This window comes from Coptis chinensis, chromosome 2, assembly GCF_015680905.1.
Source record: "Coptis chinensis isolate HL-2020 chromosome 2, ASM1568090v1, whole genome shotgun sequence".
Lineage (NCBI taxonomy): Eukaryota > Viridiplantae > Streptophyta > Magnoliopsida > Ranunculales > Ranunculaceae > Coptis > Coptis chinensis.
Genome location: NC_141457.1, coordinates 93,386,566 through 93,458,654, shown reverse-complemented (window position 1 = coordinate 93,458,654; position 72,089 = coordinate 93,386,566). Strand labels below are relative to the sequence as shown.

The following is a 72,089-nucleotide window of genomic DNA, read 5'->3' as shown; positions in this document are numbered from 1 at the left end:
TACTTTTGAATACATATAGGATATGTACATATGTTATATACAAGTTCTAACTTTCTTTTGCAGGAGGGTAGGACTTAATAATATTTTGTGCAGGGACGCGGTCCTACCCTTATACAGCGGCGGATATCGGTAAGTGTAATTCAATTATTTAGATATTAAAACGAGTGATTTGAATGAGTTAAGATAATATAAATTTTGCTTGGGAAGAACTATGCCGGTTGAGATGACGAACTACACCGCCTTCCAAGCCGAGAATGATTAGGTTATGATAGAGGGAAAGTGTTGTTTGGATAATTAAAGTATGATAATGTTTATATGTAGTTAGTCTACTCATACCAGCAAATTCAATTTGCTGACCCATGTTTGCTTTGTTTTGGCAACGTGGGTGTGTTCTTGGGAACATAGGTGGAAGGCAAGCGGAATCGCGCGATTGGGATTAGTGCCCGAGCAACCGTTAGTTTTCTTTTAGGTCCGATTCTTTATTGGAATGATGTAATAACGTAGGTTACATTTTTATATGACATGAGAATAATGATGTTGGAAATTTTATTCTTAAAGTTTGTTTATGTTTGTATTGGGATGGAAGAAAGTTCTGAATAAAGTGATAGTTGAGGAATTTGGAGATTTTTGTTGTTAAGTGGATCCTGTTGTGATGTGGGTTTTAGGTTTTGACATGTGTTGTATCACCCCGTCATAGCCTGAGTTTTTAGACAATTGAACATAATGATGTTTGAGATATTTATATTTCAAATATTCATTATTTTTAATTGTTTAGAAAATCGGGCTGTGACAGAGGGTGTTGAGCAAACCAAGTACATCAGAGGAGAAAGGTGTTTGGCTCACCACTAAGAAAGATCCGGGTTGGATGACACCCATAAAGAATTTCCTTATGAGAATAGAGATAGAAGACAAACAGGAGAGACGAAAAATGGAATAGGTGAGTCAAAGGTACACCTTACTAGATGGGGATCTGTATAGGAGAAATTTCAACAGACCAATGTTAAAGTGCATAGGGCCGCAACAGGTTCAAAAAGTTTTGGCCAAGGTACACGAAGGTGATTACGGAAGTCACTCGGCTGGGAGAAAAACAACCCACAAATTGATATCACAGGGGGTATTTTTGGCCCCATATGAAGAGAGATGCCATAGAGGATGCCAAGAAATGTGAGAAATGCCAGAGATTTGCACCGCTCATCCATTCACCAGTTGAGCCGTTGTATAATGTGTTCAGCCATTGGCCATTCGCCATGTGGGCACTGGATATAATTGTACCTCTACCCATGGCAAGCAGCAAAAGGAGGTTTATGTTGGCCGCTACCGACTATTTTACCGAGTGGGTAGAAGGAGTGGCATTACAACAAGTTAAGGAAGAACATGTGAAGAAGTTCATGTGGGAGAATACTATATATAGGTTCGGTTTGCTACATACAATCATCGCGGATAATGGAACTCAGTTTACTGGGGGAAAGGTGTGAGAGTTCCTACAGGCGTTCAAGGTGAAGCAAGGGTTCTCAGCCCCCTACAATCCTGAAGGAAATGGGCAAGCAGAGTCGTAAAACAAAATCATAATGGATAATTTAAAGAGAAAACTGGAAGAGCGGAAAGGAGTATGGGCTGATGAACTAAATCACGTACTATGGGCTTACTGCACCACGCCGCGAACTTTCACCAATGAATCACCATTCGCTATGGCGTATGGTGTAGAGGCAGTCATACCAGTGGAAATGATAGTATCAACGAGACTTCAGCAGAGGAGAAGATCGAGAAACCATGGAATATCAAAATGTTGAAAAAATTCTATAGTGGAAGCATTGTTTAGTTTTTCAATTGAGTGAGGGAAGACTTGCTTCTATATAGAAGTGAGATGAGGAATGATATCCTGTGTTTTATTTATTACATCCATGAAATAAAGAATGCATTTTTTCCATAAGTGGCATGAGTATTGAATGAGGAAAATCAACATGGGGGCAAGGTGAGTTACTCCCACCAGGCTTCACAGCTGACCAAAGACAGTGGAGGGGATGAGCCATTCGCGGACTATATGTCCGAATCAACATGGGGGCAAAGTGAGATGCCCCCAACAAGCTTCACAGCTGATCAAAGACAGCGGGGAGGGCGGGGTGAGCCCTTCGCGGACTGAACGTCCAAATCAACATGGGGGCAAAGTGAGTTGCTCCCACAGGATCCACAGCTGACCATAGACAGCAGGGGGGATGAGCCCTTCGCAGACTGAACGACCAAATCAACATGGGGGCAAAGTGAGCTTCCCCCAACAGGCTTTACAGCTAACCAAAGATAGCCGGGGGGGGGGGGGATGAGCCCTTCGCAGACTGAACGTCCAAATCAACATGGGGGCAGCGAATGCCCCCAACAGACTTCATAGCCGACCAAAGACAGCAGGGGAGCCTTTCGCGGACCGAACATCCAAATCAACAGGGAGGGAACAGCGGGGAGGGATGAACCCTTCGCGGACTGAACATCCAAATCAACATGGGGGCAAAGTGAGTGTCCCCCAACAAGCTTCATAGCTGACCAAAGACAGCCGGGGGGATGAGCCCATTGCGGACTGAATGTCCAAATCAACATGGGGGTAAAGTGAGCTGCCTCCAACAGGCTTTACAGCTGACCAAAGACAGCGAGGGGGGAGGGGGGGGGAATCAACATGGGGGCAAAGTGAGTTGCCCCCAATAGGCTTCACAGCTGATCAAAGACAGAGGGGGGAGATGTGCCCTTCGCAGACCATATGCCCAAATCAACATGGGGGCAAAGTGAGTTGCTCCCACCAGGCTTCACAACTGATCAACACAAAAGGGAGATGAAACAATCACGGACTAGAGGTCAGAATTAACCTTAGGATAAAATTTAACTGCCCCATCAGGCGTCATAGCTGGGGTATGGAGCTATTACCTTGTTAATTCTAAAACATGTTATGTACATAAACTTAATCTTGCCACTTGCACTACAAATGAAGTTGTGATCTCACACTATGAAACTGTGGGAGGTGGAGTAAGATTGGAAAGGCAAAATGAGATTGATTAATGACCTGCTGGGCATACCCAGAAATCCAGGCTAAAAGATGTTTATATGAACACGAAGAGAGAAAGTGTAGAGTATGTGAGTTTCAAAAGAACAAAAGTACAAATTTTTACTGCTTCACTGCTGTCTTTCGGCCGCGTCCTTCTCAGAAGAAACCTCAGCCACATCCACAGCTGTGGTAAGATCATCATCCACCTCAATCGGGGAGGTGACCGTGCTGGGAGTGGCTAGGGGAAGCACTGACGTAGCAGCCTCGGGAACAACCGGTGGTGGTCTGAAGTTTCAGTGTCAGGGATTGGAGGCAGAACGGAAGTAGACGACCGGCCGCAGTAAGCTCTTCGAGTTGTTGCTTAAGTTAACGGGCAATTTTCTTTTCAACTAGGCTTCGAAAGCGCTCCGCGGCCTCCTTCACAGCCTTGTCCACCGCAACCTGAGTGGCGAGCTTGTCCATCTCCTTTTGGCTTTCCATTTTGGAGGAGACCCCCGCTACATAATCGTGGTGCTTGTTGGAGCGCTTTTTGGGCCTTCACCGCCACAATTCGAAGATCGTCCCTGTCCTTCTCCAACTTAGCATACTTGGCTTTCCAGCCATCTGGGCCATGAATCTCCTTCTTCACAACGTCCAGAGATTCCAGGGTGTTGGTTAATCCGCGCACGACATAGCCAATGTCCAAACTCAGCTGAAGAGAAATACTTGTTAGCAAGAGTTAGCTGGGAAATATAAGGGGAAGAGGGAAGAAGAGCACACCTTTTCTCAACCTGTGTAAATAGATGCTCTGTGGGAGGCAAACGTGCCAGAATCGCCATATGCCTGGTCCCTGGGAAGATGAGAGCTGAAAAACAAGGACGCCACGACAGCTAGGTTGTCCAAGGCCGAGTCGCAAGTAGTTACATCGCGGTCTCTAGCCTTGAGTTGAGGGTGCCAGATTTCAACTGCACCAGAGGAAAGGGGGCCCAACGAGTGGGGGTCCTTCCAAGGGCCGCGCCTAATCAACATGTGTTTCTAAAGGGGTAAGAGGCGCGGTCCTGGCCTTTTTTGCTGGGGGGCTCTTGGCCGCAACTTCAATGGGCTCATCGCCATCTGAGTCACTTTCCTACAGTTTAAGTTTGTTGGTGGCCATGGTAGTGGAAGGAGTGGGAGAGGAAGGGTTGGCAAAATTGTCTTCCCAATCTGCCAAAGTGGAATATGAAGAGGGTGCGGTGTCAGGAGTGACAGTGTGGGATTGTGAGGTTGCGGTTCATTGGGAGACAGCTTGAGTGTGATAAATCTTGGTGGTGTATTTGAAGGACTTGTGGGCCTTGCTCTTCCTTTTATGGTGGGGGAAGGATTTGGGTTTTCTTTCTTTGGGTGGCGGTAGGCGATAGAGGGGACCTTGGTATTTACCGATGTTCTTTATGGAAGGATCAAGTAAGAGTGGGTTGCCTTTTCCGAGATCAATGCCAAGAACTTCACACTGGGCGCTACCCAAATCGCGGAGTCCTTGGAAAATTTCTGATGAAATGCCAGTGTAAATTTAGGATCGCGAATCAGGTTTCCAGCCTAAGTCACAAAAGAAAGACAAGTTAAAAACAAAGTTAGACAGATGTGCTGTGAACAAAAAAAGTTTTACGTACCACTTTTAAGGAAACTGAGATGCCTCAGAGAAACTTCCGAAGGAAGGTCTGCGAAAATAAAACTCCCAGACATATACAACAGATAATAATGTCACACCTTGTCAGAAGTTGTGATGTGGAGGACAAAAGACTTCTTCCGCGGACGAGTACAGAAGGACTGATAACCTACACTACCGAATTTAGTGCTCTTCTTTATATAATAATGAGCAATTATATCGCAGAGTTGGATTTTAGGAAAATGGGTTTTATTGTAATGATTCGCGGCATACATGACACGCCAGAAGTTACATATCCCTTGGCACGGCAGAATGTTGAAGTGATTGCATACCTCGACATCAAGAAGAGTTAAAGGAAACCGCAGTAGCGATTAGACAACCGGGCCGCGACTTTACCAAGTGAGAAAAATGGGTGACGCCAGGCACGTGCTCTAGGACCATGTCACTGGGGATGCTATAAGCAGCTTTAATGGCATTTAACTTAGGTCTACAGTGATATAACGGTGGGGGAGGAAGAGTAGCCTTCCTTCCATAAGTAGATGGTACAGCGGCAGGACTGGCAGAGCCAGAAGCTGGGGATTCAGATCTATCAGCGGTATGGCTGCTAGATCTGGTCGCAGAGGACTCTGACCCCTCGGATCTGGTGGCTGAGGTATCCACCGATTCCAATTCAGACATGATAACTCAAATACAAGAAGGAAAACTGAAATAACGAAGAGCGAACAAGCTACGAAGAGAAAAGATTGGGGAACAGTAACGAAATGATAACAGCAAGAATACAAAACGATGGGATAGAAAGGGAGGAGACAAACCTGAGTTGCAAGGCAGCAAAGGGCAACGGAGTAAGATAAAAGGGCACTCGAACGGAGCTAGAAGATCCCACGAAAATGAAGAACAGTAGAGGAGAATGGGAAAAGGCTAGATGATGAAATGACAAATGAAATGCTAGAATGGAGGGTTTTGGGGAAAGAGAAATGTTTGAGCGGGATTCTAAGAGACATGGGCAAAAAGGTAATCAATGAAAAAGGGACCAGGGGGAAGGTGATGCGTGGGGGCCTCGAAATTCGAAAAGACAGGTTCGATGCGTGTGCGTCTCTCCCACGTGGAAATAAAAACAGAACACATGCCAAGAATAGAAAGAGACAAGACAGAATAAAGAAGAGTGGTATACCGCGAAAGGAAATGGAAATGGAAAAATGGGTTGTCGGTCCCGTTGTATATCCGCGGATCATTGTTTGGACTGCTGACTTTTCATGGGACCGAGAGAGGGCATCTGTATAGGTCATACTCGTGACATGGGAGGTTATTGGTGGCAAGTGGGCCGGATGCGGTATAAGAGGGAGAAGACATGCTGCAGTGGATCATATTCTGCGGAACCCTAACCGCAAGGAAACCAACGCGGCACGTGGAGAGAGATGGACCGCTAGATGAAAGAGATATCAACGAATCACAAGAAGAAATTAGAAAGGAGAGAGATAGAAAGAAGAAGACGCCAGAAAGAAAGAGAGGAGAAAAAAGTGAGAGACGAGAGAGAGAAAAGAAAAACTAATAGATAGAATTTTAGAGTTGGTACTGTTATATAGGATCTTATTACATAGAATCTTAGTGGTTGTAATATCTGGTAATACAAATAGCGCCCAATATAATTAACTCATTTATAATCCACACTTTAAAATTACGAACTATAATCAATTAACTATAGCGACAATCCAATCTGTTGTCTAAACTTGGACTTAGAACTTATTATATTTATCCTCACAGGCTCAGACCAAAATGTTAATTATACAAACAACTATATAGGTTTTCATCAACTTACCTGTTTCATTGTCTTTTTAATTCTTTTTTGTTTCTTGGTCCATACTGACTTCAATTTTACCAGAAAAAGAAAATCTACAAGTGCTGTTTATTTTAGGCGAAAATTGTCTATAAAAAGTTTTTTAAATCTGTTCATATGGATTGTAAGATTGGTCATGTAATTTATAAGCTCAAACGTGAAGATCAAATGAGATGAAAAAAACTAACTCGCGTCTGATCGATATCCTTAATTCAAGTATGATCCCTCATATACAGCACGTTGAAAGCACAAAATAACACCTCTCAGTGTTTCGCACATAGTGCAATTCAAAGCTGATGTAGCTAAGCATGCGTCTAGACCACAAACTTTCGAGAGTATGGACCCTGTGCATCAAAAGACCATGCCGCCTGGTGTCTACTTCAGATTGAGCCCCCAGCAAAGCCCACAATAAAAAAGCTGGACCCTGTGCAGTAAAAGACCATATATTATCATTAATCTAACCCAAGTAACAGTCCCCAGGGCTCAATTGACCCAACCCCAAATTACAATTTCATGGCAACAAGGCCATCGAGGTGTATTCAAATGATGATTTTTTTTTTTTTTTTGTAATGAACCATCATAATAAAACTTAAATTTAGAGGAGTTCACAAACTTCACATTCATAATTTAGAGATACAATACATTTTGGAGAGGTCTCATGTCTTGATACCTGATCAATAGCCCACCTAACAAGCTCATGGGCCTTCACATTATTCAATTGAAGACTGAAAGAGTAGTAAAAAGTCAAAGCACTCCAATCTAGTTACTACTAATCTACAAGTTTATTTACCTAGTGTAATTTTCATAGCAAACCACTCAATCCACACATCTCCTGTACGAAGGGGTCGAAAAATGTCCGACACGGATGATAGCATGCATTTGGCATTCTCCCGGAGAAAAGAATGTGGAAGTGGCTCTTTCAACTTTCAACTGGTCATCTAGAATTCTAGAAATTGATGGTTCCAACTTCCAAGATCAGCTGTTCGATATTTTTTCGTTTTCCAAATTTTCTTTAACACAAAAAAAAAATTATTGCACAGCATGTTACCCATTTATCTAAGGAAACAGATAAGTTCGTTAGTAGTCGCATTAATAAAAGAGACTCCATTTACAGCAGTAGGAGAGTTAGTTCCCAACGACTTCCATTTACATGCAAAACGCCAAACTTCGAAAAGTTAAATTCCATTCCTATCCCCAGAAACTGCAAACATGATCAGTTCATACTTCTTTCCTTCCCTCCATCATCTTCACGCAAATCACACTTTCATTTTCCATTTGTAGGGCTGGTGTTTCATACTTCCATTGCAACAAATAGTCATGGCGAACGATGCAGTTCTTAGAACTTGTTTGGTGTGTTTGGGTGCGTTAGTGTTGTTGATTGGACTCTATACTTGTTCTTTCAAGAAAATGTTGGTTACTTATGCTTTTGGTCTTCTTGGCATTGGTGGTGTTTTGTTGCCTGATTGGGAATTCTTTGATCGTGATTTCTCGCAATGGGTTTACCCCATGTCCACTGATGATGCTCAGAAACCCAGATCCAATAGGTAATCTCTTTTTGCCTTTTGTTTAAAAAGTATGAAAGAGTACAAATTTGCATTTCTGCTTGGTATGTAGGATTTTGTGGTTGTTTACTTGTTTACGAAATTTGGATAGGGTTTAGCAAATATAGTCTTAATTTTCAAGAGTCAAGTTAGCATTCAATATATTCGAAGAACAGATTTTACTATGTCGAACAAAATAACCAACTAACAAATAGAGAGAGAGAGAGAGTAACATCTTTTACCTCCTCACCCATGATCACTGATTTAGAAATTAGAATGTGCTTGTAGACTGCAACCATGTCTGCTAAGGCTGTCAAATCTCCGATTATTCTACAAGAGATCTTCTGAGGAGACGGATTTCTGTGTATACCAAGAGTTGGCCTAGTAGCCATAAGGGTTTTGCAAGACTCTAATATATCTACTTCAATCTATCTAAGAAAGAATGCGATTACTGATTATTCTTTCTGAACATTTCTACGTGCAGGTTCAGGATCTACCCTATGAGACTGTTTTTGTACACCACAGTCTACAGCTTTGGTGTATACAAATGGTGGATGTTTGTGTTTAACTCATAAGCTCACACGCATTTAGAGGATGCAATATGAGATGATTTCAGGGTTAGACTAAGATACTTGATACTTACCTCAGAGCCAAATAGCCAATACATTTAATGGAAAAAATATAAATTTGTCAGCGGCCTTATTATCCATTTTAGAGAATGCTTTTTCAATGAATGATTGTTTGGTGTTCCAACATGTTTCTTTTCACTTCTCAAGATTAAACAGTGAAATGGTCTTATGATTATTGGTCGGCTCAAGTCATTATAGTTTCTGGTTTCATTTTCACTTATCTAAAAATGAGACCACTCTCACAACAGTATGGTTCTCACTTCTCAGAACCTAAAAGCTGGCCTGGAACAAATCCTTGACATTCCCATTAACATAACAGTTAACAGACCATGGGAATGCATGGTCCAGGATCAGAGGGTTGCAAGTTGGATTGTCTAAAAACTTTTATAGGACAGCATGTGGAAAAAGAACGTCAGAAATACAGACAAATAATGAATAAGAATAATCGATCAAAAGGCATTGTTTAGTTGCATCTGTCTCCTAAAACCTTTTCCTCTGCTCAAGTCTCAGTAATCTGATGTGCATCCTCGAGCTCACACTTTCCATTGCTGCCCTACACACATAAGAATGGCAGACTGTCTAAAGGATGGATGCTTGGTGTCAGGAGTATGGATATAGGAAATACACATTCGATGTCTTGAACATTTCCAATGGAGAATATCACATGCAAATATAATATATGAATCAAGGGCACTTGATTGATGTCTTTGACCTCTAACAACCAGGATTAGCAAATGCCAGATACATGGGGGCACTATCCACCCATACATTAGAATTTAAATATATGCGCTCATATATACAATCTAGCTTATAACATCTTGGAAACTAATCGACAAAGTTGACCAGAATATAGAAGAATATAGGATTGAGTTCCTACATCTGGCTTTCCTTCAGCCTGGGTTTACAAGGTAGAAATGCAGTAGAACAGTACAACTAGTGATACCATTCTTAACTGTATACATTAGGATTAATTTAATACTTTAATCGCACAGAAATTGGAAACTATCGGTATTTAGCGTCTACATTCTTGCCTCGGTTTGGCCTTTTCACTCTTTTCTGACAAAGCTTAATGCTGTTTGGTGCATCTAAGTATCTCTACGTATATTTTACTCTGGAGTATTATGCTTTCTTTTCTGTTGCCTATCAATTTTCACTTCTTACACTAAAAACTTATCTTTATTGAATGCATTCTTTTACTCCAGAGTCTTATGCTTTCTGTTATGTTGCTTATTAATTTTTACTTCTTACATTTCAAGAGTTGCATACAAACCTGAGTTAAGGTATTTGACATTAGACATGAAAAGTACTACATACATCCCCTTTTAATAGAATAATTCAGATCTCGAGATAACATGACTACTGATACCGTAACCCGACAACTTGAAGAGCTCTATTATAGTAATGATAAGTACCTAAAAGCAATCTATTCTTACAGAGTGAGGTTGGTCTGGATCAAGCAGTCTTCTCAGCTTCCGCTGCTGCTGCTGCTTTCTCCTCCTCTTGCATTTTCCTGAGAGATGGAGGTGGCCTGACAACAATGCTCTTCTTCCATTGGCGATCAAGCTTCCTTGACAACCTCTTTTTTATACCCTCCTCAAGCTCTCTTTCCCTTCTTACAGTCAACATTCGAGCAACCTATTTTAAAAATTAAAAGGATTATAAATGTTTTAATTTAAGCATAACCAAATGTTTGTGCAACAATGGAGCTATCATCTATTATTAGAAACTATCAGGTTTTAAAAACAACAAAAGATGCATACTGACAGAGTGACGGAGGACCCTTAAATGAGAGGATAAAATCGAAAGAAGAATTTTAAGCAAATTATTATAATACATCTGAACTACAAGGAATAAGTAAATAGATAGCATACGTGAACTGCGGGGAATTAGTCGCATTATCTCGGGACACCAAAACAAAAAGAATTCAAGTTTAGATACACCCTATGTCACTGACGCAACTACTGACATGCTCATTGTACTACAGATACATTCTTATCATAACAACGAAATACCAGCGTTTTTAGTAATGCTGTGTTGCTATAGTGAGGCTCTCTCTCACTCCCTTTGTACTGTCTCTACGTTTATTATATTTCAATAAAATTCACTTGTCAAAAAAAAAACGAAATACCAACATTAAGAGCAGCGGCCTTAGTATGGGGCGGCTTGTTACAACCAACTAATCGAATTCAGTAAAGGTTTTACTTCATCTAGGTTTTTCCCAGGAACCAATCTTGCTGAAGTCCTAGGTTGTGGAACTGATTTCTATGTTATCTTGACGTGACAGGTTTACCAGCAGAGTTACTCATGACACGATTTGGGTAAATAATACCTTCTATTTCTCTCTTAGTCAGTTACTCTAATCGATTTCTATCTTTTTCCTACATAATATTAACTTGTACTACAAATTGAAAAAGCACAAAAAAAAAAAAGTTACCCGTTTACGCATACGACCAAACTCACTATTCTTAAACTCCTCACGAGCTGATTTCTGCAAACGAAGCATCAAAAGTTCACCTTTAAGATCAATAATCTCCTCATTTATTTCTTCACTTGTTTTAGCTCGAATTCCCTTCAACTCTTCTTCTCTCTTTGCCATCATAACTACTGAAGATGATGAAGACGACTGGGTGCGAAGGTTGGGAATGCAAATGCGAATGCCACTGAAGGAAGAAGACTTAGGGGTAATTATGGAAAGGGATTTTGAAGCAAATGTAGTAGCTGTTGGCACGGTGAGACTCAACATCTTTTTTTTCAAAAAACTGAAGAGTGTTGTTGTTCAGTAGTGTTTTTGAGGATAATGCTCGTTCAAACTGTTTTGACTGAAATGCCCTCTCAATTTCTAGACAGGACAAATAAGAGAGCCCCATTTTTGTAAATTCATTTTTGCGTGTGGGGCGGGACAAGCCCGAAGCCCAAAGTCCGATTGAATCCGAACCAATAAGATAAGACTTAGAAAGATCTTTTAGATGAGATACTTTCCTGCAAGATCTTCGGAGACTCACATGTTGATGAAACCATCAAAAAAACACCAAACCAAATACCAAATCGGCCAAAATTTGGTTCCAAATTTTCGCCTTCAGTCTTTCAGCCAAATCTCAACCGCGGTTTTAAAAACCGTGCGGTTCAAAAGCGCGTGGGCTTGCTGCTACATGGGCGGTTTCTCAAAACTGCATGCTCTCAATGACAACAACCGACAAAAAACGGCTATATTTTTCTTTCACTATAAATTGGTTTTACACTCACTTCTTTTCTCCACTCTCGCGCGGTTTTGAGAAAACCTGTCACAGCCCGAATTTCTAAACAATTACAAAGTGGATATTTGAAATATAAATATCTCAAACATCACTCGGTTCAATTGTCTAAAACCCAGTGCTATGGCCGAGGTGGATACAACACATGTCAAAACCTAAAACCCACATCATAAAAGAAACCACTTGAAAATAAATAAACCCCAGAAGTTTCCACCATCACTTTATTAAGCTATCTCCCGTCCAAACAAAACATCAAACAAACTCTCTGAATAATAGTCCTCACTACCATGTTCTCATGTCACGATGAAAAATATAAACTACGTTATTACATCCTTTCAATAAGAATCAGGCCTAATAAAAGAACTAACGGACTGCTACGGGCAAGAATCCAAATCACACGCCGCGGTTCCACTACCTTCCACCTATGTTTCCAAGAACACACTCACGTTGCCAAAACAAAGCAAACATAGGTCAGCAAAATGGAATTTGCTGGTATGAGTAGATTAACCACATATAAACACTTCCAATCTTTACTTATCCAACTAACACTTTAAATATATCATAATATAATCATTCTCATCTTGGAAGACAGATAGTTCCGTCATTTCAACCGTCATAGTTTCTTCCCAAGCAAGACTCCCATCTTATTAACTCGTTATAATAACTTGTTTTAATAACTAAGTAATTGAATTAAAACTTACAGATATCTACTGCTATATAAGGGTAGGATCGTGTCCCTGTACAAAATATTATTAAGTCCTACCGTCCTGCAAAAGAAAGTTAGAAATTTTATATAACATATGTAGATATCTTATAGGTATTCAAATATAAGCCCAAACACACTCGCATAAACAAATCAATTTCTCTTATCAATTAACCAATTACTTTTCTTATACACCCACCCTTTAGTACCTACTCCACACATTTACCAAATCACACATTTCTGTGTGCCTCTCTCCCACCGAATACCATAATATCATAACCATCTCTGGGCTTTCATACACATATTTCACAGCCTCTTCAGGCACAAAAACTAAGGTCATTCATGGCACATTCAATGAATACCTTAGGTCATTCCTATCACATTCAAGGAATACATATCGTATCACTAACGGGCCATTCATAAGCACATTCAATGAATGCCCTCAGGTCATTCCATACATTCAAGGAATACCCAACCCTACATTCTCGTACACTCAAGGAATACAAATAACCCGCAAGAAAAACCTTAGTTCCTCTGTTTAGGGCGGTCCAAACAATCGGTCATTCATTGCATTCAATGAATACCCATTTATAACGCTTAATCGGCCATTTATGGCACATTCAATAAATGCCCACCTAACATATGACATCATCGATCATAAAACTCATTTCCAAAACTTGAGCCGGGGAGTTCTAAAAGGGTCGCAAGAAATTTGTTTATGCATTATTGAACTTTATTGCATATATTATTTCGTGGAACGAAAGGAGTATCTTGTTTCATGTATTTTTTTTGTTTACGTGTTATTAATTATATGGATGTCTAAGTGTCATAACGTTGTATATCATAAAAGACTGAAATATCACATAGTAGTTAATACATGTACACACACACACACACACACACACACACAAATATATATATATATATATATATATATATATATATATATATATATATATATATATATATATATATATATATATATATATATATATAAGTCTTAGCCTAAATCCAAGCATGCTAATAGCCAAGCATGCTAATAGCCCTAGACCTATCCTAATAGACCTAATCATAATCCGAGTTAAAAAAGTCAAATTGGGTCAATTGGTCAAAGTCAACCCTAGTCAATAATCCAAAGTCAACCGGCCCGAGTCAGCCAATAGCAACCGGCCAGCCCGTCGATAGCGATCCAACCAGGACCTAAACTCCTCTAACCCAAAAGCCCAGAGACTAAGGCCCAAAGTCTAACACTTAAGTCCAAAAATGAAATTTCAAAATTTAAAACACTCAAGCCCACCCACGAAATTCGGCCCAAGCCTACCTAAACAAAACTCACGAGCGGTCGTGGTCTTCTTCTTCTTCCTCACTTCACCCGGTATCACCACCACCCACCACCACAACCCCCACTCGCCACCACTACTAAACCACCCGGTTTTAATCCCTACCAAAAACCCCATCTGCCGATACCATCAACTCTCGAATTCCTCCCTTATCAAAACTCGTGATATTATCGCCATTAATGGCTGCTCAAAGCTTCACCGCACTCATACCTCGATTCCACCACTACCAATCATTCCCCGACAACAACAACTCATCTATTCTTCACCAGACAACAACCAACAACCAAGGAAAATACCACCCTTCAATTCAATCGACAGTAAAAGAAAACAAAGATATCACTTCATCAGGCAAAACAGTTTACACTCGCGGCAATCAATAAGTTTTGAGTCCATATAAGAACAATTAACTATATCATTAAATGGAAACTCGATTTCATTCCTAGTTAAACAAAAAAAATCAATCTTGCGAGGTTACAGTATATATGTTCCTCTGCGTTAACAATCTTATGTATTTCTTTGTTTTATACCATTTAGTTCTAACAATCACACGCGTATACAACCACATTTTCGACCTTTACAGTCGACAAAAAAAACGATGATTCCGCAGTAAATCAGTGTTTTAGAATTTTATCAAAGTATAACATTTTATATCGTTGAAAGTATCTACTCACAGTTTATAAACCGAACAGCTTTCCGAAAGCGGAAAAACCCCGAAAGACTGAAGTCGATTGTCGCGCGAAAAAGACAATCTTCCTCGTTCAAAACCTTTTCTTCTTTCAGTAAAACTCCCTTTTTTTTAAAAAAAAAAACTCTCACTGGGTTTTTCCCTCAAAAACTCTACGTGAGAATCCGCTTTTTGTTTTTTAAAATTCACCGAAAAACAAGGATAAAACTTATCTATTTACTTACGGGACTTTTATCCGTAATTGATAGTTATCACATATATTTTGCTTTATCTATTATTATTATTATTATTATTATTATTATTATACTAGGAAAATAAAATAAAAAAAGACGAGGTGTTATAATATACACACCTTAAAAGGATCTCGCCTCGAGATTCAAGGTAGAGGTCGAGAAGAGCTCGGATGCATCGTCTTTATCTTACCTTCAAGTTCCCAAGTCACATCATTTTCCCTTTCACTCCACTACACTTTTACCAAGTTTACAATCCTCCTCCTAAGGTGTTTCCGTCGCCTTATCTACTATCGTGATAGGCCTCCTCAATAAAGTTACATCATCGTTCAACTCTAGCTCTGTGGGTCAACAACCTCGTAGGATCTTTCACACATTTTTGTAGCATAGACATGTGGAAGACATCATGAATCATTGCTAAGTTAGGGCGGTAGCAAGACGGTCGCCAAACTACCAACGGAGGCTACTATCTCATATGGTCCAATATATCGTGGACTCAACTTTCCTTTCATGCCAAACCTCATAACTCCTCTCATAGGGGAAACCTTCAAAAACACAAAATCGCCTACAGAAAACTCAACCCGTTTCCTCTTCAAATATGCATAACTTTTCTACCTACTTTGTGCTGTCTTAATCCTTTCTCTAATGACTTTAATCTATTCAGATGTCTCTCTCACTATCTCAGGCCCAAGCAATACTCGATCTCCCACGTCTACCCAACAAGCAGGTGATCGACATGGACGCTCATACAAAGCCTCAAAGGGTGTCATACTGATGTTCAACTGGAAACTATTATTATATGCAAACTCCACCAAAGGTAAATGCTCCTCCCATCCTCCACCAAAATCCATTACACAAGAGCGTAACATATCTTCTAATATCTGGTTCACCCTTCCATCTCATTCCATCCGTCGGGATGATAAGCGTTTTCAAATCGCCAAACTAGTACCCATAGCACGCTGAAAACTCTTCCAGGACTCAGAAGTGAACAAAGGATCTCAATCTGAAACAATACTTACTGGGATCCCATGTAACCTGACCACTTCTCGAATGTACAAGGAGACTAACTTATCTGTATTTCTACGCACGTCAATAGGAATGAAATGAAGCGGACTTAGTTAAGCGATCAATAATAACCCAAATAGATTCATTACCTCTCCGAGACTTAGGCAAGCCATTAATGAAATCCATAGAAATGTGCTCCCATTTCCACATCGGTATCTCTAATGGCTGCAATAATCCGTAAGGCCTCGATGTTACGCCTTTAACCTGGCGACAAGTTAAACACCGAAATATATTCTCCGACATCTCTTTTCATTCCTTCCCACCAAAGGTCCTCTCTTCAAGTCTTGGTACATCTTCGTTCCTCCAGGGATGAATTATGTAAACCGAAACGATGAGCTTCATATAATATCTCCTTTTTTTAACTTTCTCGCATCATCTGGTACACACAATCTCTCATGAAATATCAATCCTCCCTCCGAATCAACTGCCCAATCAGACGAACAATCTTCTAAAATATCAATGACAAAATCATCTAACCGACTCAAAAGAAATAGGTCTCTGTGCTGCATGGCAATTACTCTACTGAAAATCACCGACCTAACCTCCAAACTACATATATACCCCCATATCTCAGATCTGGTGTAGTCCGAACATCATAAGTCGCTATAGTCTCTAAACTCTTCCACTCTTGCACCATAAGAGTGGTCAAACACCTGTGCAATCAACTAAGTGCATCCAGCGAACTACATTGCCACTTGCCTCGGGTGATACTTGAATCTCAAGTCATAACTACTTATGAACTCCATCCATCTCTGTTGTCTCGTGTTCAACTCTTTCTATGAATAAAGATACTTCAAACTCTTGTGATCTGTGTAAAGCTCAAATTTCTCACCATATAAATAATGCCTCCACACCTTCAAAGCAAAAACCACTGCCGCTAACTCAAGGTCATGAGTAGGATAACGTCTCGTGTATCTTCAACCTGTCGTGAAGCATTACTGAAACCACCTTCGATCTTGCATTAACACAACCCCCAAACTAGTTCCACTAGCATTTGTAAAACCACTAGTTTTCCGCCTCTAGTCGGGATTACTAGAATTGAGTTAATGAGTCAACCTCTGTTTCAATTCTAAGAAAGCCTTCTCACAATCATTAGTCCACAAAACTTCACATCCTTCCTAGTTAACTTTTGTGGCGCAGCAATAAGCGAGAACTTCTCGATAAATCTCGGATAATATCCGACTAATTAACCCCAAGAAACTCCTAATCTGCGTAATGGTGGTTGGTTGTTTCCATTCTTTCAACTAGAAAGAACCTTTTTTGGTCTACAACAATCCCTTCACTAGATACCACATGTCCCAAGAAACGAATTTCTTCTTCCCAAAATGGCACTTCATAAACTTAGCATACAACCCACGTTTCGGGAACGTCCCGCATCACTATCTTCAAATGCATCTTATGTTCTTCCGTGTGTTTTGTGAATACACTAAAATGTCATCAATGAAAACAATCACAAATTTATCCAAATAGGGCCTGAAAATCACGATTCATCAGTCCATAAAGAATGCAGTGCATTAAAAACCCAAAAGGCATCATAGAAAACTCATACAACCCATACCGAAGTTCTAAATGCAATCAAAGGAATACTCTTCTCTTGAACTCCCATCCGATAATAACCGGTCCTTAAATCAAACTTTGAAAATATCTTAGCCCCTTTCAACTAGTCCAACAAATCATCAATCCTAGGGAAGCGGATACTTATTTTTATAGTCACCGTTCAAATCCCTAAAGTCAATACACATCCTCAAAGTACCATTCTTCTTGAAACAAAAATAGCGCACCCCATGGTGAGTTGCTTCGATTAAATTATGAACCCGGCCATACACACCTTAAAAGATTCAAACCCATATACTCAAAAGATATGGTTAAGCCAAAACAAAAACACTAAAACTTAAACTCTTACCCCTTCTTGAGTAATTCCTCGACTTGCACTTTCATTTCCGTCCAATAGCTTAGGTGCCAAACCTGTAAGCCGACTTTGAAACCCCGTGTGCGGTCCCGCAGTAACAAGTCTATCTGAAACTCCACCTCCCTCTTGGGTGGCAACCCGGAATCTCCCGAAAAACATCTTCAAGTCTCTGCTTACTTCACATTGCTGATATCTCGTGGGGTATCTCTATAGAGCGAGGAAGCTAGACATCACCGAGTCCTCCTTACTAACACGTGTGAATCAACCTCGGCATGCCGGTGTATTCACTATAACCTCCCTCCTCACACAATCCAAGGTAACATGATAACGCGTCAACGGTCCATACCAAGTATGAAATGGAAACCCTCAAACCCCAAAATGATCAAGTCTACCATAAAGACCGCGGGCCTAAGAAACACAACTTAAAACCTTTGCACTCGTCATATAAGGTAACAACCTCCTAACGGTGTCTCAACACACAAGGGGCTTAGATAAAAGGGTAGTTTTAAAACTTTCTTTCTCAACATCTTGGCGAGATATAAAGGAATGTGAAGCACCGAATCAAACAAAACTCTTAATATAAACCGAGATGAACTAAAGGTACCTTCAACATTCCCATGTCCCTGGCGCATAGGCGATAGGCTCTAGCACGAGGTTGGTGTTGGTGCTCTGTTATGCTGATTACCCTACTTGGTAGGGCAATAACGAGATAAATGACCCACCTGCTTACACTCCCAGCAAGCTTTTTCAACAGGAACTATGGCTCTAAGCGCTGGTGCTTGTGCAGGTAAAAGTAATGCTACTGGTCGATACAGAAGAGTGGGAGCTCGACCCTGAAGCTGGGGACCCTGCCTCTGCCACTGATTCCCCTTAGGTCTATAACCTCCAGGCTGCCCCGGTGGCCTATAACCACCCTGCTGTGAAATCCTCCATGGGGTCGGAATACACCCTGCTGATGAAATCCTCCCTGAAACCCCTGGGATGGTGGTCTCTGAAACGGACCCCTCTGAGCAATATCATAAGGCATAAACCTATTCGGCTGCCTGTTCTCAAAAGTCCTAGGACCAACAACCGGTATCTCACCAAACTTCCTCTTCCCCTCGACTCTCTTAAAGTCGCATTCTCTTCATCATATCTCAATGCCAAGTCCAACACCGCGATCAAAAGTGTCCCCCGTCAAAAGGAATCAACTTCTTTGGACAAGTGACTCTCTAACCCACGTGATGAACTTTTTGTTTTTCTTCTTGTCGATTATCCACAAGATAGGGGAGCAAACCTCGATAACTCATTAAACTTGGTCACATACCCGGTCCACAAACTTCCGTCTTGAGTCAACTCGGAGAACTATCGAGCCCACCGCTCTTTTCTGCCTCCTAAATGAACTTACTCTCAAATCAACCTTGAAGTCCTCCCAAGTCAAAGTTCTAGTGTCCGGACTAGGGTGAGAGCTCGCCAAAAACCTAGCAGTCATCAAGTTGGTGAGTTGCCAACTCCCCGCTCAACCTCGATGAAGTCGTGCACACGCCAAATACATTTTCACAACTTTGAATCCAAGACTCTGCTTTCGATCACATTCCCAACACCATGAAAAAATGGGGCCACCAAGAGTACCAAACTCCTTATTAAGGCTTAGCAAAAGGATCTCCCTACAGATGGTTATTCCTCGCGATAGCCGCAACAACGATTCAACTGCCCTCCCGACATCCGGTCTTTGGAGTGTTCACTATAGGTCCAAAGGTATTACCATTATTCGTGTCTCAACCATGATCTACCGGTTCAAACAAAACTCCCATTAATATTCACATATATCCAAACTTTCAACACTATAACCCATATTCCACATCCTGGATCACTTAGACTTTCTAAATCTAAGCTAACCTAGGCTCGATATCAAAGTATCACAGCCAAATTTCTAAACAATTATAAAGTGAATATTTGAAATATAAATATCTCAAACATCACTCGATTCAATTGTCTAAAACCCGTGCTATGACTGTAGGACGGGGATACAACACATGTCAAAACCTACAACCCACATCATAAAAGAAACCACTTGAAAATAAATAAACCCCAGAAGTTTCCACCATCACTTTATTAAGCTATCTCCCATCCAAACAAAACATCAAACAAACTTATTGATGAAGTGATATCTTTGTTTTCTTTTATTGTCGATTGAATTGAAGGGTGGTATTTTCCTTGGTTGTTGGTTGTTGTCCGGTGAAGAGATGAAGTTGTTGTTGTCGGGGAATGATCGTAGCGGTGGAATCAAGGTATGAGCGCCGTGAAGTTCTCGAGCACCCATTAATGGCGTAATATCACGAAGTTTTTGATAAGGGAGGAATTCGGGAGTTGATGGTATCGGCGGATGGGGTTTTGGTAGGGATTAAACCGGGTGGTTTAGTAGTGGTGGCGAGTGGGGGTTGTGGTGGCTATGGTGGTGGAGGCTAGTGAAGAAGAAGAAGAAGACCACCACACCGCTCATGAGTTTTGTTTAGGTGGGATTGGGCGAATTCATGGGTGGGCTTGAGTGTTTTAAATTTTGAAATTTTATTTTTGGACTTAAATGTTAGACTTTGGGCCTTAGTTTGGATTTTTTGGGTTAGAGGAGTTTAGGTCCGGTTGATCAAGCTATCGACCCGGTGGTCGACCGATATTGACATGGTGGGTTGACTTTTGACTATTGACCGTGGTCGACTTTCGACGGTTGGACCCAATTTGACTTTTTAACTCGGATTTATGATTCGGGCCTATTAGGATATATATAGGTCTAGGGCTATTAGCATGCTTGATTTAGGCTAAGACTTATATGTGTGTGTGTGTGTGTGTGTGTGTGTGTGTGTGTGTGTGGTACATGTATTAACTACTATGATATTTCCGCCTTTATGATATACAACGCTATGACACTTAGACATCCATATAATTAATAACGCCAGAAAAAAAATACATGAAACAAAATATCCTTTCGCTTCCTCCCCGAAATAATATATGCAATAAAGTTCAATAACGCCAGAACAAATTTATCGCGACCTTTAGAACTCTCCACGCCTCAAGTTTTTGAAATGAGTTTTGGTAATCGATGATGTTATATGTTAAAGCGGGCATTTATTGAATGTACCATAAATGGCCCATGCTATTATAAATGGGTATTCATTGAATGTGCCATGAATGCCCGATTGTCGACTTTGACCGCCTAGAGAGGAACTAAGGTTTCGGGCCAGTTGTATTCCTCGAGTGTAATGGAATGTGGTTGGGTATTCCTTGAATGTGGCGGTGAATGACCTGGCATTCATCAATGTGTCATGAATGACCGTTAGTGATATGATAGGTATTCCTAATATGGCAGAATGACATAAGGTATTCATTGAATGCGCCATGAATGACCTCGAGTTTTGTTCAAGATCATCGCGGAAATATGTGTATGAAAAGCCCAGAGATGGCTATGATATTGTGGCATTCGGTGGAGAGAGGCACAATTTAAATGTGCGATTTGGCAAATGTATATTTAATAATGCAAAAATTATTGTAGTTATTCTGCAAGACCCAGAGTAGATGGAGGAGGGGTTTTGTTATTTCGGAAGTGTAATGCCCGTATTTAAAATATGTATTTATTTATTAATTAATTAATTTAATTATTTATTTAAAATTCGCTGGATTGGATTTGGGATATGTGGGCCTGATTTCTGGCCCCGAGTCTGTGTTGGGCTTAGATTTCGAACCCAAGTATATATTCATATTTTTCTAGAGAATAGGGTTTTTTTTATAAAAAAATAAAATAAAAATGGAGGCGGCTCGTTTGCTAGAGGGTTGGAGCGCGACGATTCGGACGATGAGGGATCTACGAAGTTTTAATACTGGATGAGTAGATTAGTTTTATATTTCACGGCCTAATTTACCGCCTAAGGTTTTTCGCTCATGATTTCGCGGCATTCTTTTTGTCGTCATTATTATTGTTAATGTCGTTGTTAAAACTTGTTAATGGTAACATTATTGAAACTCGGGGAAAGGGGATGTTGAAGCTCGAAAGAGCGTCAATGGCGGTGCGAGCCCCAAACTAACATTCATACTGTATATCGTTGAAAACTGTTGTACTGGTTTTGTGTTGGGATTATATTTATTGAACTGTTTGAACTGGTATCATGTTTGTATGTGGTGTGTTGGTTGGACGTCGGGATTAAAATTTGGGTGGACTGTTGAAGCTCTGAACAGGCATTAATGGAAGCGCGAGCTCGAATTGGTACTGCTCTTTATTATGTTGTTTGTTCTGATGGGTTATGTTGTTGGTTAGTTGGATTATGATGGAGTGCTGGAGAGTGGGCGCAGTGAAGCTTTGAGGGAGGCGTTAATGGCGTCCCCTGTCATACTGTGGTTTGAACTTTTGTAGGTTTGATTGTTTGGAATTGTCGGTTTGATGGGTTGTAGGTTGATGTCGGAGGAGTTAGGGATGGATACTTGGTTGTTGTTTGGAGAGTGGGGGCTGTTGGGAGCCTTGAACAGGCGTCAATGGCGGTTGGGGTTGAGTTTTTGAAGTGTGAGGGTATTGAGTTTTTATTGTATTGAAATATTGGGTTTTTCATCCGAGTCAAAACCGCTGGATCGAGAGAGGAGGACGAGTGGTGGTCGGCGTGCGAGCTGGTGCGGTGGAGGGAGCTGGTGAGCTGAGGGAGAGGAGGAAAATGACCTGTCTTGGGTCAATTGGGCTTGGGCCTTAGCTAGTTTAAGTTGTTGGGCCGAGCTCTATTTTGTTTCTTTGGGCCCGATTCTATTTGGGTTGGTTGGGCCAATTCTATTTTGTTTCTTTGGGCCCGGTTTTAGTTGTTTGGTTGGGCCAATTCTATTTTGTTCTTGGGTCCGACCACTTTAGTTTTCTTTGGGCCGAACCAATTAAAGTTTTGGGCCAGTTTCAAGTTTGTTTTGGGGCCGGGTTCTAAGGTTTAGGTTTGGGCTCGGCTAGTTAGGTCCGAACCGTTTCCTTAGTCATGAGCTCATGAGCCATTCACCTTTGCCCTTAGCCATGAACCAGGGCTATGACCCTGAACTTGTTGAACATGGAAACGACAATTTGACTTTGTCAATGATAGGTTGACTTTGACATTGACTATTGACTGTGGAATGTTGACTTTTTCCAGGTTTTTCACATATTTAAGAATATGGACAAATATAGTAATAAAATATTGTCGAAAATTGTATAACTTTGTTTGTCATTATCTAATTCAGATTTGATGTGAGTAGTGTGTAAAGAATATAAATACTGGCACGTAACAAGAAGGGAATTCTTATAAAACTTAGATATATACGTTTTTATGAGAATTAAACTACACATGGACTCAGATTCATAGACTTTAGTATTGGGCTTTGATGGTGACTTGAGTTCACCTAAATATATTGAACGAATACATTTCATGATTGATTATTATTATGAGTTACTACTTAAATGAATTACAGTATGTATGAAGGCTTGAGATATTCCATATGGTGTAGTGCAATATATGATTGGCACATGAAATAATAAGTTTCGAGATTTGATATAGAGATAGTTGGATATCGTGTAATGAATAGTATTGGCACGTGATAATGTGGATTGTATTATAACGAGACACGTTGAGCTTCAGTACAATTAAGTATACTGGCATGGGATAGAATAGGAATTATTCCGAGATATAAAGGTATGACACTTGAATAAATTACGTAACGAAAATCCTAGAACCTAGCTACCACAACTCATGTGATTTGGCCCTTGTGATGGGCGTATGTGATATGATTGGCCCTTCGGACGTTTCAGTGAATCTGAATGGCCCTTCTGGCATAAGTAATGTGATTGGCCTTTCTAGCATTTCGCTGAATTCGAATGGCCCTTTCGGGCGAATCGAATGGTGGCTTGATTATTCCGTTCGCAAAATTAGAACGAGACGCGCGATATTTTATGCCGAATAGTGGCAGTACTTACATAATGGCTTTCATGTGAGGGTTACTGGTGTCGCGGCATCCGGCCAGTAGTTATAATACGGAGTGGTTCATTATGTGAGGGAGGCATGTGGATGTACATGTTCGTGTTGGGAAGTGATTGTGGTAGCCGTGGAAACTAGATAAGACATAGATAATGACGTGATTTTAGGGACACAAAAGAAAGCCTTAAATAATATAATTATGGTAATGTGTTGGTTAATAATATATCTTTAAAGATATGATTGTATATAGTTTTGCGTAAGGATAGGTCAAACTTATTACTTATGCAAAGATCTAATCCACTCAGAATTGAGCATGAAATACTACGGTAAGTATAGAATATGCTTGGCTGGGTTAGTAGTTTAGTTAGAACCTAAGGCTTCGGTGGAGGAACTAAATGCCTTTGTATTATTGTTGGGAAGCTAAGGTTTTAGTGGAGGAACTACTCGCTTTAATTATTGTACTTAAGGATGTTGTATTATTCGTTGGATGTTAAGGCGCCTCGGTGGAGGAACTAACTGCCTTATTTAGTGTGTAAATATATGTATAAGTATATATTGTATTTTAGAGCTACTCACACCAGCATTTTTATAATGCTGACCCGGTTTGCATGTTTGCTTATCGGGTGTGTTCATTAAATGAACATAGTTGATAAGTCTTGACAGGTTTAGTGTTGAAGAAGGTTGGTTGCTGCTTGTGGTTTGCGTTAGCATCGCATTTTAAGATAGGTTTTGTTTTCCCTTGAGGTGAAATAGATTTTCAGTTGAGACAATGTTATTTGTATTTTCATTTGTAATTTTAAATAAAGAGTTATTGAAAAGAGATTCGTAACCTAATCATATTTGTGAATTGTTGTAATGAATAGGACTTTTGTTTAATTGAAATTTTTTTATTGGTTTTTAATTATCCGCATATTTAAACTGTTTATGGGTTTTTGGGAGTTGAGAGTGCGTCACACCTCGAAGATTGAAGAGTTGGGAACAAATATTATTTTTCCAAATTCTGTCAAAATTCGGGGTGTGACAGGAAGTCTTAGACATGCCGAACACATTATGAGCTAGCCATTGGATCACAGATAATTGGTTTTTTTGTAAGGATCGCTGATAAATAATACGGTTTTTCCGGTTGTATTCGCCGTAAAGGATAGTTGCAAACATCAGATGCCTGATATTGTCGAAAGGTGAATCCTGAAGGTGTACTCCTTGGTTTGTAATGGGAATTTGAAGTACTTCGGAGATGATTTCCATAGTCAATTCACGTTCGCATCCGTTTGCACAGACAAAGAATTGCCCGTTTTGGAAATGACAGCTTTTATAGAATAACATGACCAATTCTCTGGAAAAAAAAATGCATGCTTATGATGTAAAAGAGGGTACCATCCTCGACGTAAAATTTTTGTGTAAAAAAATGGATGAAAAAGACCGTTTTGGAAATTTTCCATAAAATTTTGCTTGGGCACGAAAATTCGAGTGAGGGCCATTAAAGATAGAGTGGTGAAGAAAATTCAGCGGAAAAAGGGAAGTTGGTGTTTAGAGGTGTCTATCCTTGTTATAAATAGGCACCAATCCGAAGATGTAGAAAATACGGATCGAGGTGTCACAGGGTTGTTAAACCATGTGTATCTTCTAAAATATGGTGGGAACGTTGATATAGCGTGGATGAGAAGAATGGGGCATGTGACAAGGAGTGCCCTTTTTTTTGACGTAAATAAATAGCGTAAGTAGAAGGCAAAGGAAGATGTAAATATAATATTACAATAAGATGTAAGAACGTACAGAGGTGTGGAAACACATCATAATGATACGGGAAATAAAATACAAACCTAAATATTATATAGAACTATATGCCACATTAACAATATTACTATAATAAAACAACCGAGCATGAAGACTTGAGTAGCATATTCAATCTGCTGCTGCTCAAACTTTAATTTTCTAGTGCATCCATGAATCTTGAAACTTGGAGTGATCTAAAAACGATTTTTAGAATAAGAAGTGGAGAGGGGAGAAGATGAAAGGAGTGAAATATGAAGAATGTGTTGAACGTATTTATAGAAGAAAATTGAGCCGTTTTCTGACCATTTTTAGATGCGATTTCATGACCGTTTTCTGACCGTTTTTGGTGCGTTTTCATGACCGTTTTCTGACCGTTTTGTAAAACGTTAGTTTACGGTAAAATTTGCCAGTAAGTGTGACGTTAAAATATATATGTATATATTTTTATTTATATCTATATAAATTATTATTACTAATATTATTATATATGTTTCTACCTATGTAATATAATATTGGAGATAACTAATATACTATTAACAAGGCAGAAATTTTAGAGAATGTAGGAATTAACAGACATCCCTGGTTCGAAAATAAAAATGCAAACACCTAAATAAAATATCCGACATAAATAATATACAAGAACGGTGAAAAAAACTATCTACTGCGAATCTTCGGGGGCTGCAGAAGAAGAACTAGGAGTCCTGCGACGGCGTGCAGGACGAGCTCCTGTGGAGGCTAACTGCTCTTGGATATCACCCAGAGTATCCATCACCTGAGCCTAAAATTGATGCTGGTTCGCCATGAGCATTCGCTGGAACTTGTTCTGGCGAGTAGTCATTTGGTCCCGAAATACATTCATGGAAGCTCTCGATTTTCGCTGAAATTCGCCCATACTAGCTGTCAGCGACTCGTGGCGAGTGGTCATATCTGTCCTTAACTCGCCCAAGGTATGTTTCACCGATACCTGGCGAGTGTACATGTCTCTCAAACTACTGTTCACAGCACGTAAGGCATCCATGTGATGGCTCATCTTACTCATAGCAGTCTCATCAAAGTAGGGTGGGTGAGATGGGCCTACGTTAGCGTGCTCAACAGCCATTGGTGTTGTGGGTTCCCAAGGGGCTAGTATGCATTTCTTGAAGACAAGCATATTCTCATATAGTGGTATAGGGAGTAGCGGGGTGGTAGACAGGAAACCTAAATTAATCATAACTTGCGTTACAAGAACGGCAAGAGGGGCTGACCTGAGAGTGGCATGCGTAATAATATCAAAAAGAAAGGTAACTATGCAGAAGTTACCCTTTCGCTCCTGGAGGATCCAGAGAAGGTGGAGGAAAGTCTTGTTGATGTCCGAGGGCTTCGAGGTGCCAATGACGTTCTGTCCCAACCATTGAGTCACAGCCGAAATGGGTTCTGTCGCACGCAAATCGATATCGCATTTCCATCTATGTTGTACTCTCTCTTGATTAGCGTGTCGAGCATTAGGTCGTAAGTCTGTGGGTACACGGATTGCTCCTGAATCAGCACATGGTCGACCAGAGGAATGCCCGTGATCTTGGAGATCAAAACGGGTGTGACTTTGTGGCGCACACCGTCGATGGTAACCCAAAAATGGTCGCCATTAAAGCTCCCATTGTCGTAAAATTTCATCACCAAATCCTTAGAATATAGCCCGCCATTAGTATACAACAAGTACTCCCATCCTCTAGAGTGTATTTCATTATCAAAGAATGGAGCAAACATCCCATTTTCGAATAGAGCTCCAAAATTTTCTCCACATAAATTCGCCTGTTTCCGGCCATTAGTGCTCTTAGGAAGAGGTTGGCTATTGATTTATGATGAGAGGGAGAAATGGGACTTGCTGACTGAAGGGAATTAGATTTGGAGCTGTAGGAGTCGCGCGCGAGACCTGGATATAATGTGGGCCTGTCTCGTGCGAGACTAAAGCGGAGGGGGACTAGATCCGGATTTTTGGGAAGACGAAGGTTGTAAGGGTGACGCGTGTGGTGGGTTGTCTCGGGTTTAAATGGACCGAGAATATGAGATTTGGTTGGGCCCAAAAAATTTCCCAAGCCCAAATCAAGGCTAAAGCCCGAAATAAGCCTAAAAAATGTAAACGCTCATCCACGACTCGTTCGGACTCTGAATTGGATAAATGAGTTATCGAAAAGATCGGCACAAAAAATTCTATCCAATTATATGAGTCATTCTCAAAGGTCACAAGAGTTTTTGAAAAAGAGGGTGTTTTATTTATAAACAATGGAGATTACGTGAAAAACATTGGATGTCGAGAAGAGTTACCATCTAATTTCATAGGCAACTGTCATGTCGGCTCTGGAGTGAACCCAATCCAATCAGATTGTGGCTTTACCTTTATGTATTATGGGGTTAGGGGTAGGACGGTACCTTCCTGGACCGTGCGCACTACGGTCTAATAATATTGCCCTTATTACATACGATTATCCTCAAACCCCCCCAAAGGGAACTCAAAGTAACCAATTCTAGGGGTTGGTCTGGTGGAATCCATTGCCTGTTTGTGTTCCAAGTATGCCACATCCGAGGTTGAACACGAATCTCTATGTGCACAACTTAATGCACGGGATTTTTTTTTTTTTTTTTATAATAAAAGGCAACAATATATACATATCTACAAGGTGAGTCTTTTAACGTCAGATCCTCAAGACGAATCGAGTCTTTTAATGTCAGATTCTCAAGACGTTTGCGAGTCTTTTAACGTCAGATTCTCTAGACGATTCCCAACCCGTGGGAGAAACGGCGCGGCGACGAAGATTATCCTGCGCAGCTGGTGTCAGACAAAAGTATACCTTAAACTGGCTAGTATCGGATAGGAAGTCAAGACCTGGACAGAAGGGTGCTTGACAATGCATACACCATCCCATCTTTCGCGCACGTCGTTTACGAGCAAAAGTACTACGACCATTCCCTATTCGTGATGAGTGAGACTTACACCAAATGATTAGCTAAAGTTCGCGAGGCAGAGAGTAGAAAAGGAAAGAGAAGTAAGTGAAATTTTAGGTACCCATCGTTTACCGACAGGCACGTTTGCTCGTGTTGCAGAAGACATTTATACTCAGTTCTGAAATAGAATTTTCGTGGACTAAGGTTTCGGCGCTTGTAACCACACACTTCAAAGAACTTTTGAGATCATAAAATAGAAGATGGCCCGGCTACCAAAATGGCGTACCCTCTATAGAAACAAGATTGAGTACACCAAACAAAACATCTAGTCTATGTAGACCGGATCCTGAAGAAGAGTATGTTCATTATTTGGGGAGCGTAATTCGTGGTAATGTTTTAGGCGTTATCTATTGACTTGAAATTCGCTATTATCTTGTGGATTAAGCAAAGAGATTGCCCCATAATGGGTCACAGCTGACACAATGAAAGAGCCAGACCATCGTGTTTTCAATTTACCAGGAAAAATGTGTAATCTGGAGTTGTACAGTAAAATTTTTTGGCCAATTTTAAAATCCTTACGCAAAATGTGCTTGTCGTACACTCTTTTCATATTAGCTTTGTAGGATTTAGAGAGATCATAAGCATCACTTCGAATCTCCTCAAACTCATTTAATTGTAGTTTTCGCTTCTCGCCTGCCTCGTTGATATTGTAATTGAGGCTTTTGATGGCCCAAAGGGCACGATGCTCAAGTTCAACTGGCAGATGACAAGTTTTTCCAAAAATAATGCGGTAAGGAGACATCCCGGTAGGTGTCTTAAATGTTGTTCGGTATGCTCACAAGGCATCCGATAAGCGGAGAGACCAATCCTTTCTTGATGGATTGACAGTTTTCTCCAGAATGGACTTACCCCCAGTTCGTAATATTTGAGAAGGGGAGTATGTCCAGCAGCCAAGAAGATTGAAGGGTAATTGAATATTTGAGAGGGGGAGTATGTCCAGCAGCCAAGAAGTAGAAAAAGTGGCATTTTTTTGTTTTTTTTTTCACCGTTAAACTAAACTGTTTTGGAAGTTGGAACTACGGAAGAGAGTTTGGGTTTTTTATCTTTCCTATTTTTCCGTAATTAGGCCAAGAGACTTTAGAAATTCTGGGCGTGAATTGAAGAGGCTATTGGGATCTTTCATGTTTTGTATCCTATTTTATCGTAATTAGCTTTGGGGCTCTATTAACGCTTCGAGGAGGGTTGAGCTATACTATATATATAAAGAAAACATCAGCTATAGCTATTCAATAGGTAATACCAAAGAAGGACTAAACATGTAGCACAACATCTATTAATGTTTTGAACATAGTTATGAGGTTAGGCTGCATACCCCTACCTGCACATTGAATTTTTTTGAGCCACATCAAACTGACCTTACACAACCTAGTATACTTGTAAGAGTTTCAATGGCCAACAACCCAAGTGAGAACCTGCCAAAGTTAAAGGGCAAGTAAACTTGAGAAGTTCCATGTTTTTTTAGCGAGTGAAGATCTGAAATTGATATATCAAGAACATAAGTTTAATTCTGTAGTTACAGCTGAGCCACGCAGAGGGGGGGAGGACCATCCACTACTTCCATTCCCAAGGCAATCATCAAATGAACTTGTCAAAAGTGGATGACATAAAAATACAGGGAGTATGCGTACCCTTTCATGCTTTGCCACATACTTTTTTTTTTGCAGGCAAAATGTGAATATATTAATATAAATATAAGGTTACATGGTGGAGAATCATTAACATGTTACATGAGGGGTTCCTACCACCTAACAAAAGGACAGAGCGTACTCTAGCTAAATCGAAAATACACCTGATCAGGGCTCTCGATTTTGGGTACAAAAGATGGCCATGATTCACTCCATTCCGATGCATCCATATCCAATGTCACCCCATGCTTTCTTTCTTGAATCAAAGATCGAAGTTGGCTTCTCCAGTGTGTGTTATCCCTGTAGGAGAGCAAGTTCTGAGTGGCTCTTTCCCATCTAGTTTTCAGTTTCCATGCAATGTGACCATTTGCAAAAGACTGAGCAACCGATTGGGAGTTTGTTTCAATCCATATTACCCTCCAGCCATGAGCGATTGCTCTCTCTGCTGCTAGTACAATCGCGATGCTTTCTGCCTCATAATTGGTGACCACCCCGAGTCCTTGTGCCAGAATTCCAAGTAAGTTGGATTGGTAATCTCTGAATGTTAAACCTGTTCCTCCTCGTCCCGGGTTCCCAAGTGAACTTCCATCACAGTTGATTTTAATCTCTCCTTGTTCCGGTGGGTACCAGCTTACTTGTTGGATTTCTTTGAACGGCTTTGGCTTGCATTCGATGGCCCAATAGTGTAGAATATCCAAATCGGCAGCAGTGTTGTACATGTGACTCTTGGTCAGACGCCCAGTAACTTGAATGCCCTTCCTTACCTGGTTCCTTATATGTCCCGCATCAAGTTGAGTCAGTTTGTGTCTCGAGAATTTCGCATCTTCCAAATGGCTACTAGCATACTTAGAATTGCCGAAGTCCATAGCTCTCTGATCAAAGGACTTGCGAGCCTTTTAGCTTTGATAAGCCCCTTTATGTCTATCTCCCCTGTTGCTAATTGCGGATTCAAATGAAATTTTTGAAGAATCCATTCCCAAAGTGCTTGCGATATGGGACAGCTCCATAGCAAATGCTCGTAACTCTCCTCCTCTTCTTTGCATCCGTCACATCTGGAAACAATCGGTATGCCTTTGCTCTTCACCTTATCATCCGTCGGAATGATTCTTTGGAATATTTTCCATGCAATTCCAGCTGTTCTGGGGTGCACATAGCTGTTCCAGATGGTATTGCCCCACCAGACCACAGCCCCCTTCTCTCGGATTGTGTCGAAAGCAGAGGACACCGAGAATTTCCCTTCCTTATCTGGTTTCCAGATTCTTCTATCCTCAGTCTCAGTACTTGGAGGAAGTAGAGAGTTAAGATCCATATCAAGACGAGCGAATACATTGATCAGACTATCAGTAAAGCTCCATTGATTGTTCACCATCAGGTCCCGAACTTTTGAAGAATGATTACTCCAGCCAAATTGTGGTTGCAGGTCCATTGCCGAGTTTGTACCAGCCCACGCATCTCTCCAGACATCTAGGGTGCTACCTGAGCCAATAGACCAGCCCATATGCCCTTTCATTTCTTCCAAAGCCCATTTCAGCCCTTTCCAAATGGATGAGCATTTGTGGCTAGCCAACCACCTTCCGTGCTTCAATTTATATTTCTGCACCATATACTATGACCACTGGTTGTCCGCAGTGGTCATTTGCCATGCCAATTTCATGAGCAGAGCAAGGTTTAACTCCTTCAGGGGTCTAAGACCTAGGCCCCCTTCCTCCTTTGGCTTGCACACTTTTGCCCATTTTAGCGTGATAGTCCTACTTACTGCTGGGTTTCCGGACCAAATGAAGTTTCTGATGGCTTTTTCCCCTTCCTTTATGCTTTGTCTTGGCCATTTGTATATTCCCATGTTATATACTGGCATACTGTTCAGAATGGACTGTGCAAGGACCACTCTCCCCTGAAATGAAAGTAGCTTTCCTGCCCATCCACTTGCTCTCTTTTTGATCTTGTCAACTAGAATTTGCATGCTGGATTGTGTGACACGTCCCTTGAAAAGTGGTACCCCCAAGTATACTTCAGGCAATGAACCTTCCTTTATGTCAAATAACCCTTCCACCTTTCTTCTTTTGGTGTCTGTCATGCTTCCGAGGAACAACTTGCTTTTTTCCTTGTTGATGAGCTATCTAGCCGCTAGTTGGTAAGCATTCAGGCATTCTCGCAAGTATCTGAGGCCTTTTAAACTTCCATTGGCGAAAAGGATGATGTCGTCCGCAAACAGGAGGTGTGATGGAGAGTATGTATTCAACGAAAAGCCATAGGGATGGTTCGCGGAAGTTTGTAGTCTCACTACGCTTCGCTAAAGCGCATCCTCGGTAATAGCAAAATAGGAGCGGTGATAGGGGATCCCCTTTGTCGAAGTCCTCCGCCAAGCCAAAAACCCACACGGTCCACCATTAATCATGATAGAGATCTTTGCACTACTAAGAATGTTCTTGATCATTTCCCGAACTTTGTAATCGAATCCAAATCTCTCCAAAGACCATAAAGAGGAAATCCCAGCTTAGAGAATCAAATGCTTGAGAGATATCCAATTTGATGACGGCATTTCCACCCCGTCTTTTTATGTGCATATCATTCATGAGTTCTGAGGCCATTGCAATTGCCGTACTTCCTGTTCTTCCCTTCAGAAAACCATGTTGCTCACAGGAAATGATGTTCATGACAATAGAGGTTAGCCGATTAGCCAAAAGTTTAGTAACAATCTTAAAGAGGAAGTTACTTAGACAAAGTGGCCTGTACTGACCTATCTCCATTGCATTCTTGCATTTCGGAATCAGCACCAGAAAATTTGCGTTCATACCTTGCGGGATGTTGTGATCAGTGAAGAAAGAGCGGATGGCTCGACAAACATCCATGCTCACAATGCTCCAACATTTCTGGAAGAACATGCCTTGAAAGCCATCCGGACCAGGTGAGCTTTGTGGATCCATACCCATGATCGTGGTTGCATTATTATTTCTCTCAGGGAAGGTGCGGTGTGAGTATGTCATTTTGCTGATCTGAAACCTCCTGTGGGATAAGGTTCAAGAGCTCCTGATTCCACAGTACCGAGATGGCCGCAAACTTGGCTTTGTAGGCTTGCACCATGTACTCCTTGATAAGATCTTGGTCATGCAATATAGTACCTTCAATTTGTCTTGATCTCCGAATAAAATATTTGGATTTGCCGGTCGCGGCTTTAGCCTGGAAATAAGCGAATTTCTATCCCATTCTAGCTCCTCTTTGATGCATGCTCTTTGTTTCCACATAGTGGCTTCAGTGCATGAGATTTGAAATGATTTTCTCCGTTTCCATTTCATCTAGATGTACGACTCTCAAAGCGGCTCCCGCTCTTTGCTGTTTTGGATGTCTTTGAGGGTTTTGTTTGCACAGGCAATTTGATCTCTAGTGCCCCGGTAAGTATTTTTGTGCCGTGCCTTTAGAGTACTTTTTGAGACGCCCCGAGCTTATGCGATGATGCAGAGGCGGATGGGGCCATCACACATTGGCTCGCTCGCCCTTTGCTTTACCATATGCATGAACTGATTGTGCTCGAGCCAGATCTTTCTAAACCGGAACGGAACATTTTCAGGCCTAGTGTCTTTAATGCACCATCCCATTACTGGAGAGTGGTCAGAAAACTTGCGTTGCAATATCTTGCATCTCCAGTTGGGATTCTCTAGCATCCAATTTGTTTCTTAACGAGAGCTCTGTAGAGCTTTGCCAAAATCCGCTTCTTCCCTATTTGCCGATTACACCAGGAGAAGCTATGCCCCAGAGTGGCCGTGTCCAATAGAGCATTGTTATTTATGAAATCCACGAACTCATTCATTGCTTTTTGATTCGGATACCTTCCGCCTTTCTTCTCCGTTCTTGTGGTAATGGCGTTGAAGTCGCCAATTACAATCTAGGAAATGTTTAGTGCACCAAAAACCCCAAGTTCTTCCCATAGTGCTCTTCGTTGTATGTAGAAGCATTTGGCATGTACAAAAGAAATTATATGCTGCTTCATACTTATAGTTATGTGCTGGTCATTATTTACAATCACATTCACCTCCATGTCATGCTTCCAGAAAACCCAGATATTCCCTGTTTTGCTATCTGAGTGGTTATGCGCAAAGTTATTGCTGTAGCCCCTGTTAAGCAGCCATGGAGGAGTCACGGTGGGGGCTATGAGAGGCTCTGCCAAACCGATCAAGTCCGGGCTTGTATACGGATAATCTCTTCTAAGTATAACTTTGGAGATGTTCTTCAGATTCTCGAACATTCCGAATAGAACGTTCGGTCATTGATTATGCGGAGTTATTTTTCCTCGCCTTGTGGATGGAGGAGAGTACTCTGCAACATCCATTTCGGCTTATTCTTATACTTTACTATCATCCGCCCGGTTCCTCACCTACGCCGTCATTCTCATCATCCGCTAAATCCCCAGCTTAATTGATCTCAAAGAAGGAATTAGCCTCATAGTTTAATTTGGCCCTGTTTACGTCTCCCAAGGATGTAGGCTCATCTTGTCCCGTCGACATTGATGAAAAGAGATCGATCCTTGGCTATTCGGGCCCTTTGTCCGAAGAGCTCTTGTCCCGCAAAGATGGATAATGGGCGGCTCTTTTGTGTCGGTTCATCACCCCATTTAACCACCGATCCTCGGTGAGTGAATTTGCCTCAACAGTCTCTTCATGGGTGAAGTTAGACACTATGTTTGAGGTAGGTCCATGAGCCAGAGGAGACGCAAAACTTTCACCCTCTGGTTGTGTGTTAACTAGTTGTAATCCGACAGCCTCTTCAAGGTTTGCTCGAAAGTTGGACACAAAGATAGATGGTGATTCTTTTTGAAGGAGTGAGCGGCATCCCCGCGAATTCTTGCGATGTCTGCGCTTAATCGATTTCAGAGCCCCCTTTTCTGTCAGAGTTTCCATCCCTCTTGCCACTTCTAGCTCTTTCAGAGATACCTCTGTTTCAGACCTTGGTGTATCAGCCATCTTGCCTGGTGCGATTGGGCAAATCACAACATCCACCACTGATTTCTCAGCTCTGTTACCCACCTGAGCATACCCAGTCGTTGTTTTCGCAACTGCGGTAAGCACTTCCACACCCTCAGTATAGTCAAGCTCTTCCACGCCATTCAGAGTGGACTTCTCAGAAACCCCCTCTAAGGCAAGATTTTCAGCTGTGTACCGCTCTTTAGCTCCCTTTGCAGCACCCCTCGATGCTGTGTTATCCACTGCAGTTTATGTTCCCCCCCTTTGCCACATACTTAAGAACCGGAAGAGTAATCAGTTGATCACCTGCATAACCATGTGCAGTTGCTAAGATTTCATAAAAATGGGATGCTTTCATCTCATCATTTGATGTATTAGGAAATTAGTACTCTATGCCACGTGTGTATATTGACATCTGATATTGTATTTGAATGTCAAAAACTAAGATCTTGTTTTCAATATGTCACCATGTGACTAAAGCTTATATTTTCCATAGAAAAAGAAATATAATGTCAGCCAAAAAAATAAACATATACCATCCCACCCCTAAACTATCTTAAAAATCATAATTGAAACAAAATAGTAATTCATGAATTGAAACAAAAGTCTAAGAAAATGTGATCTAAAATTTGTGTCGTTCAAATGACCTTTGTCGCTAGACTACAACAGTGTTAAGACTCATCTAGTAATACAAATGCACTTTCAAACTTGGTTGCCTAAAATGAGTTATTACATTTCAGTTGCATCGCACTAAATCCATGGATGATATCATACTCTAATCCTCACAACATACTAAAAAACTAACAATGTTACCTTGTAGTAGACTTTTTGTGTTGAAGTGAAAAGCAAGTGAGTATTATGATCATTGCTTCCTCAAGCTACATGGTTCGCTTAACTGCAAAGTGCATGCATTATAACAGAGAATAAAAAATATTAATGCTAAATGGAGATTAGATGTATTGGAAATAAGGGGGTAGGTGGATGAATCATAACACCAACACATAAAGATGTAAGATATTGGGATTTTAAGCAAATGAAATGTTACCACTACACCATAACAGCCTATTTGTAACGGATATACATCCGTTACAAAAAATATTAGTAACGGTTATCTTGCGTTGACACAAAAGCGTGACAAATATTAATAACGGATATCTGTAACACTTATTGTCCGTTACAAAATTTACTAATAGTTATAAAATGTCACTAAAATTAATTTCAGTAACGGATACGTAACTGTTAGAATTTATTAGTAACGGTTACCAAATTTGTTTATTCTCAGTTAACAACGAATATAAACGTTACTTTGATTTTCTGTTGCTAACGGTTCTGTATCCGTTACTAATGAATTTTCATTGTATAAAAAAAATGTATGTTGCTAACGGTTAGCTATCCGTTACTAACGAATTTTCATTATATAAAAAAAAAAAATGGTTTCCCTTGCCCTTTTATATGTGGGCCACCTGACAAACACATAATTCCAATACACAATTAATAAGCTTTCGATCAAACCAATATTGTTTTTCGAGTACATTAGGAGGAAAAGCATACCAAGCACACTTGGAGACTCAATTCTTCTGGGAATCTTCATAAATAGTGAAAGAATATCAGAAGATAGCAGTATGAGGGGGTGTAAAAAAGAATAACAATAGGATTAAATCATTTTTTGAAGCTACCGAACTATTGTTGTTGGCCAAGGCTTGAGAAGAATTCCTCTCCACCTCCAACCCCAGCAGAAAATCCTGAAAGGGATCTACCGAGGCCCGATCCACTTCCCATGGCTCTGTCCATGTGAGTTGCAGGAGGTCCCTTTTCCTTCTCATCGGATCCATCACTGATTCCACCAACAATTCCAATATCTGCTAAATTCATCTTCTTGGCTGCAGTCCCAACACAAACCCAGGCAATCAAAGAAACAAAATACAAGTTAGAGATATTTACAACTTTCATACTTCAACAATGTGACCTTAAAATCATGAATCATTAGACAAACACCACGCTCAAAACATCACACCCAGATGGACAGTGACTTTTCATGGTGTATTTGTGTCTCGGGTAATAAGGAGTTACATGTTTCAAAAAGGATGTATATCCCAAGTTGTGAGATTTGTTAACACTCCAAACTAGAAAGGTTCCGAGCTTACTCATTGGCCTGCCAAGTACGTTAAAAGGAGCTATGATCGCTAGTGAATTAAGACATTACATCTATGGTGATGGAATATTTTCAAAATATGCAGATAATCCAGTCTATTAAGGTGCAGTATTTCCGTAAGTTGTGTCCAAAGCTGCATGTACTACAAGTCTACAAGTGAACACCGTCTTAACTGCCTCGAGATTTCAAGTACAAGATTTTAGTTGATCAAGCATGCAAAAGCTTTAGAAAATGTCATATAGAAGAGTGTCATCTCTTTCCCTCATAATCAACGCCCAAGGGGATATACATAAATGAGGTGTTTTACAATCGAAATCAAATTAATCGCAAATGATATACCACAACATGGAAATAATCAAATTAACAAAGAAGAAGACTAATCAGTCAATCCAAGCCTCTACCCATAAAAAGAAAATTGATTTTGGGGCCATTTCTCGATCTCCAGGGTGCAAATTGAGAGACTTTTACTCCACGAAGAGTGACATGGGTCCCTAGGTGGATGCCGGAAAGCCTAACTAGCCTAGTTGTAGTGGTTCACTTGGCCCTATACATACATTATAATGTTCCCAGAATACATTAGATTTATGACTGATAAGATTCTTTGGTCTTTTTTCTGGATATCTTGCAAATAGAAAGTAAGACAGAGCTAACTTTGTTCATTTTCATTTATATCAAGCAGATGCATTCCCCTTGAGGGCTTTATTCCATCATCCCATGTTCCCTCACAAGGAAGCTATGTTCTCAGGAGCGAGGTGCTATGTTTCCCATGTCCCGCTCAAGCGACGCTTTTGCAACAATCAGCAAAATTGTTCAGTTTTAGCTAAAATATGCCGCCTTTGACAGCATAGCATCTGCCGTTACTGGCCTTGTGGGTTGTCTGTCTCTTCTTTTAAGTCCAACTTATGATAACTATATAAACTAGTATACTGCGTGGCAGTGGGGAGTGAGCGGAGCTGCGGCGGAGAGAGAGAGTTGGGTGATGTGGGGGGAGAGAGAGAGATGGGTGAAGGAGAAAAGTATTTGGGCGAAAAAAAAATAAGAAAGAAGATGAGGACAGACAGACAGAAACTAACCAAGTTGGTTTTTGTCTCGTAAAGCCCCCCCTTCTGCCAAAATCGTTCGCTCCGCTTACTCGATTATTTCTCCAAACAATTTCCAAATTAATTCAACCTCGTGGTCATACTGGCAATAAAACATAAAATACAAAAGTACACTGGGATCCAACTTGTATGAAATAATTACCTGGAGAAGATATGTGAGCTTTGAGTTCCTAAAGGGAACATGGTCATCTTTCTTTGCCAGGGAAAATATAACATCACTCAATGACGACAAACTTTTGTTTATAGCATGGTTATAGTTGTTTTAATAGAATTTAGATTTTGTATCCACTAAAAAACAAAACAACAAACCTAAAAGTCAAGGAAAAATTGAGAATCTATACCTGAGTTTCTTTTAGGCAGTCTCCAGTGGACCCACTCTTTGATAGACGCTCACTACCGGCAAGTTCAATATAAGATTTAAGATGCCATGTACTTCTTGTTCGGTGCTCTATCAGACAAGAGTATGTTTTGTTACTACATAAACTATTTAAAATTTAAATATGCGCAATAAAAAAAACCTATACCTCATTAACACCATAAATTCGTAATGTGAAGACAAAATGGCTTCTAGAGGACTGTTCATTCATTTGGGTTTTCCTGACAGACCTGAAATACAAATACATAATTTGTTTTACAAATATTTTTCTGGTCTTATACAGATGACTTAACCAACCTTATTAGAATAAAAAGGTTGCGCTTTTGAGCAAGATAGATGCCAATACAAATATAACATTTTTATTTGAAGAAATTTTCATCTATCATAAAATGCAAGAAAATACGTGCTTTGTGCAGTTTGGTGGAGAAGAGAGGAAACCTCTTTCAAACTGCAGACATTTACCACGGTCAGATAATAAACATGTGTATTTCCATTCACGTCATGTTTGATTGTATATTGCCTACCGGCTGTGCTATTGTCTACGCTACCAGCTCGATTTGTTGATAACAAATCACAAATTGTTTCATTATATATTTCCAACATTGAGGCCAAATAAAATTTAGGCAAGACATTTAGATTAGTTAAAAGAGTAATACACAGTAAGACTTTAAACTTGAAGAGTGGAAATGTAACATGCACATCTGTGGGATTTAATCAAATTTGAAGGAAAAACAAAGACGAAGAGTCAAAGAGTTAACTGGCATAGAAGAAAAAAGAGAAAAAAGTGAGAGTGAAAGGTGAGAGTGCAAGGTTTGTAGTGTGGGTTGTGAGTGTAGAATGAAGGAAGTATATATAGGGTTTTGGTTTCTAAAACGGATTAATAAGTTGCTAAAAAGCTTAAGGCATTTGCCGGAAACAAAATATTTCCAAAACTTAAAACAGAAACAACCCATATTCATTATTCTAAAACAAACCTGATATCTTTAGATTAAATTTAGAATAGTAACTTCCTAACTCTTTGAAATTTCATCCTACCATAATATCTAATCATAGGCATGCCAATATCGGCAATATTCCCAACAATCACCGCAAAACTACTTCTAAAATTGTGGATCATATAAAAATCATGCTAGAAGAAATAATACCACCCCCAAACAATTCGGGAAGGTGGGATTAACAATAAAATCAACGCATAATTTGAAAAGAACCAAATTAAATTCAAATTCAAATTCAAATACTATTAACTACCGAATTCAAAATTTAACTACTGAATTCAACAACTTAACATCTGAACTAATAAAAACAAATAAAAACAACACTAATCAATAAACTCCCTAAACCATCCGCTACTGTTTGACGATGGAGCATGAGATGAAGATGGCTTTTGAGCTCTTGATGGGCCAGAGCCATCCGTCCTTCGGCGACGACGCTCGTGCCTCACAGATGCCTCCTCAGAAGAAGAACTCCGTGGGGTGGGAAACGTTCTCGCATTTCTTCTCAGAACTTACGCTGTGCTTCCATCTCGGCCTTCATCTTTTCCCAACGCTCATCCTCGCGCTGGGCACGAGTCTCAAAGTTATGATGGATGGTAGTCTATCGAGTCCGGAGATCTTCACAAATAGTATTAAGAGAACTCATGCCACAATAAAGCACTGACATGCGTTCTGCATCAGAAATACATCTCTCCATGGCATCGGCATCAAAACATGCCGTATCCTCCTCATTATTCGACTCAGTCTCTTCCACTACCCTCTCTTCAGGCAACCTCCAAACTTTCTGAACACAGTCCATATACGCTATGACATTCGTATGCAACTTAATCATAGTACGCTCAGTTTTCGGAACCGCTCTAAAATTCATCATGATCTTAGTGATTAATACAGGGAAAGGTGCAATAGTTTTTCCAACTCCTCTAATCATATCTAATATAAAATCGAGGATGCAAAATTTATACCTCTTATTCTGCAATATCCAGAAAATGTGCAGACAGTTTAGACCGATGTTACTAAACTTCTCTTTCCCGATGATGTTCTTACCAACCCACTGGGCTACAGCCACCTGGTTGGTTCTCAATGACCGTTGTCGGACGCAATGCGAGGCCGCATTGTACTCTCCCTCCACCACAGTGTCTGTCATCAATGCCGGAATTCCAACATACTGGGATTCCTGCAAGGTGGCGTTGAGATGGGGTTGTGGTGTAATGCCTAGAAAATAATCCAACACATCTCTAGAAACTTCTCTCCTCGCCCCATTCACCTTAACAAAAATCTTATTCCCATCCAACTCCCTCTTCTTGTAAAATTGTTGGACCAAATCTTCATGATAAAAGTAGTTCTTTGAATACCACAACCCTTTCCACCGCCGGTAAATCATCTCGTCATTGTAGAACGGCGCGAAGCGATCGGCAGTAAAAGCTTGTTCCGACAAAATTCTCCGTCTTTGAGCCATTGACAGTTGTAGACGATTTGTGGGTTTGAATCAGGTGGGGAAAGAGTTTGAAACCAAACTCACTAAAAACAATGGGAGGTGGCGCGGTGGTGGCACTGGTGGAGCAAAAATTTTATAGTTTGGTGATTTTTTTTGTATTTTCGGTGGTGGAAAGGTTGGAAATGGTGGTGGAGAAGTTTGGAGAAGTTTTTGGAGTGGGTTTACATTTGGGCATGGTTGTATATAGGTTTTCTATTTTATTTTATTTAGGGTTTAAACTCTTTAATGGCGGAAGTGAGAAGCAAAACTCGCGACTGTTTTGTTTTTGAGGTAACTTTTTTATCACTTCAAGAAAAAGAAGGTTTATCGTTAGATTTTTGAACACTTCCCCAATCTCATCGAAATTCGTATCCTTGGTTAACATCACTAAACTCTAGGGAAACGGTGGTTTCTCTCTATATTTAGCATAAGGATCAACAGGATGTTTAACCTTGACTTTTTAGAAAAAAATGCATAGATGGGTAACGAACTATACCCTTAATCGAGCATTGGGGTCCAAACTTTTTTTTTGAGCAAGTTTGGGTATCCATGTCTACCACGTTTTGCAACGTTTGGTTCTGTTTCATTTCCGTCCATTTTTTTTTACATGTGGCATGTTATTTTTCATTTTCTCTAAGTATTTTCCTATGTGGCTATGTAAAACTTTCCACATCGTTGCCACACGGCAGGGGGTGTTCATTCAGGTCGGGTTGGGTCGGGCACTCTCTCGGTTTCAATTTCGGTAGCCCGATTAAAACCCGGTTCTTTAAGACAAAAAAAACAGATCTGAGAAGAAGGTGGCGGCTTAAATAGTTATTCAAGATCTAAACCCCAAACATTTACCAATAAAAATAGATCCAAATCCCAAACACTTAAAAGTTATTTCTTTCTTGATTCCTCCTTTCAAACTTATAGTTTGGACTTTGGAATCGGAAAATGAAAATTGAAAACCCAAATCTCTAATCGGAATCGGAAAAGTTTTGAGTTGATGATTTATTGTGGGTAGTGATAGCTTTATCTAAACTAATCAACTTTTGTTATCGCCATGTTTTTTCTTTTTTTGATAATGTATCGCATGTTTTTTCGGAAAGTAATAAATTGAAAGCCAAAGATGGTGGGGCAGTTCAAACAATGAAGCCGCCACCTTAAACCGTCGTCAGTTCTCTTTCTGCCATTAGAGAAGCTTGAAGGATCGAAATAATATTTTTTCTTCCCAAAATATTCACTAGGTTGCTATGGCGATATCTGCCGAATAATCGATATATGTCAATTTTGGAGGATTCTATATGTCATCATACCACAGGGCAACTTTTACATAGCCACATAGGAAAATAATTTGATAAAAAAAAAAGGTGTTCCACATGTGAAAAAAAGGGACGGAAGTGAAACAGAACCAAACGTTGCAAAACGTGGTAGACATGGATACCCAAACTTGCTTAAAAAAAAGTTTGAACCCCAATATTTGATTAAGGGTATAGTTCGTTACCTATTTATGCATTTTTTTCTGGCTTTTTATTTCATAGGTTGTGGTTTAAATGGTACCTCTACAGGGGTAGGATCTTCAGTTTCCAGTTCTGTATCTAGTAGAATATCAAGTGTAGGGACCACTGGTGGGATAACCACAGGCATACTTACGGCGTTAACAACCACTCTTCCAGAACGGAGAGTGGTGATAGCATTTAACTCACCTACGTTTCCATTTGCATTACTAGTATTATCGATTACCTCAAAGGTTGTGTTTGGTGTTTTAGGATTAGGTAACGCTTGACCTGGAAACACGCCTTTTGGTTGGGCTTTCTCTTGGGCTAACTGTTGGGTTAAATGATTAATGGATTGTAAAACCTGTTGGTTAGATTGAGCCATGGATTGGAAAAGCTATTGGCTAACCGGTATGAAGGCGTCAAGACGATCCGGTTGTGTAGGTGTAGTGGTCACAGGTTGTGTGATTGGAACTATCTCACGTTGATTATTTACAGGTGGGTTGTGATAGTTATTATTAACCGGAACAATACCTCTATTAGCATTATAATTATTATTTTTATAATTATTATAATTACCTTGTCTTTGTCTATGGGGAGCTTGGTTGTAATTGGGCACTGGCCTAACATTTTGGTTATTAAACCTTGGAGGTGTAACTTGTTGATTATTTTGCCAACTGAAGTTGGGATTTTGTCTGCAAGGTGCGTTAGGTTCACTATTAATGGAACAAACATTGTCTTGCTATGAACATTGTTGTTCATAGGCGAGAGGACAATAGGAGTCGGGATGCTCATGACTCAAACAGAAATTACAGGGAATAGAGTTGACATTCATGACAAGGGTAGGCTTTTGATGAACAGAAATAGCTTCTACCTTTTCAGTAGCTTCTACCTTTTAATTGAAATACCTTTTCAATTAGAGATTTAAGCTCAGGATCAGATTTAACCTCAAACATACTGGTAGCCTTAACTGTTGAAGAAAAACTAGCGGAACGGGGGATATCGTCGCTACCCCCTCAGTTATTATTACGCTTTATTTGATCTTTTAAAAATTTATAAGCCTCTGAGGCTCCTTTACTGAGGAAACTACCCCCATTCATTATGTGAAGCACCTCTTTGTGGTGGTGTAACAGTCCCTTGAAAAAGGCATGAACTATCGTGTCTTTCGCGAGGTTATGGTGTGGACACTCTATAAGAAGATCGGTGAAACGATTCCAAGCCTCTGAAAATGATTCATGAGGATTACGCCGAAAAGAAATGAATCTTGGAAAGCATTTCATCTGTCTTCAGTAGTGGGTAAAAATGTTCCATAAATAGTTGAACAAGTTTGGCCCACGAGTCCACAGAATTAGGCAGTTGGGCAGTTAACCAAGACGTCGCCTTATCGACTAATGTGAAAGGAAACACCCTCAGTTTAATTTGTTCAGCACCAACCGTAGGATGGTGGAATGTGGTAAGGACTTGTTCAATCCTACGCATGTGCTGATAAGGTTTTTCATGGTTTAACCCATGAAAAAAGGGTAACAAATTAAATATATTTGGGGGGATTCGAAAATCCCCCACTGGGTCTGCAAGAACGATACAAGATTTCGGGCCATCGCTCAAAGCTTTGTAAAAGTCAGAGAGAGGAGACTCTCTTTCTTCAGCCATTATATCAGGTGTAGTGTGTGGTATGCTAGCTAGAGGTGTAGTGAGTGGTATACTAGAAAGGCGTGTTTGTTGACGTTGCCGGTTGATTACATTAGGCGTTTTTCTTCTACCTGACCTTAATCTCATGCAAGGCTAAGACCAATCTTAACTAAACATGACAACACTCAAAACAATCCTGATATGCTAGTATGAACCTCTAACAGGTGATGCGAGGAGTGGAAGAAAGAAGTACCTGAATGCCTCCTTGCTTCGCTTATGAATAACGTCTTGTATACGCGAGCTCAGTGAGTGTAACAAGTTAGAAACACTGAATAACTTGAAGTAATGGAAATTTGAACTAACCTGTGGAAATCGGGCGGTTCGGAAGAGGGCGCAGGGTGCACTCGTGTCTGACTCGAGGTCCAGGCACTTTGGGCGTAGGGTGAGCTCGTGCCTTGGCTGATGTCCAATGTTTTGGGCGCGGGGTGTGCTCCAAATTTTCCTACCAAGGGCACAGGGTGCGCTCCAGCCTTGGATGATGTCCAGTGATTTGGGTGTAGGGTGCACTCCAAATATGCCTACCAAGGGCGCGGGTTGCGCTCAGTGCAATCCTGTGAAAAAAAAATCAGTTCCGAAGCAAACAGCCACAATTAGAAACAAACAAGGGTGGGTGGGTTTAATGGGACTTTGGGATAACTAACAATACTAAAGAAAACAATTCTAAAGGGAACTAAGATGGCAGCGGCGCCATTTGATAAAATGTAGAACGATAGTTTTACATACGAATAAGCTATGAAAACTCAACGCAAGTAAAACTAGAACTATTTCATGCTTAGGTTATCAAAGTTTCCTACACTCTCGATACTATTGCACTAAGTGGAGTAGATAATTCGTTTCACTCCTAGTTCTTTAGAATTATCGTTTACTAAGATTATCGGTCCTACCAAGGTCAATGAGAGTAACACGAAAATTATACTAACAAGATACGATCATTGAACTACGGAATACTAAATTGATTATATGATAAGGAATTAGGGGGGATTGATTCCACCTTAAATCCAACTTAATAAACTAGCATAGATTGTTGTAATCAAATTCTTACGTTCTTACGATAAGAATTGGTCGTTCTAATCCCTAATCATTCATAACAATCTCTACCAACTAATAAGTAGCATGTGAGGAAGTTCTACCCATTCTCATGGTGAATCAACTACCTTTTAGAGTGGAATAGAATCTTATAACTATTTCTACACTACACAATCAAGTTTTCATCAAGGCTTCCTCAAACCCCTTTAATGGAGGTTTAGCATTGATCCATAAAACTATCATTTCTATATGAATTTAAGCAAGACATGATATCAAGATTATAACTTTACTATATTGATCTAATCAAGAATTCAAATCTAAATTAACAACTAAGAAATGATTAACAACTAATAACTGAATTTAAATCTAAGTAATTTAATAAACCAAAACTGAAATTATGAATAACTAACTACTTTTATTAATCTAATGAAGAATTATCAATAAACTGATTCAATAACTAAATTAAAAAAAGTAACTAAAACTAATTAAAGGATTCTAAAACTAGATCTAAAACTATTGGCTAATGACTAACTAAAAACTAGAATGCTTAAGAGTTAAGTCTTGTGTTCTGAAAATGGAGGAGACAAGATCCACATTTTCATGCATGGGTTGAGGAGCCATGTTTTGGGTCGGAAAATCGATCCCAAAACCCAATTTCTTCAGTCCACAGAGGCCTTTCCAGATAGATTTGACTTCAACAGACTTTTCGTCCTCTTCTATTTCTCTGATTGGGCTAAAGCTTAAACCATTGGAAATCTCTTTCCGAACCGGTCGTTTTGATATAAGGTAGGCCCAATTCCGAGGTCTGAGTCCAACGATACAATCTTCAGAAGTTCTGCTGACTTTTGTGCGCTGTTTCTGTCGCGTTGACTTTGACTTTTCAGCTTTGATCGGGCTTTAAAAAGGCTTTTTCTCCTTGAATCTTGGACTTTAATCACAAACTTCTTAGCAACCAACCTTTGCTCCTTTATCTCGCAAAAGTGACACATTCCTGCACCTAATTGACTCCAATGCCTGAAATACATAAAAACACGTAATCAGCATTAACTCTTATTTATTACTCGCATAATTGGTCTAAAAGTATTATTGTTAAGGGGTTAAAACTAAAGTTTTGGTCTCTTATCACCACGTGAGTAAGGTAACTTGACTAAACGGACGTTTACGGACTTTGGACTTTGGACTACGGACTAAAAGAATCAAAACCAGAAATTAATGTTTATCAATGAAGTTTGTGAGTACCTTTTCTGAAAAACTCTCACGAGGTTATAACTCATCCACTAGTGAATTCCTACTGGTTTAAGGCCTTATTGCATATGGTCAATGCAATCGCACTCGGCGAAACGAGATTAGTTAAGAACTCCATTTTTAGTCACTTATTTTAATTTCTCATATTTGCTTGAGAACAAGCAAAATACTGTTTAGGGGCGGTTTGATAAGAGCCCAAAGCTGTAGTTTTAACCCCTTAATAATATTATATTTAGACCAATTATGTTTATAATAAATAAGAGTTAGTACTGTTTACGTACTTTTGTGTATTTCAGGTCTTGGAGTCAACTATATGAAGAAATATGTCACTTTTACAAAAGAAATGAGCAAAAGTTGGTTGCTAAGAAGTTCTATGATTTAAGCCCAAGTTTCAAGGAGAAAAAACCTTTTTAAAGCCCAGTCAAAGCTGAAAAGTCAAATTCAACGCGGGCAAAAATAGAACATAAAAACTCAACAGAACTTTCACAGACCGTATCTTTGGACTCATACCTCAGAATTGGGCTTATTATATGTCAAAACGATCGACTCGAAAAGAGCTTTCTAATGGTCTAGGCCTTGATCCAATCAGAAACGTCAAAGTGGACAAAATAGCTATTATAGTAATTTCCAGCTGAGAAACCCTTTTTGGACTTAAGTAATTAGGTTTTGGGCATGATTTAATGGTCCAAGACATAGCTCTAAAGACCATGCACGAAATTATAAACCTAGCCCTCTCCTATATAAAGAGGACTAAGGCATATCTATCTACATACTTAGTTTTGAATTCTTAGACTCCTTCCCATTAATAAGAACTCTTTTAATTAAATTAGCTTTCTCTCTCTCTATTTAGTATAACTTAATTATTATTTCTAAAACCTAGCCTCTATTAATAAAACCAAGTTATTGTTATTGTCTTCATTATGTCTTATTCTTTTTCTATTAATGATAGTCTAATGAATCTTTGCTAAACCTCCATTAGAGGGGTTTGATGAAGACTTGATATGTTAGTTAGAATTATTGCTTATTCAAGAGTTTCAATCTAGAGGTTAGTTTATTCACCATGAGATAGGTTAAACTTCCTCTCATGCTAATTATTATTTGGTTAGAGATGTCATGAATAGTTAGGGATCAAATACTTAATCTTTATTGGTTAGTGTTGTAATAATCTACACTAGCATATTAGGAATTTATCTAGGTGAATATCAAATCCTTCTAACCCTTTCTTCCCATTTAAAATCTTGTAGTAAATTGCCTTAGCATAAACTAGACCATTAAATCTTCGTAATTAGTTATTTTTATCATATTAGTATAATTACAATCCATTGCTCTTATTGATATACGTAGAGTTGTTAAAACTATTGAAACTGTTATGTCTAAACAACTAGGAGTGGAACGAAATCTTTACTCCACTTATTGCATGATAAACGAGAGTAGAAACCTTAATCTAAGTAAGACTAAGAAAATAGCTTTTACTTCTTCCTAGTTTAATTAGCTAAGTAGGAGTAAAATAAATTGTTTCGGCAGTAAACTGCTTTAACACAACGAGTGCAATGGTAAAGAACGCACTAAGAAACAGAGAAATTTGATGTTGGGGGAGATGAAACTGAACCAAATAATGGCTGCCTACGTACCCAAGATCTATTCTCTAGGGATCAAGTTTCAACGTAGTTCCTTATGAAAAATAACTTGGTATTTATATAGGTAGATTAGAGAGTCCTTGTAGCTCAAGTAATCTTGTAGCTTGAGTAATTGTGATAGAATATAACTCTCAACTGATAATTATCCCTTTGATAATAAATGAATCTGGACTTAAATTAACGTACATTAGTGGCAAGTCATGTGGCTAAGGTTCAGCCTTAGACACATGAGTTAATGGGCCTGTACATTGATCCATGGTATTGCAAATTGGGCTTTAGCCCTGTTGATTAAACAAATAAAATGGAGACCCCTAATAATGGATGTTTACCACATATGTGGGGGTCGAAACACCACCCCCTCTTTGTCATGCGAGCAAAGTTCACATGGCAAAGAAGAGAAGAAAAATCAAGGAAAAAATGGAATAAGAAAAGAGTAAGCGGAATGTATAACAAAGTGTCGTGTGAACGTAAACGATAGGAAAATGGACAATCGAGAAAAAGAAGTGAACTATCAAAAACGAAAGAATATCAAACTAACGTATATAGGACGCAATGTAGTTAAAAAATGGCTGAAAAATGCACCAAAAAAATAAAAGATGCATAGAAAATTTTTTAAAAGAAATTGATTGCCGAAAATGTACCGAACGCATGACACAACAATATGAAAGTTGATTTCGACGACGCGTGCCACCGGAATAGCAATACTAGGATTAGACTGTTGAAATTATACATAGGGGCAATATAGTAATAATAGTAATAAAAGGAAGTTAAACATTAATCGGACTCAAAGTGTTCAGATGAGATAAGAATGTGGAGTAGATAAGAATTGAGATTAGAGATGAAATTGGATTAGAAAAGAATCCCACCAGTATTGGAAAATAGCTCGACAAAACCTTATATAAGTGGTGTGCCTGCATATCCCAATCCAGGAAAAAATAGTCATTCTCATCAAACAAAACGTGGTCACAACCTGACGAGAGTTCTGTGTGGAAGCTCAGCAACCAACACGACCTTACTCCAACCCTTAGCCGTGGTATTACGACCAAAAATCCCCTCGCCAAGTTTAAGTGAGACAGAGAAAGGAGTCGTGGTATAAAAAACAAGTGATTCGTCTGCTGCAGTATCACCAACACTGCTACTGTATAACGCTTTGATTCTTCGTTGCGTCGACCAACAGGTACGTCTCTCTCCATTAACCTTTGTTTATATATAAACTTGTGACGGGCCATCGGATGCGTGCTCTCGCCATGAAGCGTCGTGTTCATGCGTTATGCGTCTTTGTTGCATGAAGTCGCGGTGAATCACGATGTACGTCTTTGTCTCCATGAAAGCGTTATTGTGTATGAGGTACTCACGTGATAAGGATTTCATATTTGTGAAAGATCAAAAATCGCATGTCACTGCTGAATAACTTGTTTCTGATCCCGTGTTTGTTCTGTGAAGGCGATACTGATGATGGCGCCCAAATTCAAAAGTGAAATTAGCAACCATGATACGGTGCAGCACCAGCAAAAGAGGGCACCGTACCTGCTTTTCTTTAATTTGGCCCGGTGCATTCGGAACTGAAAGTAACAAATATGATACGGTTCAACGCCAGCAAAGGAAGGGCACCGTACCTGCGTTGTATTAATTTGGCCCGGGGCACTCCATTTGGATAAAGTGAACCCGGTTTTTGAGCTATCTGACCCGATTTTTTTAGGTAGAAACGACCGTATCATACGGGTGAAAGATAATCGAGACGAAAAAGACTCGATGACGATCGTAGATATGGTGAGGTGGAAAGAAGGTGACAGATGCAGCGAATACACGAAGCTGCGGTGATGGTCACTTAAAGAACTACAGAAAATATTAGTAATGTGAATTTTCGCCGCACGGAGAAACGCGCGGTATTACGAGCAAAATATATTCACAAAGAGTCGACGGAGAAAGGTTTCAGGCATATATCAATTAATGTCGTAGAAGAATTAAAGAAGCTGACAGAAGTTTCGTTGCGAAAAATCAGCTCAATGCCTTAGAAAAAATAATGAAATTGTCGGAAAGTTTCAACTCGCTAGGAAAAATCGGCTCAATGCCTTAGAAAAAATAACGAAACTGTCAAAAAAATTCGTTCAGAAAATTTCTTGTAGAACGATCGACATAATTCCTTAGAAAAAAGAATGAAACTGTCAAAAAAATTCGCTCTGAAAATTTCTTGTAGAAAGATCGGCACAATGCTTTCGAAAAAATAATGAAGCTGTAAAAAATCTTCGCTCGGAAAATTTCTCGTAGAAAGATCGATAGAATGCCTTAGAAAAAATAATGAAGCTGTCAAAAAATTTCGCTCGAAAAATTTCTCGTAGAAAGATCGGCACAATGCCTTAGAAAAAAAAGGCTTGCACGTGAGCAAGAAAAATAAAAGAACCGGATTATAAAGGAAAGAATGATAGAGAATGTCGGGGTGACTATTCGAAAAGCAATGGCTAAAGAAAAAGTGTCGTTCACCGTGGATAAGCTCGAAAAATACTTTAAGCGGTGTCAATGATTGTTGACAGCATTAAACAGGTATGTTAGTAATTTTTTATTAGTTATCTTAAAACTTTGGTTAAGTCTAAAAGACTGATGAAAAGATTTGTATTTTTGTCGCAGGTTGAAACGGAGGAATTACGAGCAAAAGATATTGACAAAAAATTTCGAGTGGAAAGATCTCAATGCCTTAGAAAAAATAAAGAAGCTGAAGAAAGGTTTTGCTCAGGGTGATCGTGCCGCAATGTCGTAGAAGAAATAAAGAAGTCGGAGAAAATTTTTGCTCAGAAAAATCGACGAAAAGTGTCTCTCAGAAATATCAGCCCAATACCTTAGAAAAAATAATGAAGCGGATGGAAAGTTTCATTGAGAAAGAGCGGCGCAATGCCTTAGAAAAAATAATGAATGCGGAAGATAGTTAACCGAAAGTGCTAAGCGAAGCGAATGCAAATTTCGAAGAAGAAAACGAAGATTTAATCGAGCGACCATAAGACAATTGATTAGGTAATTGTGTGAATGTAATACCATAGAGCTAAAACTTCTTTTGATGAAATATAAAAATAAAGTATGGGTTTGCTACTGAATACTGTTGTTGTAACATATAACATACCTGCGGAAAACTGACAATGTTGTTGATTTATGTAGTTAAAATGAAATAGAACGAGACGCCCCCATGTAGAAAAAAACGCCCCCAATGCTAACTTAACTCGGCAAAACTAGACTAAGCGAGTGTAAAAACGTTTAAACTTCGACTAACAAAAAGAAACGCGGTGACTTAGTCAGATATTGTCGTAATGATAGTAACGGACTAAGCGAGCGTAAAAGCGTTCAAACTTAGGCCAACGAAGCTAAACACGGAAACTTCGTCCGATTTTGTCGTAGCAATAATAACGACTAAGCGAGCGTAAAAGTGTTCAAACTTAGACTGACGAAGCTAAACGTGGTAACTTCGTTGGCTTTTTCAGAGCGATAGTAACGCAATTAAAGCGGCGTAAAAGCCGTTCAAAAGTTGACCGACGGGTTAAACGTGGTAACTTCGTCAGATTTTGTCGTAGCGATAGTAATGAACTAAGCGAGCGTAAAAGCGTTCAAACTTAGACTGACGAAGCTAAACGTGGTAATTTTGTCAGATTTTGTCGTAGCGATAGTAACGACCTAAGCGAGCGTAAAAGCGTTCAAACTTAGACTGACGAAGCTAAACGTGGTAACTTCGTCAGATTTTGTCATAGCGATAATAATATTGCGATGGAAACAAAATTATACCATTAGAACTGAAGTGAAAGAAAGACTTTATTGAACACCAAATCATGAAAAGTGCAAAGATAATAACGGAAAAGAAACTATTGAATTGGAAACAGACGAACAAATGTTTGTCCAATTTTTCATTCAAATTGTCTATTTTGTTCGCTCCCTTAGTAAAATAATTTGTTACAACGAGCAAGAAACGAACACTGCCGGGGCTGTCGGAAATAAACCAACAATGTCAAGGCCCCATTTTACAAATGACCAAGGTTTATGGATTGGATGACGCTTCATCATGGGAAGTTTGACCCATATCACATATCATGTTTTTGACAAGGCATACACTTCTCGGACAAACGCTTAACATCCTTTGACATGTACGACCACCAATACCATTGGGTCATTGCTATGTGAGCGATACTTTGCCCCTGGGAGTGGTGTTCACATAGTCCTGAATGAATGCTCATAAGTTGCAGCAACTGCTTGTTGAGAGTTTTTAGTAAGATATTCGTTTAAAAGTCCTTTCTCCACTAATTTCTGAATCCGACTCCAGAGAGAGCGACAAAGTTCTGTCTCATGGCCATAGTCATTATGGAAATTACACCGCAAGGATTTGTCCCTTGTACCTTTGGTATCTTCTGAAAGTGGATAAGGCGGGGAAAGAAGATTCCTACTTTTCAACTTCTCATATATAATAGAGTACTTGGCATTGAGCGGGGTTAGTTTTAGCTCAGGTAGAGTCTTTCCATCACGATTGAAATTGACTTGCTTCTGATTGTCATTCTTTCCATCGTTATGTTGTTGATCTGACTGTCCTTGCTTCGATTTAGAATTCTTGCTCTCAGAAAAATCTTTACTCTGAATATCTTTGTCTCTTGCTGCTTTCGCCAATAGGTTCTCCTCGATACGGATGTGTTGTTCAGCCCTAACATACAGATCGTACCGAGTTTTAGGGACATATTTAATTAGAGAGTGGTAAAGATCCCTTATAATGAAATTCGAACTTCTGTCTCTTTCATAATATAATGCTTCTTTAAAGGCGAAAAGAAGCATCCCATTAGAAACTTCTGGAACATCTGCTGCTGCCTTTCGGAACCTAGTAACAAAAGTATGTAACTTTTCATCACGTTGTTGCTTGATGTTAAGAAGTGAGTTGACATCTTTTGGCATCTTGCAATTGTGGCGGAAACGATTAACAAACTGATTTTCTAGTTCATTGTATTGGTGAATTGATCTTGAAGGCAAATCACTAAACCAACGTAATGCTTCTCCCTTTAGAGTTGATGGAAAGAGCTTACACATGAGCGGATCATCTCTACCCCATAACACCAATTTATTTTTGAACGATAGAACATGCAAGCCATGATCTCCTTCCGACTCATCATAAAGTTCAAAATCGGGTTGTTTGAAGTCGGGATGGTGGTAAGCTTCCTGAATGTCTAGCGAAAACTTATCAAGTACCCTATCATTGACTGTCCAATTTTTCATTCTTACATCCCTTGACTCTCTATCGTTAAGTTCTTTTGCAATCAACTCTTTCAACTGTTGTTCTGTTAGAGTTAAAGTATTGCTCGAATATTTGGGATTTCGGTCGTGCCCATGTGGAGAAGGATACCTTCCATTATCTCTTATTGGAGTTAGAGATCTTTGGCGGTACGCACGATCAGCTCCGACCGGTAATTGTCTTTGTCTATCCCTGTAACTAGCCTGTCTAGGCCGGTAGTCACCCTTGGCCGGGTGGTCAATATAATTATACCGCTTCTCCATGTTTTGTTGCGCTTGTCTGGGATGCCCGCCTTCCCAGTCATGTCAGACATATCTCGGATGGCGGTCTTCCCTGAAATTACTTATCAAAGGTAAATCTTCCCTTTAAGATCGGACGTGTCTAAGGTAGTAGTTATCCCTGCCAATCCGATTATCCCCATAAGTACGGGTAATAGGGTCATTATTCTTAGAGTGTGCACTGGTTGATTGTGCTTGAGAAATAACGTTCGGGCCGGTGCGATTAAGTGGATCTTCAAGACGGTCCCATACTTTGGAATGGCTGCGCCCCTTCGTGGTCGCCTTGATGTTGTTGAATTTGCAGCATCGTCCACCAGCCTTTGCCTCTTTGCTAGCTTCCTTCTCAACTTCCTATTTAAAATTTTGACTCGTCGTAACTCACACTCAACCGTATTAGGAGTGAATTGGCTGTTACTATCACCTTTTCCGTTAGTTGGTGTGAGAGTAATGTCCACATCCATATCCATGTCAGCTGAAGGATCGACATGGACAGACGGTGGACCACATAGAGGATTATTGACTTGTCAGTTTTCTTGTTGCAAGACTGTTAGGGGTGGCGGGCGCTTATGCGCCTTTTGCGATTGGCGGGTGCATACTTCTGATTGGATGTTGAGAATTGATCCTACCACTAGGAGCAACTTGATTGTTCAACGGTTCTTGCATTGGCTGATTTGAATTTTGAAGGTTGCGATTCCTATTAGGAGGAGGAATATGTTGACTATTTGGTCTGCTTCTTGTGCTTACCATCTTGATTGTTTCACGTGATAATGAATTCTAAAATCCCCACAGACGGCTCCAATTATGTTTCGGCAGTAAACTGCTTCAACACAACGAGAGCAATGGTAAAGAACGCACTAAGGAACAGAGGAATTTGATGTTGGGGGAGATGAAACTGAACCAAATAATGGCTGCCTACGTACCCAAGATTTATTCTCTAGGGATCAAGTTTCAACGTAGTTCCTTATGAAAAATAATTTGGTATTTATATAGGTAGAGTAGAGAGTCCTTGTAGCTCAAGTAATCTTGTAGCTCGAGTAATTGTGATAGAATATAACTCTCAACTGATAATTATCCCTTTGATAAGAAATGAATCTGGACATAAATTAATGTACATTAGTGGCAAGCCATGTGGCTAAGGTTTAGCCTTAGACACATGAGTTAATGGGCCTGTACATTGATCCATGGTATTGCAAATTGGGCTTTAGCCTTGTTAATTAAACGAATAAAATGGAGACCCCTAATAATGGACGTTTCCCACGTATGTGGGGGTTGAAACAAAAATATTTCTAGTTTATCAAATTTTGATAAAAGCCCAAAACTGTAGTTTTAACCCCTTAATAATATTACATTTAGACCAATTATGTTTATAATAAATAAGAGTTAGTACTGTTTACGTACTTTTGTGTATTTCAGGTCTTGGAGTCAACTATGTGAAGAAATATGTAACTTTTGCAAGAGAAAGGAGCAAAGGTTGGTTGCCAAGAAGTTCTATGATTTAAGCCCAAGTTTTAAGGAAAAAAAAACATTTGTAAAGCCCAGTAAAAGCTGAAAAGTCAAAGTCAACGCGAGCAAAAATAGAGCATAAAAGCCAACAGAACTTCCACAAGCCGTATCTTTAGACTCAGACCTCAGAATTGGGCCTATTATATGTCAAAACGACCGACTCGGAAAGATCTTTCTAATGATTCAGGTCTTGGTCCAATCAGAAGAGTAAAAGTAGATGAAAAGGCTATTACAATAATTTCTAATAGAGAAACCCTTTTTGGACTTAATTAGGTTTTGGGCTTGATTTAATGGCCCAAAACATAGCTCCAAAGCCCACGCATGAAATTGTAAACCTAGCCATCTCCTATATAAAAAGGACTAAGGGATAACTCTCTACATACTTAGTTTTGAATTCTTAGACTCCTTCCCATTACTTAGAACTCTCTTAATTAAATTTGTTTTCTCTCTCTCTCTCTTTAGTATAACCTAATTATTGTTTCTAAAACCTAGCCTCCATTAATAAAACCAAGTTATTGTTATTGTCTTCATTATGTCTTATTCTTCTTTTATTAATGATAGTCTAATGAATCTTAGCTAAACCTCCATTAGATGGGTTTGATGAAGATTTGATGTGTTAGTTAAAATTATTGCTTATTCAAGAGTTTCAATCTAGATGTTAGTTTATTCACCATGAGAATGGGTTAAACTTTTTCTCATGCTAATTATTATTTGGTTAGAGATGCCATGAATATTTAGGGATCAAATACTTAATCTTTATTGGTTAGGGTTGCAATAATCTACACTATCATATTAGCAATTTATCTAGGTGAATATCAAATCCCTTATTCCCATTTAAAATCTTCATAGTAAATTGCCTTAGTATAAACTAGACCATTAAATCTTCGTAATTAGTTATTTTTATCATATTAGTATAATTACAATCCATTGCTCTTATTGATATACGTAAAATTCTTAAAACTATTGAAACTGTTACGTCTAAACAACTAAGAGTGGAACGAAATCTTTACTTCACATATTGCATGATAAACGAGAGTGAAAACTTTGATCTAAGACTAAGAAAATAGCTTTTACTTATTCCTTGTTTAATTAGTTAAGTAGGAGTAAAATAAATATATCTAGTTTATCAAATGGCGCCGCTGCCAACTTAGTATTGTTTAGATTAGTTTCCCTTCGTTTTTCAATTTTACGTATCCCAATTCACCCACCTACCCATTGTTTGGTTCTAAATGTGTTTGTGTTTTTCAGAAAAACAGAAAATTGCTCCTGGAAGTATACTGGAAATTTTTGGAATTGAACACAAGAGCGCACCCGCGCTTGTCTTCTAGAAACAAGGATTTGTGCACTCTGAGTGCGCCCGCACCCTCTTTACACTAATACTAAGCGTGTACGCGCCCTTCTTCCAAGCGCGCATGCACCCTGGTTGACTTAAATTTGAGCACGCTCGTGCCCCTTCTAAAGAAAGCCTGATTCACATGTTAGTTGCAGACTCTCCTTTTGTTCAAATTATTTTATATTCAGTGTTTCCAACATCTTAAATACACTAAGATTGAGTATACAAGACGCTATTCATACCCAAAGCAAAGAGGCATTCAGGTACTCTTTCTTTCACTCCTCGTCTCTTCTGTCAGAGGTGTTTTCATTCTAGCATATCAGGGTTGTTTGACTGCTGTTAGTGGTTTGTTTCATATTGGCCTTAGCCTTGCATGAGATTAAGGTCCGTTAAGAGTAAACCATCTTCTGTTAGCTATCGTAAATGTCAATGCACACGTCTATCTAGAATTCCACACACTACACCTGCATCAATGGGTGAAGAAGCATAGACTCCTCTCTCTGATTTTTACAAGGCCCTAACCGATGGGCCTAAGTCATGCATTGTTCTTGCACACCCCATGGGGGATTTTCGAATTCCCCCAAATATATTTAATTTGTTACCAATTTTTCATGGTTTAGACCACGAAAGGCCTTATCATCATATGCGTAGGATAGAACAAGTTCTCACAACATTCCATCATCCTAACGTAGGTTCTGAGCAAATTAAACTGAGGGTGTTTCCTTTTCACCCCTAGCCCGATAAAGGCGACGCCTTGGTTAATGCGCCTAAACGCTTAAATTCGTGGACTCATGGGCCAAACTTGTTCAATTATTCATGGAACAGTTTTACCGGCCACCTCTGAAGACAGATGAAATAATTCAAAAGATTCATTTCTTCCGCCAGAACCCTCATGAATCATTTATTGAGGCCTGGAACCGGTACACTGATCTTCTTATCGAGTGTCCACATTATAACCTTGCGAAAGACACGCTTATTCGTGCCTTTTTCAAGGAGCTTTTACAATATCATAAGGAGGTTCTTAATATAATGAATGGGGGCAGTTTCCTTAGTAAAGGAGCCTCAGAGGCTTATAGGTTTTTAGAAAATCAATCTAAGCGTAATAATAACTATGGGGTAACGATATCCCCCGCTCCACTAATTCTTCTTCCACAGCTAAGGTTGCTAGTATGTTTGAGGTTAAATCTGATCCCGAGCTTAGAACTCTAATCGAATTCTTCACAAAAAAGGTAGAAGCCATTTCTGTTCAACATAAGCTACTCCTGTCATAAACGTAAACTCTATTCCATGTAATTTCTGTTTGAGTCCGGAGCATCCTGACTCCAATTGTCCTCTCATCTATGAACAACAAACTGCACAACAAGATAATGTTTGCTCCATCAATAGCCAACATAACACACCTTGGAGACAACACCCCAACTTCGGTTGGCAAAATAATTAACAAGTTACACCTCCAGGGTTTAGTAATCAAAATGTTAGGCCAGCAAACAATTGCAACCAAGCTCCACCACGACAAGGACAAGGACAAGGTAATTATAATAATTATAATACTAATAGAGGTATCGTTGCAGTTAATAATAACTATCACAACCCACCCGTTAATAATCAATGGGAGATAGTTCCTGTCACACCACCTGTGGCATCTACACTTTTCACAACCCGTTTCGACACCTTCGTGCAAACTCAACAATAGATTTTATAATCCATACAACAATCATTACATCAGTTAACTCAAGAAAAAGCCCAACCTAAAGGTGGGTTTCCAGGTCAAGTTATACCTAATCCTAAAACGCCAAACACAATCTTTGAAGTAACCGGTAATGCTAGTAAAGAAAATTTAAACGTAAGTGAGTTAAATGCCATCACCACTCTCCGTTCTGGCAAAGTGGTCAATAACGTCGTAACTATGCCCGTAGATACACCACCAGTGGTCAGTGAAAATGAAAATTTACAAGATACCGAAATAGAAACTGAAGATCCTACCCCTATAGAGGTACCAGTTAAACCACAACCTAAGAAGAAAACAGCTAAGGTTAAAAATCCTATTGATCCATATGTTAAATATAGAGAGAAACCACCGTTTCCCCAGAGACTAGCCATGTTAAACAAGAATACAAATTATGATGAGATTAGAGAAGTTTTTTAAAATCTAATGATAAACCTACCTTTTCTTGAAGCTATTAAAAAACTATCACGACATACTAAGTTTCTAAAAGAGTTGTGCACTACTAGGCGAAAAACAAACATTCCAAAAGATGCCTTTTTAACTTAATAGTTTCCCACGTTATCTTAACACAATGGAATCATTAAGTACAAGGACCCTGGTCGTCCTACTGTACAATCCACCATCGGGGATACACACATGACAACTGCTCTATTAGACCTGGGGGCGAGTGTTACCTTACTCTCTTATTATTTATATAAACAAATAGGTTTAAAAGAGATGCAACCAACTAAAATGACGTTTCAATTAGCTGATCGTTCTATTAAGTATCCTACGGGTGTTGTTGAAAACATGATGGTTAAAGTTTAAGATTTTTACTACCCAACCGACTTCATTATCCTCAACACATAAGTCACTAACGACTCTGTTCCTATCATTTTAGGGCATCCTTTCTTGGCAACTGCCAACACGCTCATAAACTACCGTGATGGTTCGATGTCCATGTCCTTTGGCTACCTTTCTGTTGAGATAAATGTTTTTAAACTGGTACAACAGTTACCCGATACGACTATCGATGGAGAAGTTAACATGATCGAGAGCTTAGCTCAAGATTATTTCAACAACACGTTTCCAGAGAATCAGATGCATAAATTTCTTTCCTTCGAAAGTTTCGACTTCGACGATGACTCCTACTTAGAGGAAGTCAACGCCCTTTTCGAGTCTACTCCTATCTTAGATCCTTCTGTAACTCCATCTTTCGAGTTTGAAGACCTCTTACCTAAACAAGTCTTCACTACTTGTCCTCAAGCAAAGAAGAGACATTAAAATGATAAGTGGCCAAAAATGTGTTGTCCTAAGCTAAGTCTCATTTCCCAGAGTGCGGTTGCATTGACTGTATGCAACAAGGCCTTGAACTACTAGGAATTCCCTAGTGGACGAGTTATAGCCTCGTGAGAGTTTTCCAGAGATGATACTCATAAACTTTATTTATACTACAACGACTCAGTAACAAAGGTTCGTTTCCTTAATTAATCTCAGATATCTATACATCTCGCTAGTGGGGGAAACAAGGACTAATTCTTTCGAAATTTAAGTTAATATACATACAATAATCAAAACATCTACATATGAGCATGCATGCAGTGATCTTTATAATGAAATGTATGAGTAGGGCGTTTTACGGATCCTTTGGAACGCGTCCTTAAGTAGATTCTCCGCGGTGTGTGAAAACACAATTTCTCTCTTATTTTTTCACTCAAGTTTTGCTAACTCCAGTGTGTAGTGGGCACACATTTCCTCACATACTCAATGACAGTCAGAAGAGCCGAGGTCGAGAATTCACATCTACTACTTATTATCACACTATCCTACTACTAATTGAGCTAGAGGTATTTATTAGGTTTTATGGGGCTTAGGTGGTAGTGTAGAAGAAAGTGGTATGAAAAATTCAAAAATGATAAGCATGAGAGAATAAGGTCTTCGAGATATTTATACTAAAGAAAACCTTATTTTCTTTCCTGCTTCTAACATGGGTTTCCATACTTGGATTTTTTTTAAGCTTCTGTATTCCCTTTTGATTTGATTTTGGGGGAAATTCTAACTTTGATATTTCTTTTGATTTTTGGAAACATATTTCTATTTTTCTTTTTCTTTTCTTTTGAAGCAAGTGACTGATTTTGATTTGTGACAAGTTTTTCTCTTCATTTTTCCATACTTCATCCTATTTCTCATACTCATCATTTAGGTGGACTTATTTATATGTGGTTAATAGATGGGCAATGCATTTTTTTGGTGAAATAGAAAGGATTAATGAAGGTTCAGTGGGGCGACTAGCAGTAAATTTTTTTATAGGTGTGAATTTTTGGCTATATCGATCCAAAGAAGGCCTAAATTCTCGCCTAGGATTCGGGTAGTGATCAAGTAAGTAGACGTGTAAACTTCTCTATTCAGAAAAACTACTCTTCTGTGTCATTACTCACATATCACACATTTTGAGGCTTTTTGGTTAGATTTTTACAGGATATGGAAAATAAGTTATCTAATTGTGTGTCCCATAAACTTATTGCTGTGTACATTTAATGATAGTCAGTGCATGAATGCTCATAAAAAGATGTAAAAACTATTGCATACGTATTAACTTAAGTTTCTAAGAACAAGTCCTAATTCAAATACTAGGGTGAGATTTCAAAATATTTTTCATCACAGAAAAGGAAACGAGAATTTGTCACTAAATATTTAGACATAAATAAAACTATATACAACTATGAATGCTTAATTTTTGTGAAAGGTTCTCACCACCCCCAAACAGTCGGACGCTGTGTCCTCAAAGTGTTAAGAGGAAGAAAGAATATACCTGAGAGGCTTTGAGCAAAAATATAGCTGACATCTTCCACAGAAATTTATTGTAACATACTATATATTATACATCATAAAAGTGAAAGCACACTGTTAGGTTATTTATTTTTCATATCAAAACGTAAAACAAATATGTACATCAACTCACATTGCCCCAATTACGAACTGGGGGTAGGTCCATTCTGGCTTCATCTTTATAGAAATGTCATTCCTTTGCGTCACGCCAATCTATCATAGCCTTCCAGACTTCACTCCACTTCCTCTTTCTTGAAGTGTCCAGATGAGCTATCATGTTATCGTCATCAAGGAAACAACAAACTTTCTTTAGAAACCTTGCAGGGCGCTGCCATACCCAAAATCACAAAGAACGAATTATCTTCTTTGTCGGACACATAGAATCTACCTTTACCCAGTCGTGAAAAGTGGCCAAAAACTGTGGGAAGTACATCCTCATTATCCCGCATGATGTAACTGACAAAGTGATATAGTGCTGCTGAAAAGACCGAGCCCTCTTAAGGTTCTCAATTACTAGGTCTGTGATGTCGAAGGCGGTATGTTGCTGGGCCAGAGCATGGAAGGTCTTACAAGCTGATTTTGAGGAAGTGGAAAAATGCCAATCCCCCATGATGTTTAGAAGAATAAATAACATGGCAGTCCCAACATTCATGGTCATACTAGCTAGTGGAATAGTGTTGTCTGGCCATTGGCTAGCTTCTGCACGTTCAATGACTTGGGCTAGGCCATCGCCATAACGGGCGGCGAAATCTTCCCAAGAATAGTCATTAAAGTTGTTTTGTATCATGTATTGAATGGGGATGTCTGGCTGAAGAGGAGGAATGTCCAAAGCCATAGCAACTGCTGGCTCGTAAAAAAGGTGGCGAGCGTTACCAATACGGATTGCAAATCCGTTCAACACGAAACCATGTACAGCAGGTAGATCCTCCATATGATCGTAAAAATAAGTTGCCAAACCTGGAGAGTATGTCTGCTTAGGGTGTAGTATCAAGGAGTTCCAACCAACTTGTGTGATGAAGTCTCTGAAAAGATGTCCATATGCAGGAGAATTCAGCAATGAATGGAAAGATTGTTCGATCTGGAATAATCTTTGGAGATGCCATTGTAGAAGACGTGTGAAGAAAGACACCACCTGTAGACAAAGATAAACAAAAATGAGAATACGATGGAAATGACTAAGTAAAGCAAATTACATTTATTTACCATAGGAAAATTGTACTATATTTAAAAACTAAAAAGAAAATGACAAAGAACATAAAATTGCAAAATCTAATTTGTGTCATGGTCCCAAGTAACGGCGAGGATCCTTTAATGAGAGGAATCCATTTATAAGATTCTCGATGACGTTAATCCGTGCAACAGCCCGTTGCAATATTTTGCTCTGTGTCTGGTAAATCTCGGCTTGGCTCTCCATTATGAGAGTGTGATTTGCCAAGAACTGGTTGTGGCTGTGCAAGAATTGTGCTTGTTCCTCTTCTTGTATTGTCCGCAGGTTGTGAAATTCAAGAAGACTAGTGATGATAATGTTCTGACGTTTGTATAATGTCATCAGCACTTAGTGAATTAAACGAATAACTTCCATAGGATTAAATACGTTTCCTATTGCATTTTCAGTGAAGATGTTGTCAGCGAAACAAGCTTCGCCGATTTCTGCACCTGCATGGTTATTTGCAACGTCGGGATTCCAGAAACCGTTCATACAAACTGAGTGAATGGTGAGAATGTTAACTGTTCTGAGAGGTGTATTAGGAGCAGTAATAGGAAAACCCCAACGCGTCATGATAAGTGTCACAATGGTTAGCAAAGGAGCTGCCTTTATCCTGACACGTGCGATCGCGTTCCAGAGAAATTTAATAATGCAAAAATCATTGAAGTTAGTTTGCAAAACCTAGAGTAGATGGAGGAGGGGTTTTGTTATTTCGGAAGTCTTAGATGTACTGAGCACATTATGAGCTAGCCATTGGATCACAAATAATTGGTTTCTTTGCAAGGATCGCTGATAAACAATACGGTTTTTCCGGGTGTATTCGCCATAAAAGATAGTTGCAAACATCATATGCCTGATATTGTCGAATGGTGAATCCTGAAGGTGTACCCCTTGGTTCGTAATGGGAATTTGAAGTACCTCGGAGATGATTTCCATAGTCAATTCACGTTCGTATCCGTTTGCACAGACAAAGAATTGCCCATTTTGGAAATAACCGTGTTTATATAATAGCAGGACCAATTCTCTGGAATAAAATGTCTGCTTATGATGTAGTAGAGGGTACCATCCTTGACGTAAAATTTCTTTGCCAAAAAATGGATGAAAAAGTCCGTTTTGGAAATTTTCCATAAAATTTTGCTCAGGCACGAAAATTCGAGTAAGGGCCATTAAAGAGGGAGTGGTGGAGAAAATTTAGTGGAAAAGGGAAGTTGGATTTTAGAGGTGTCTTATCCTTGCTATAAATAGGCACCAATCCGAAGAAGTAGAAAATACGGATCGAGGTGTCACAGAGTAGTTAGACCACGTGTATCTTTTAAAATATGGCGCAAAAGTGGATGAGAAGAATGGGGCATCTGACCACAAGGAGTGCCTTCCCCTTTAAATAATGTAAGTAGATAGAAAGACAAGGAAGATGTAAATATAATATCACAATAAGATGTAAGAACGTACAAAGGTGTGGAAACACATCATAATGACACGGGGAATAAAATACAAACTTAACCTAAATATTAGATAGGACTATATGCCACATTAACAATATTACTATAATAAAACAAACAAGTATAAAGACTTGAGTAGCATATTCAATTTGCTGCTGCTCAAACTTTTATAGTGCATCCATAAAGCTTGAAATTTGGAGCGAACTAAAAAACAATATTTAGAATAAGAAGTGTAGAGGGAAGAAGATGAAAAGAGTGAATGTGAATGATGTGTTGAAATTATTTATAGAAAAAAATTGAGCCGTTTTCTGACCGTTTTTGGATGCAATTTCATGACCGTTTTCTGACCATTTTTGGTGCGTTTTCATGACCGTTTTGCAAAACGTTAGTTGACAGTAAAATTTGTCATTAAATGTGAGGTCGAAAATATATGTATATATATTATTATTGCTAATATTATTATATATGTTTATACCTATATAATATAATATTGGAGATAGCTAATATACTATTTGACAAGACAGAAGTTTTGGAAAATGTATGAAATAACAGATATCCTAGGTTGGAAAATTAAAATGCAAACACGTAAATAAAATATCCGACATAAATAATATACAACACCGGAAAAATACTGTCTACTGAGAATCCTCAGAGGCTGCAGAAGAAAAACCAGGAGTCCTGCGACGGCGTGCATTACGAGCTCCTGTGGATGCTAACTGCTCCTGGATATCACCTAGAGTATCCATCACCTGAGCTTGAAACTGGTGTTGGTTTGCCATTAGCATTCACTGGAACTGGTTCTGGCGAGTAGTCATATGGTCCTAAAATGCATTCATGGAAGCTCGCATTTCTTGCTAAAATTCGCCCATGCTATCTGTCAGCAACTCGTGGCGAGTGGTCATATCCGTCCTTAACTCGCCCATGACATGTTTCATTGATACCTGGCGAGTGTACATGTCTCTCATGCCACTGTTCATAGCACGTAAGGCATCCATAGGATGGCTCATCTTACTCATAGCAGTCTCATCAAAGAAGGGTGGGTGAGATGGACCTACGTTAACGTGCTCAGCTGCCATTGGTGCTGTGGGTTCCCATGGGGCCAGTATGCATTTCTTGAAAATAAGCATATTCTCATATGGTAGCATAGGTACTAACGGGGTGGCAGATAGGAAACCCAAATTATTCATAACTTGCATTACAAGAACGGCAAGAGGGGCTGACCTGAGGGTGGCATGCGTAATGATATCAAAAAGAAAGGTGACTATGCAGAAGTTACTCTTGCGCTCATGGAGGATCCAGAGTAGCTGTAGGAATGTCTTGTTGATGTCCGATGGCTTCAAGGTGGCAATGACGTTCTGTCCCAGCCATTGAGTCACATCCACCTGGTTCCATCACACCGAGCGCTGATATGTGCATTTCCTATCCATATTGTACTCGCCCTCGATTAGCGTGTCGAGCATTAGGTTGTATGTCCATCAATACACGGACTGCTGCTAACTTAGCACGTGGTCGACCACAGGTATGCCCGTTACATTCGAGATCAAAGCGGGTGTGACTTTGCAGCGTATGCCGTCGATGTTGACCCAAAAATGGTCGCCATTAAAGCTCCCATTGTCGTAAAACTTCAACACCAAATCTGTTGAATAGAACCCGCCATTGGCATACAACAAATACTCCCATCCTTTAGAGTGTATTTCCGTATCGAAGAATGGAGCAAACATCCCATTTTCAAATAGTGAACCAAAATTTTTCTCCACCGAAATTCGCCTGTTTCCGGCCATTGGTGATCATAGGAAGAGGCTGGATATTGATTTGAGATGAGGGGGAGAAATGGGAGTTACTGATGGAAGGGAAATCGATTCTGAACTGTGGGGGTCATGTGTGAGACTTGGGTTAAACATGGGCCTGTCTTGTGCGAGACTAAATCGTGCGGGAACAAGATCCGGATTTTAGGGAAGAAGAAAGACGAAATTGTGACACGTGGGATGGGTGTCTCGGGTTTAAATGGGCTGAGAATAACGAGATTTGGTCGGGACCAAAAAATTTCCGAAGCCCAAAACAAGTCGAAAGCCCGAAATAAGCCTAAAAAATGTAAACGCTCACACACGACTCGTTCGGACTCCGAATTGGATAAATGAGCTATCGAAATGATCAGCATAAAAAATGCCATCCAATTATATGAGTCATTCTCAAAGGTCATAAGAGATTTTAAAAAGAAGGAGGGATGTTTTATTTATAAACAAAGTTTTTATTTATATACAAAGGAGATTAATGTGGACAACACTGGATGTCTAGAAGAGTCATCATCTAAATTCATATGCAACTGTCATGTCGGCTTTAGAGCGAACCCAATCCAGCCAAATTGTGGCTTTACCTTTATGTATTATGGGGTTAGGGGCAGGACGGTACCATACTGGACCGTGCGCGCTACGGTTTAATAATTTTGTCTTTATTACATACGGCTATCCACAAATTGCCCCAAAGGGAACTCAAAGTAACCAATTCTAGGGGTTGGTCTAGTTGAATCCATTGCCCATACGTGTTCCAAGTATGCAACATCCGAGGTTGAACACAAATCTCTATGTGCACAACTTAATGCAAGGGGAATTTTAAAAGACAACAATATATACATATCTACAAGGTGAGTCTTTTAACGTCAGATCTTCAAGACGATTTGAGTCTTTTAATGTCAGATTCTCAAGATGTTTGCGAGTCTTTTAACATCAAATCCTCAAGACGAATCCCAACCCGTGGGAGAAACGGCGCGGCGACGAAGTTTATCCTGCGCAAATGGTGTTAGACAAAAGTATACCTTATACTGGCTAGTATCAGATAGGAAGTCAAGACCTAGACAAAAGGGTGTTTGACAATGCATACACCACCCCATCATTCATGCAAGTCATTTACGAGCAAAAGTACTACGACCATTATCTATTCTTGATGAGTGAGACTTACACCAAATGATTAGCTAAAGTTCGCGAGGCAGAGAGTAGAAAAGGGAAGAGAAGGAAGGAGGTGAAATTTTTGGTACCCATCGTTTAGCAGTAGGAACATTTGCTCGTGTTGCAGAAGACATTTATACTCAGTTCTGAAATAGAGTTTTTGTGGATTATGGTTCCAGCGCTTGCAACCACACACTTCAAAGAACTTTTGAGATCATAAAATAAAAGATAGTCCGGCTACCAAAATGGCGTACCCTCTACAGAAACAAGATTGAGTACGCTAAACGAAACATTTAGTCTATGTAGACCAGATCCTGAAGAAGAGTATGTTCAACAGTTGGGGAGCGTAACTCGTGGTAATGTTTAAGTCGTTGTCCATTTACTTGAAATTCGTTGTTATCTTGTGGATGAAGCAAAGAGATTGCCCCATAATGGGTCACAACTGACATAATGAAAGGACCAGACCATCGTGTTTTCAATTTACCAGGAAAAATGTGTAATCTGGAGTTGTATAGTAAAACTTTTTTGGCCAATTTTGAAATCTTTACGCAAAATGTGCTTGTCGTGTACTATTTTTATATTAGCTTTGTAGGATTTCGAGAGATCATAAGCATCACTCTGAATCTACTCAAGCTCATTTAATTGCAGTTTTCGCTTCTCGCCTGCCGCATTGATATTATAATTGAGGCTTTTGATGACCCAAGGGCACAATGCTCAAGTTCAACTAGCATATGACAAGGTTTTTCAAAAACAATGCGGTAAGGAGACATCCCTATAGGTGTCTTAAATGTCATTCGGTATGCCGACAAGGCATCTGATAAGCAGAGAGACCAATCTTTTCTTGATGGATTGACAATTTTCTCTAGAATGGACTTTATCTCTCTGTTGGAGACTTCCACTTGGCCACTCGTTTGTGGGTGATATGGAGTAGCAACTTTGTGACTAACTCCATATTTCTTCATTAAAAATCCAAAAAATTTATTACAAAAATGTGTACCCCCATCACTGATGATAGCTTTGGGGACACTAAAATAAGAGAAAATATTTTCTTTTACAAATTTCACGACAGTCTTATGGTCATTTGAGCGACATGCGAGTGCCTCAATCCATTTGGACACATAGTCTACATCAACTAGAATGTAGAGAAAACAATGAGAAATAGAAAAGGGTCCCAAAAAATCAATGCCCCAAACATCAAAAATTTCCACAATTAAGATAGGATTTAGGGGCATCATATTGCATTTGGTAATTCGACCTAGGCGCTGACAACGAATGCAAGCTATGCAATGTTCGTGTGCATCGCGAAAAAGGGTAGGCCAGTAAAAGCCACATTGTAACACCTTCGCTGTAGTTTTTTTCTCACTGAAATTACCACCGCAAGATTGTTCATGACAAAAAGATAATACGTCGGTGTACTCCCAGTCGGAATGCAGCGACGAATGAGTTCGACCAATACTTAAAGAGGTAGGGGTCATCCCAAAAATAAAATTTTACAGTGGATTAGAACTTTTTACGATCAGGACATGACTAAGAGGAAAGAACTTCCTCAGTAACTAGGTAGTTAACGATATCCGCGTACTATGGAGAGGGAAAAATAGAGTACAAATATTCATCTGGGAAGGAATCACAGATGGCTTTAGAATCACTATCAATGTCACCAACCAGCCTTGATAAATGGTCGGCCACGACATTTTTGGTTCCTTTCTTGTCTTTGATTTCCATGGTGAATTCTTGCAAGAGAAGGATCTTATCGGAACAATCGCTGTTTCGCGTCCTTTTTCGCTAGTAAGTACCGAAGTGCGGCATGGTCAGTATATACGATGGTGGATGATCCAACTAGATAAGGGCGAAACTTAATTATCCAAAGCATAGACAATAGCTAGGAACTCTTTCTCAGTTGTTGTGTAATTACATTGAGCGTCATTAAGCATTTTACTAGCGTAGTAAATGACAATGGATTTTTCATCACGTCATTGGCCTAGTACGATGCCAATAGCAAAATCACTAGCGTCACACATCAGTTCGAATGGTTGAGACCAATTAGGGGGTTAAATGATAGGAGCGGTAGTCAGAGCGGTTTTTAGAGTTTCAAAAGTTTGTTTGCAACTGAAATTGAAGTCGAATACTGCATCTTTAAGCAGGAGATTGGTTAAGGGTCGAGCAATTTTAGAAAAATCCTGAATGAATATATCGCTTGTAAAACCCAGCATGCCCTAAAAAGGCACGGATATCACGGACTGTTCGTGGGATAGGTAGTAGCAATTTTAACAATTTTAGCTTTATCAACCTCTATCCCGTCTTTCAAAACAATATGACCCAGAACAAGTCCTTTGGTAACCATGAAATGACACTTCTCCCAATTAAGTACCAGATTTTTCTCTTCACAACGCGTTAACACTTTAAAAAGGTTGGATAGGCAGTCGTCAAAGGAATTTCCATAAATGGAAAAGTCGTCCATGAAGACTTCCATATAATGTTCCACCTTATCACTGAAAATGTAAATCATGCAGTGTTGGAAAGTGCCTGGGGCATTGCAAAGACCAAAAGGCATTCGTTTGTTGTCTTTTCTTGATCGGCAGGATTGATGAAAATTTGGAAGTAGCCGGAATAGCCAACAAGAAAACAGTAGTAAGCATGACCGGATAAATGTTCTAGCATTTGGTCAATGAATGGAAGAGGGAAGTGATCTTTACGTGTTCTAGCATTAAGTTTGCGATGGTCAATGCAAATTCTCCATTTTAATGGAATGCGAGTGGAGATGCATTCACCATTTTCATTTTGTACAACTTGAATGCCAGACTTTTTGGGAACAACGTAGACAACACTAACCCAGTCATTATCAAAGATAGGGTATATGATACCCGCATCAAGTAAATGTAAAACTTCCTCCCTCACCATTCATTCATGATGGGGTTAAGGCGACGTTGTGGTTCTCGCGATGTTTTTGTGTCGTCATCCAGATGATGCGATGCGTGCATACACTAGGGTTTATTTCTTTAATATCATCTAAGGACCAACCGATAGCGGAGCGGTGTTCACGAATGACACTAATCAAACGTGCTTCTTCGTCGGTAGTCAAGTGAGAAGAAATTATTATAGGGTGACTACCATCGGGATCGAGATGTACGTACTTCAAATCAGATGGTAGAGGTTTTAAATCTGGAGTTGGAGGATTGGGGATCAAGGATTCATGAGGGGCCGTCTCTTCAATGGAAAAGAGTGAGTCTGGTTCTTCTGGATCAATTGGCAATGCAGCAGTAGGGTCAAATAGTGGTACTGACTCTAATAATGCGTGGACATCCTTAATGTACGAGTCATCGTCAAACTCAGGATTATCAAAAGAAAGAAATTGGTGTACCTCGTCTGCGGAAAAAGAGTTTGTGAAATAATCGTATGCCAGACTATCAACCAAGTTAATCTCACCCTCCATTATAGGATCAGTAAATTGTTTCTTTAATTTGAACACGTTGACTTCGACAGAAAGGTTCCCGAAAGACAATGTCATTGAACCGTCCCGACAATTTATGAGAGCGTTAGCAGTTGCAAGAAATGGACATCCCAAAATGATAGGAATGGAGTCACAAGCTACTTCGGTATCTAGAATGACAAAATCAACTGGGTAGTAAAAATCTAGGACCTTGACTATGACATTTTCTACTATGCCCTTTGGGTACTTGATGGAGCGATCCGCGAGTTGCAGAGTCATATTGTTAGGTTTTAATTCATGAAGACCTAACTGCTTAAATAAGTAGTAAGGAAGTAGGTTAACACTAGCGCCTAGGTCTAAATGAGCGGTAGCGGTATACTTGTCGCCTGATAAAACGATAAAAGTGAATATAACTCTACTTACGAATTAACGATGAAGTTAAAAAGTAAGTAAAACTAAAACTGAATTATACTCGTGATTATCAAAGATTTCTACTCTCGATACTATTGAAGTAGAGTTGGAATAGAAGATTCGTTCCACTCCTAGTTCTTTAGCATTTAAGTTTTCTACGACTATCAATCCTACCAAAGTCAATAAGAGTTTTACGAATTAAACTACGATGCAATTTATACTAACAAGATAATGGGATTCAACTACGAAATGCTACGGAATACTAAAGTTTGAATCTAGAATAAGAATTAGGGGGGAATTGAATCCACCTTGAATCCAACTTAAGAACTAGCATAGATTGTTGTAATCCAATTCTTACGTTCTTACGGTAAGAATTGGTCGTTCTAATCCCTAATTATACATGGCATCTCTACCAATTCATAACTACCATGTGAGGAAGTCCACCCATTCTCATGGCGAATCAACTCCCTTCTAGAGTGGAATAGAATCTTACAACGATTCTACACTACACAATCAAGTTTTCATCAAGGCTTCACCAAACCCCTTTAATGGAGGTTTAGCCTTGATTCATCAAACTATCATTTCCATATGAATTAAAACTAGACATCTTAAAAAGATTGGAACTTTACTTATTTAAACTCAAATGGAAACTACTCATGGAATAATTGAATTAAACTAATAATGACAAATAAGTAAATCTAAGAATTGAACTAATAATTAATGGAAAATGAAATTAGATTATCCAGAACTAAATATTTTATTGATCTAACAACTAAATAACAATCATTCAATACTGAAATTAAAACAAGAATAGCAACTAATTAATTAATTGAAAAAACTAAATCTAGAACTAAGCTTTAATGGCTACTCTAATGGCTACTTTCTATCCTAACCTAATTGATACTTAAGAGCTAACTCTTGTGTATGGAAATGGAGGATACCAAATCCACATTTTCGTGCATGGGCTGAGGGTCCATGTTTTGAGCTGGAAAATCGAGCCCAAAGCCCAATTTCTTCAGTCCACAGGGCCCTTTTCAGCTGACTTTGACTTCAACAAGCTTTTTGTCCACTTTTGCTCCTTCGATTGGGTCAAGGTTTGGACCATTGGAAATACCTTTCCGAGCCGGTCGTTTTGACATAAGGTACACCCAATTCTGAGGCCTGAGTCCAAAGATACGGTCTTCGAAGTTCTCACTGACTTTTTGTGTCTTTATTTACGCCCGCGTTGACTCGACTTTTCGAACCGGCCGGGTTTTACAAAGGCTTTTCTCCTTGAATCTTGGCCTTTAATCACATAACTTCTTAGCAACCAACCCTTGCTCCTTTATATCGCCAAAGTGGCATATTTCTGCACATAATTGACTTCACTGCCTGAAATACATAAAAATCGTAATTAGCATTAACTCTTATTTATTACCGCAAGATAATTGATCTAAAAGTATTATTGTTAGGGGTTAAAACTACAGTTTTGGGCTCTTATCAAACCAC

At 39.5% G+C, this 72,089-nt stretch overlaps 2 protein-coding genes and 2 long non-coding RNA genes across 8 annotated transcripts; 1 reads left to right on the top strand and 3 right to left on the bottom strand.

Annotated features, from left to right (window-relative positions):
• The first annotated feature begins 6,628 nt into the window (after positions 1–6,628).
• On the top strand, positions 6,629–9,995 carry LOC147519065 (uncharacterized). The gene is made up of 2 exons (XR_015211993.1): positions 6,629–8,024; positions 8,506–9,995. It is a non-coding gene; the product is annotated as an uncharacterized LOC147519065 (long non-coding RNA).
• Positions 9,021–11,412, bottom strand: LOC147519064 (large ribosomal subunit protein uL29c-like). Of its 5 annotated transcripts, none has more exons than XM_086590727.1 (3): positions 11,085–11,412; positions 10,084–10,285; positions 9,021–9,203 (listed from the first exon to the last, which is right to left on the bottom strand). In XM_086590727.1, the coding sequence occupies exons 1-2, from the start codon at positions 11,391–11,393 to the stop codon at positions 10,103–10,105; spliced, it is 492 nt and encodes a 163-aa protein (XP_086446853.1). In that variant the 5' UTR covers positions 11,394–11,412; the 3' UTR covers positions 9,021–9,203; positions 10,084–10,102. The 5 variants fall into 5 exon arrangements, with proteins under 5 accessions (XP_086446853.1, XP_086446857.1, XP_086446854.1 ...); XM_086590731.1 differs by having other exon boundaries at positions 9,021–9,198; XM_086590728.1 differs by having other exon boundaries at positions 10,063–10,285; positions 11,085–11,403.
• An 18,886-nt stretch (positions 11,413–30,298) lies between these two features.
• Positions 30,299–30,874, bottom strand: LOC147519063 (uncharacterized). The gene has a single exon (XM_086594054.1). The coding sequence runs from the start codon at positions 30,872–30,874 to the stop codon at positions 30,299–30,301; it is 576 nt and encodes a 191-aa protein (XP_086450180.1).
• Positions 30,875–36,587: 5,713 nt separating this feature from the next.
• LOC147519062 (uncharacterized) lies at positions 36,588–38,560 on the bottom strand. The gene is made up of 2 exons (XR_015214182.1): positions 38,505–38,560; positions 36,588–36,990 (listed from the first exon to the last, which is right to left on the bottom strand). It is a non-coding gene; the product is annotated as an uncharacterized LOC147519062 (long non-coding RNA).
• Positions 38,561–72,089: the final 33,529 nt, after the last annotated feature.

Excerpts from the sequence above, each read along its gene's own strand:
- LOC147519064 (XM_086590727.1), bottom strand. The coding sequence starts at position 11,393 with ATGTTGAGTCTCACCGTGCCAACAGCTACTACATTTGCTTCAAAATCC. Across the intron at positions 10,286-11,084 it reads TTGGTCGTATGCGTAAACGG|GTTGCTCGAATGTTGACTGT; the intron begins GTAACTTTTTTT and ends TTTTTAAAATAG.
- LOC147519063 (XM_086594054.1), bottom strand. The coding sequence starts at position 30,874 with ATGTACAACACTGCTGCCGATTTGGATATTCTACACTATTGGGCCATC.